General features: G+C 46.8%; 1 protein-coding gene across 1 annotated transcript; it reads right to left on the bottom strand.

The window, feature by feature from the left end:
- Positions 1 to 38,656: 38,656 nt before the first annotated feature.
- KLF10 (KLF transcription factor 10) lies at positions 38,657 to 47,007 on the bottom strand. Its single transcript, XM_088442599.1, has 4 exons — positions 46,823 to 47,007; positions 43,570 to 43,797; positions 42,148 to 43,027; positions 38,657 to 41,075 (listed from the first exon to the last, which is right to left on the bottom strand). Exons 1-4 carry the CDS (start codon positions 46,877 to 46,879, stop codon positions 40,816 to 40,818), a joined length of 1,425 nt encoding a protein of 474 aa, XP_088298725.1. The 5' UTR covers positions 46,880 to 47,007; the 3' UTR covers positions 38,657 to 40,815.
- Between the last annotated feature and the right edge of the window lie 25,082 nt (positions 47,008 to 72,089).

The raw sequence follows: 72,089 nt of genomic DNA, 5'->3' as shown, positions 1-72,089 counted from the left end.
CATGGGTTCAGGGACAAGGCTGGCACCGGGCGGGGGTGAGTCCTGCTCACCTGGTACTTCTTTGAAGGTTGGTCCTATTTATAGTTTTTGATTTAGTGAAGATATAAACTGTTTTAAAATAGAAAAACGTATACGTTATTGGCACACAACGCAGGGCAGAACACCATCAAATATGAACCAGTCATACATTGTGTAACTGAATTCCAGTGTGTGAAGGCAAAGAAACCCCCGAGATGGGGGCTTTCATCTGAGTGGAGTGGAACTGTGATTGGGGTACTTAGCGTATCTGATAGAATATGCACATGCCGCAGCGGCCATCTTTTGTATAGAGATACCCACCACCGGCGTCTCAGATCCTCCGCTTGCGTACATAGCGCAGCATCAGGTAACAACAGTTACACTAGCGGACCTCTGAGAAACCCTATGATTGCTGAATGTCCATCGCAGTGGCACTACATACGAGGACGCAGTCGCTGGCTGTGACATGCCCTTGAAACGGTCGCAACACACCTGCGTTTTGTTCGTCATTCCCCTAGATTGTAAGCTCCTAGGAGCAGGGTCCTCCTCCCCACTGTCTCACAGCTAGCACTTCTATGACAGCCTTCATCTTCAGAGCTGTACTGTGTATGGAGAATTGTGTTGCTAATTGTTACTTGTGCTCTGTTTATATTTTGGTTACTGTATTGTAATTTAATGTTCTGTGTACCCTATACTGTATGTACGGCGCTGCGGACCACTTGTGGTGCCCTATAAATAAAATGTAATAATAATAATAATAATAATTCCCTTGTTACCTCCCCCACACAGTTGCTGTCTATCAATCACCCTGCACCCTAATCCACACTATGGGGGTCATTCAGACCCGCTCGCGAGCGGCAGTACGCTCGCAAGCGGGTCGATGTTCCCCACTGTGCATGCGCACAACGGAGGGAGCTCCGTCGTGTTCATGCGCGAGACCCGGGGAGCGACGGGCTTCTCATCGCTCCAGGTCTCGCACCAAAGGGGGTGTGCTGTCGATGTTGATTGACAGCACGCTCCCTTTGGTGGGCGTGCTGGGGGCGTGCCTGCCAGACGGAGGCGTTCCCATGGGAACGCCTACCGTCTGAAGCCGGCCCCACTGACATCACTAGTGATGTCAGTGGGAGTGATTTTGGCTCTGATAGAGCCAAAATCACTCCAGGGCTTGTGGCAGGGAGACCCTACCGCAGGGTCTCCGTCGCAAGTCCGATGGTCATGATGGTCAAGACCATCGCGACCATCATCATGGACGCTCGCTATAGCTGTGGGTGGTCACCCACAGCTATACGAGCGTCCAGGAGGCCGCTCCATTTTCATGGAGGAGGGCACTGATTCAGAGCGAGCGCTCTGGTCAGAGCGTTCAGCTCTGAATCAGGCCCTATGATCGCTGTGGCAAGACCATCTCAGCACATGCACAGACTCATGTGCTGTACAAAAAAAAACATTTGCGAAAGCATCGGAATTACGTCTGCCTCTGAATCTGATCCTCTGTGAGCTTATATAAAGGGCTGAGGCCACCTTGTCGGTCTCGGCTGCCCACTCTCTCCCTGCCCTGTTTTAGGTTTCCCTTCCTGGCAGGTTAACATGGCAATCGGCCACGTTTTAAACTACACAGTTAAGAGCACCTTACTGGTCTGTGGGGATTTCATTGACTACAAACCATATGAGGGGGTTTGGACACCACCCTCCCGGGGATACTAGCAGGAGTTTAAGTAACAGGAGGTGCCACCTATGTTTTCAATCAGGGGGAGCGATAATGGTGTTGGATACATGATCCCAGCGGTCAGAACCCGACTCCGGAATCCTGACAGTCAACATCCCAACGCATGTTGGTGAGTATTTTAACTCTTATCCTAACTAGGGGTGTGCACCGGCCACTTTTCGTGTTTTGTGTTTTGGATCTGGATCTTTCTTCGTGTTTTGGATCTGGATTGGTTTTGCCAAAACCACCCTTCCGTGTTTTGGGTTCTGGGTTTTGTGTTTTGGATCTGTATTTTTTTTAAAAAAAGCATAAAACAGCTAAAATCACAGAATTTGTGGGTTTTTCTGCTTCTATGCTATTATTAACCTCAATAACCTTAATTTCCACTCATTTCCAGTCTATTCTGAACACCTCACACCTCACAATAGTGTTTTTATATCCAAAAGGTTGCACCGAGGTAGCTGGATGACTATGCTAAGAGATATGAGTGGGCGGCACAAACACGTGACCCATCTAGGAGTGACACTGCAGTGGCAGACAGGATGGCAGTTTGAAAAACTAGGCCCCAAACAGTACATAATTCAAAGAAAAAAAGAGGTGCAAGATGGAATTGTCCTTGGGCCCTCCCACCCACCCTTATGTTGTATAAACAGGACATGCACACTTTAACAAACCACACATTTCAGCGCCAGGGTCTGCCACACGACTGTGGCTGAAATGATTGGTTCGTTTGGGCCCCCACAAAACAAGCTGGCAATTAATCTGTCCCTGCACAAACTGGCTCTACGGAGGCAAGATGTCGTCCTCATCCTCCTCATCCACCGATTCCTCACCCTCTTCAGTGTTGTGTACATCCTCATCCTCACAGAGTATTAATTCGTCCCGGCTGGAATCCACAACCACAGGTCCCTCTGTACGTTCTGGAGGCTGGTCTCCCTGGAAGAGTTGATAATTCATTTTATGAACATCATCTTCTCCACATTTTGTGGAAGCAACCTCCTACGCCTTTCGCTGACAAGGTTCCCGGCTGCACTAAACACTCTTTCGGAGTACACACTGGAGGGGGGGCAACTCAGGTAAAATAGAGCCAGTTTGTACATGGACCTCCAAATTGCTTCTTTTTCCTGCCAGTACAGGTACGGACTGTCTGACATGCATACTTGGATGCTGTCACCGATGTAATCCTTTAACAGACAGACGCACGCTTGTCGCTGCTGCTTTAAGGATGCAGGTGCGGCTACAGCCCACACATTTCACAAAGACAGAAAAAAAAAGAAGAATATTTTTATTGTTTGTGGAGCACACTTTGAGGGTGTCACCACCCTTTAACAGACAGATGCACGCTTGTCACTGCTGCTTTAAGGATGCAGGTGCGGCTACAGCCCACACATTTCACAAAGACAGAAAAAAAAGAAGAATATTTTTATTGTTTGTGGAGCGCACTTTGAGGGTTACACCACCCTTTAACAGACAGACGCACGCTTGTCGCTGCTGCTTTGAGGACAGTATCATATGCAGTGACAGTAGACTTGTCAGAAATTGTTGGCACGTCCTTCAGTCCGGACCAGATGTCCAAACCGGCCCTTGACTTATGACACAGGCGCACGCTTGGCGCTGCTACTGTGTTGATGCACGTGCGGCTACATCGCACACAAGTCACAAACACATAAAAAAAATAGTTTTTTTATTTTTTGGAGCACTTTGAGGGTTACACCACCCTTTAACAGACAGATGCACGCTTGTCGCTGCTGCTTTGAGGATGCAAGTGCGGCTACAGCCCACACAATTCACAAAGACAGAAAAAAAAAGAAGAATATTTTTATTGTTTGTGGAGCACACTTTGAGGGTGTCACCACCCTTTAACAGACAGACGCATGCTTGTCGCTGCTGCTTTAAGGATGCAGGTGCGGCTACAGCCCACACATTTCACAAAGACAGAAAAAAAAAGAAGAATATTTTTATTGTTTGTGGAGCACACTTTGAGGGTGTCAGCACCCTTTAACAGACAGACACACGCTTGTCGCTGCTGCTTTAAGGATGCAGGTGCAGCTACAGCCCACACATTTCACAAAGACAGAAAAAAAAAGAAGAATATTTTTATTGTTTGTGGAGCGCACTTTGAGGGTTACACCACCCTTTAACAGACAGACGCACGGTTGTCGCTGCTGCTTTGAGGATGCAGGTGGAATCTACACGGGATTTGGAACCGGGGACACACTACCTCCATCAATTGTCTAAATCCCACTGCACTAATGGCGGATACCGGACGCACGTCTAACACCAACATTGCAGTCAAGGCCTCAGTTATACGTTTTGCTTCAGGATGACTGCTGTCGTACTTCATCCTCATCGCTAGGGACTGTTGGAGGGTCAATTGTTTAGTAAAAGTAGTGGTGTTCCTACTTCCTCTCTGGGATGATGAACAACTCCCAGCAGCAGCAACAGCACTAGGAGGAAGTGGTTCTTGATCTTTCCCTATTTTATTTTTATCGGAGAAAGTTTGGTCCTCCATTTATGTTATTTTGATATATACGTGCGGCTAAGGCGCACACAAACACAGAAAATATTTTTTTTTTTTTGCTGGAGAGTAGTGCACTTTGTGGGTTACACCACCCTTTAAGAAATGAGCCAGCCGGCCCTTTACTTATGACACAGGCACACGCTTGGCACTACTTTGTTGATGCACGTGCGGCTACTGCGCACACAATTCACAAACACAGAAAATATTTTTTTATTTGGTTTGGAGTGTACTTTGGGGGTTACAGCACCCTTTAACGGTCAAGCCAGCCGGCCCTTTACTTATGACACAGGCGCACGCTTGGCACTACTTTGTTGATGCATGTGCGGATACTGCGCACACAATTCACAAACACAGAAAATATTATTTTATTTGGTTTGGAGTGTACTTTGGGGGTTACAGCACCCTTTAACGGTCAAGCCAGCCGGCCCTTCACTTATGACACAGGCGCACGCTTGCAACTACTTTGTTGATGCACGTGCGGCTACTGCGCACACAATTCACAAACACAGAAAATATTTTTTTATTTGGTTTGGAGTGTACTTTGGGGGTTACAGCACCTTTTAACGGTTAAGCCAGCCGGCCCTTTACTTATGACACAGGCGCACGCTTGGCACTACTTTGTTGATGCACGGCTACTGCACACACAATTCACAAACACAGAAAATATTTTTTTATTTGGTTTGGAGTGTACTTTGGGGGTTACAGCACCCTTTAACGGTCAAGCCAGCCGGCCCTTTACTTATGACACAGGCGCACGCTTGGCACTACTTTGTTGATGCACGTGCGGCTACTGCGCACACAATTCACAAACACAGAAAATATTTTTTTATTTGGTTTGGAGTGTACTTTGGGGGTTACAGCACCCTTTAATGGTCAAGCCAGCTGGCCCTTTACTTATGACACAGGCGCACGCTTGGCACTACTTTGTTGATGCACGTGCGGCTACTGCGCACACAATTCAGAAACACAGAAAATATTTTTTTATTTGGTTTGGAGTGTACTTTGGGGGTTACAGCACCCTTTAACGGTCAAGCCAGCCAGCCCATTACTTATGACACAGGCGCACGCTTGGCACTACTTTGTTGATGCACGTGCGGCTACTGCGCACACAATTCACAAACACAGAAAATATTTTTTTATTTGGTTTGGAATGTACTTTGGGGGTTACAGCACCCTTTAACGGTCAAGCCAGCCGGCCCATTACTTATGACACAGGCGCACGCTTGGCACTACTTTGTTGATGCCCGTGCGGCTACTGCGCACACAATTCACAAACACAGAAAATATTTTTTTATTTGGTTTGGAGTGTACTTTGGGGGTTACAGCACCCTTTAATGGTCAAGCCAGCTGGCCCTTTACTTATGACACAGACACACGCTTGGCACTACTTTGTTGATGCACGTGTGGCTACTGCGCACACAATTCACAAACACAGAAAATATTTTTTTATTTGGTTTGGAGTGTACTTTGGGGGTTACAGCACCTTTTAACGGTCAAGCCAGCCGGCCCTTTACTTATGACACAGGCGCACGCTTGGCACTACTTTGTTGATGCATGGCTACTGCACACAGAATTCACAAACACAGAAAATATTTTTTTATTTGGTTTGGAGTGTACTTTGGGGGTTACAGCACCCTTTAACGGTCAAGCCAGCCGGCCCTTTACTTATGACACAGGCGCACGCTTGGCACTACTTTGTTGATGCACGTGCGGCTACTGCGCACACAATTCACAAACACAGAAAATATTTTTTTATTTGGTTTGGAGTGTATTTTGGGGGTTACAGCACCCTTTAACGGTCAAGCCAGCTGGCCCTTTACTTATGACACAGGCGCACGCTTGGCACTACTTTGTTGATGCACATGTGGCTACTGCGCACACAATTCAGAAACACAGAAAATATTTTTTTATTTGGTTTGGAGTGTATTTTGGGGGTTACAGCACCCTTTAACGGTCAAGCCAGCCGGCCCTTTACTTATGACACAGGCGCACGCTTGGCACTACTTTGTTGATGCACGTGCAGCTACTGCGCACACAATTCACAAACACAGAAAATATTTTTTTATTTGGTTTGGAGTGTACTTTGGGGGTTACAGCACCCTTTAACGGTCAAGCCAGCCGGCCCTTTACTTATGACACAGGTGCATGCTTGGCACTACTTTGTTGATGCATGTGCGGCTACTGCGCACACAATTCACAAACACAGAAAATATTTTTTTATTTGGTTTGGAGTGTACTTTGGGGGTTACAGCACCCTTTAATGGTCAAGCCAGCCGGCCCTTTACTTATGACACAGGTGCACGCTTGACACTACTTTGTTGATGCACGTGCGGCTACTGCGCACACAATTCACAAACACAGAAAATGTTTTTTTATTTGGTTTGGAGTGTACTTTGGGGGTTACAGCACCCTTTAACAGTCAAGCCAGCCGGCCCTTTACTTATGACACAGGCACACGCTTGGCACTACTTTGTTGATGCACGTGCGGCTACTGCGCACACAATTCACAAACACAGATAATATTTTTTTATTTGGTTTGGAGTGTACTTTGGGGGTTACAGCACCCTTTAACGGTCAAGCCAGCCGGCCCTTTACTTATGACACAGGCGCAGGCTTGGCACTACTTTGTTGATGCACGTGCGGCTACTGCGCACACAATTCAGAAACACAGAAAATATTTTTTTATTTGGTTTGGAGTGTATTTTGGGGGTTACAGCACCCTTTAACGGTCAAGCCAGCCGGCCTTTTACTTATGACACAGGCGCACGCTTGGCACTACTTTGTTGATGCACGTGCGGCTACTGCGCACACAATTCACAAACACAGAAAATATTTTTTTATTTGGTTTGGAGTGTACTTTGGGGGTTACAGCACCCTTTAATGGTCAAGCCAGCCGGCCCTTTCCTTATGACACAGGCGCACGCTTGGCACTACTTTGTTGATGCACGTGCGGCTACTGCGCACACAATTCACAAACACAGAAAAAATATGTAATTTTTTAGCACTTGGGGGGAGCACCCCTGACGGACAGAGCGCCCCCTGGATAACACTACAGCACCCCTTTAGGACTGGGACACTGCACAGGACTTTGGAGTGGACACCTGACTGCACAACACAGTCCAGCCAGCCCCTATGGACTTTGAAGTAGTGGACACAGCCCCTATGGACAACAGCAGCACAACACAGCCAGCCCCTATGGACTTTGAAGTAGTGGACACAGCCCCTATGTACAACAGCAGCACTGCGCAGGACAGCACAGCACAACACAACTCTGCACTACACTACACTACACTACACAGCCCAGCCAGCCCTAACTCCTTAGTACATCTCAGGGTTGCCTACCCCCCACCGATTCGGGCGGGAGCCTCCCGATAAACGGGTGCTGCTCCCGCCCCCACGGAAAGGCAGACAAACCTCCCGCCTGCCTGTACTGCACCATCCATTCATCACAGGAAAAATACATAATTTTCAACAATTGACAAGTGTAGTCACAGACCTGAAGCTTTATTTAAACTCTGGTACATGGCAGGGAAAGGGGGAAAGGGAGAGATGTGCCCAATCCTCTTCTACCTCAGGACTTTCTATGATGGAAAATTTTCTAGAAATAGGCTAAGGGTTGGTCTGCAGAGTCCTTAACCAACCTCTTCTCCCTTTACAACACAAGGTAATTCCTGACAAGCCACAAAGTGTCCTTAACACAGTTCATAATGCACCAGGCCTCCTAGATTGCAAATAGGTATGAGTGCCAGGAATGAGTCCATCAAACATAGAGTAGTACTCTGTCTCTAAGTTCATGTTCCAAGGCATCTAACAGTGGCTGTACAGAGGGCAGTCCCAAAATACATGTATAGAGATGTTTTGCTCAAAGATCTTTACTTGTTACAGGCATCTAGGATAATGGATGTGTCAAGGAGAAGATGGAGGTCTTTGGGAGAACCCATCTATGCCCAGGGGCGATGAGAGAAATTGGGGAGCGGATATTAATTACCTGGGCTTGTTGAAGGGGCCAGGTCAGCTGCTGAGAGGGATAATGTCCCGGATTTGGCCACACAACACTAGTATCCGGGACCGTGTGAGCACTAGATGGCCCTGACCATGCCAAGTGTTTGTGTGTGGCAATGAGCCACATAGAGGCCACATTCTCCTTGACATTGCTGTGGCAGCAGGGACCCTGGAAATTACTCCACTGTGGCCTCAGGACCATTGAGACAAATGGGGATGTGGCCAAATCTAGGAGGCCTAGGCCAAGCTCCCTCCAAACAAAAAATACTATGTCCTCCTGAGCAGCTAATGTGGGCCCCCACCATTCCCCACCAACAAGATTTCACCTTCATCCGGACACCATCTCCTCCACTGTCTCCTTCACTGACAGTAGTCACACAGGAGGATCAGCTGTGGTCCAGAGCAGGGCTCCTCTTTCCCACCAAGGACTCAGGGTAAGTCACAGCACGGGATGCCATGATTGTACACACCTTCGTCAGGTGTAGACACACGGAAACGCGTTGAGCAAATACAGCTGGACTTGTGGCATCTGACTTTCCAAGCCATAATCTTTTCACCCTGAGCAGACCAAACATCCAATAGAGGGATTCCGGTCACCACACAAACCGGCACGAAGCCCTTATCGGGAACCACGTCTATCCACTGTGACTGCAAAGCACCCGCTCTCAAGTGAGTGTATAGCCAAGCCGGTCGGCGGCTCCGTCAGCAGCTACACAATACCTGACACTGAACAGAGCAACACCACTGAGAGATCCCGTGTTGAAAGGGAGAAAGTCCTCTATTTACTAACGGGCACATGAAGGTATATGCTGCAGCCACTGGGATATATACACAGCAATATACGTGGAATTTTGACTTTTTTGATCTGCAGATCACAGACTGACCTACCAGCCAGGAATCGGGTGAGCTTACTGCATGTTGCAGAAACTTAGCAACAATATATCAAACTGTTGCACATTTTTAAACAAATTTCCACAGATACAGCATATCCAAATATAAGAGGAACACTTGTTTTTCACCTGATACTAACCTAATCAGGAAAATTGACTACACCCATTAAATCTTTTTCCTTTTTTTTCCCGATATTAACTATATGTTTTATATATATATATCTGTATTTTTACAGTAGGAACAAATATATGTTCCATACAGGTATTATATATTTGTATGAGATTGTTTGATTAAAATATTTTTACATTATATACTCAAGTATGATTTATAATATACATATCAAGTGTGATTAATTGAGCGCAGCCAATTTTGTTTCTATCAGCTTTAGAAGAGATGTTGCCCATAGCAACCAATCAGATTCTACTTAACATTTAACTAGCACCTTCTAGAAGATAATAGCTAGAATCTGATTGGTTGCTATGGCAACATCTCTTCTAAAACTCACTTCTAAAAACTCTCACTTTCGTAAATTTACCCCCTAGGGGTCTGGAGATATTCTCAAGTTGTGTTTTTACACACATTTGTGGTGCAGGGTAACGTAGGAAAAGCTATGGATAGAGGCTCTCTAAAAGAGCTGACTAACCTCCCGTGCCACACATCGGTGCAGTCCCACGTGGCACACCTTCTACCATTATTTTCATTGGAGTACTGTGTCTGCCGTTTTTTCCAATAGTAGTGAGACATTTTTCATTCATTCATTCATTCATTCATTCATTCATTCATTCATTCATTTTTGGGACATACATGAGCAACATCACAGTGGGATTAATAATTTTTATGTAATACACATAGGTGAGCGCTCTGTGTACATTCTCTTTGTACTATATCGATATCCAATAAGAGACTGGGCATCTCTTACACATAGCAGCTCCCGACACAGGGTAGTGTTGTAGCTGCACGCTTATCACACCTTTCCTTTTTACTTAAGCCCAGGTAATCAGTACCCCCAAAAAACACACACCTCTCAGCGCTCCAGGTTAGCCCTGTTGTGCTTGTGGATAGTATTTGGCTCTCAAAAGTCTGGCTTAACACACTCACAAACTTGCCACATCCAGCAAAACCAGGGAGTGTCCCAGTGGTAAGAAAAGGCACTGTCCCATTTGTCTCAGCCAAATCCCCTACAGAAGAATAGTGGGAAACAGCGAGACAAGTAGTTCCCCACAGAATCGTTCTTCCGTTCAATCCTGGACGCAATGTCGATGTAGGATACAGTGGAGCATTATTTTGCCACTGTATGCGTCAAAGCCACAATGCATATGTGCGGCGATGGATTAGCGACGCCAGTCACAGAGAGAATTACTTTGCAAAGTGAGTGACAGGTAGTCAGTGTATACAGGAGGTAATGTGTGGGAGGGGGTTAGAATAACACAGGTGTGTTGGGACCATTGTCTGGGTGTGCTCTAGTAAGGCTCTTTGAATTCGTTCCATCTGCAGAGGCTCCGGCATCTTAGGAGATCCGCTCTGTCTGAGACAGCATAGGCTTACTCAGAAGTTTGATGTGCGGCCGATGTTCCAGCATTTGTGCTTGAGCAGTGGATTTCAGACAACGAAGGGGAGTGTCCCAGTGCACGAAATGGCATTTGAGTCATTAGCATATTTTTGCAAGTTCGCTGTGTACAGAATCACAGTCGCGACTGGATTTGCGTCCGTCTCTGAATCAGGCCCAAAGTCGGTTTGTAGCATGCTGAGCATATATGGTAGATCCCTTTCCTACCTTTGAGGAATTTCTGATCTGTCCATTTTGGAGCTCCAGGTGAAGTTGAATACTGCTCTTGCGATGGGCTTGCAGAGTGCGAACAGAGGTAGTCAGGCCTGGGACACTTACAAGAAGAATCTTGTTGCACAACACCAGTGATTTCCTCTGATTTTAAGGTGTCAGAGACTCTAAAATCTAATTTTCTCTTTGTCACCAGTTCCCCCATCCCAACATTTCAGGCATGTACCATCTTCACTGAACAAGGCTCCCAGGATCCTAATGAAGTCTGACAGCATTGTGAATGGGAAGTGAGAAGAGGATGACAGGTGCCATTACTCAAAAAGCTTCGATCATGACTTCCCGCAGTTGACCTTTGTCCCTGAAGCTCTATCCAGGTCATATCCTCTCCTCGGTTTTGGTCCTTGTATGTTGAGCCTTCTGATCTCTCTGTTCTGCCTGATACACCGAAAGAAAAGGTGAAAGAGAGAAGCCTTTACTGACTCCAGATAGAACAAGAAAGGGGTCAGTATTACCAATATCTCAGTCCTGAACTGTAAATGTAATAGGGTTGACATGTAAACAATTTTCCCCAGCCCTAATCACTGTAGCACCCTGCAAATTAAATGCTGTCTCCTATTTAAGGCTTACAAGGGCCACATGTGCACTCCCTGTGTAAACCAAGGATGTCTGCATTCCTGATGCCTGGAATGCCACTGGTAGCCTTTAGCCGATTAGCGAGTCCTTGGCAAGGAGAGATGGACTTTCAATTTTGGAGATCACATCTCTCCGATTTCACTTGTACAAGATTGGGATAATTCCATACCTCTGTGCCAAAAGCATTATAATTATTATTATTTATTTACAAGCAGCCACAAAGTAAACACCTGGAGGCCACCCACCACTGCCGCCACCCATTCCCAGGTGCAGCGAGCGATTCCAAAGTGGTTTGATGACACAATAAGCACCACCCAATTGCACCCTTGGGACCTCCCACCTGGTTGCCCCCTAACAGAGGGGGCAGTCAGGATATCGACATTTATGTATATATATTTGTATACATCTATCAGCCATAACATTTAAATCACCTGCTTAACATTGTGTAGGTGCCACTTGTGCTGCCAAAACAGCTCTGACCCATTAAAGCATGGACTCGACAAGACCTCTGAAGATGTCCTGTGGTATCTGGCATCATGACGTGATCAGATCTTTTAAGTCCTGTAAGTTGCAAGGTAGGGCCTCCATGGCTCAGACTTATTTTTCTAGCACATCCCACAGATGCTCAATTGAGATCTGGGGAACTTGGAGGGAAAGTCAACACCTTAAAATCTTTGTCATGTTCCTCAAACCATTCCTAAACTGCTGAAAGAGGCCACTGCCATCAGGAATACTGTTTCCATGAATGTGTGTACTTGGTCGGCAACAATGTTTAGGTAGGTGGTACATGTCAAAGCAACATCCACATGAATGTCAGGACCCAAGGTTTCCCGGCAGAGCATTGCCGGAGCATCACACTGCCACTGACTGCTTGCCTTCTTCCAATAGTGCATCCTGGTGCCATCTCCTCCCCAGGTAAACGACACACATGTACCCAGCCGTCCACATGATGTAAAAGAATATGTGATTGATCTGAGCAGGCCACTTTCTTCCACTGCTCTATGGTTCTCACATGCCCATTGTAGGCGCTTTCTGCAGCGGACATAGGTCAGCATGGAACTCTGACCAGCCTGCGGTTACTCTTACGCCATATGCAATGCACTGTGTGTTCTGACACCTTTCTATAATAGCCAGCATTAACTTTTTTCAGATATTTGTGTTACAGTAGCTTTTCTGTGGGATTGTACCAGGCAGGCTAGCCTTCGCTCCCCACGCGCTTTGGGCAGCCCTGACCCTGTCTCATTGGTTGTCTTTCCTTGAACCACTTTTGATAGGTACTAACCACTGTACCCCAGGAACGGTATCCAGTCACATGGTCAATAGTTACCATGTCAACATTCATAATTTCTACAGCACAATGATGACTGTAGAATGTCGACATGGCACATATCGACAGATACTGTGTCGACCTTCTCAGAATGTCGACATTTTCCCAATGTCACCATGTGAAATGTTGACATTCTCAGAATGCCGACGGTTAGGGGCCACCTTGAGGTTTAGAGTTAGGCACTAGGGGGAGATTAGGAATAGGTTTAGGGGAAAAATACTCACCAGAACGCTGCTTCATCAGAGGTCTGAGCCACAACTGGTGGTCACATCACCACCAGGACCCGGAAGACAACGTCGGAGATGTTGCTGCCACCAGGGACAGGTAAGGGACTGCTGGGCCACCAGGGACCTTAGGCTGACATTCTATCATTTCAACATGTTATCCGTGTAGACATGATGAATGTCAACTATATATATATATATATATATATATATATATATACACCAACGTTCTGGGGTATTTTGCTCAGTGGAGTGATCGGAGGTGCAATACATGGGTGCTCAAATAAGTGTCTGGGTTTAAATAAATAAATGATGCTTTAATGTCGACAGTATATATGACCGGTTAGTAAAAAACAGCCTAGCCCCCACTCAGGGTACTACCTCACCTCAAAAGGCAGTTGATCTGCAAACAACTTCACATAAAGTCCTGCCTGCTACTTGCAGGTATGGCCACTGGCCTGGCTGCCTAAACCCCACCTGGACTGTATCCAGGGTTGGACTGGCCCACAGGATATTTTTTCATCACCTTTCCATTTGTTTGTTTATTATTTATGTAATTTTAATTATTTCTTATTATATTAACACTTATTGATTATCTTGACACATCTATACTTTACACTTCACTATCACCTTTCTTCCATTTTTCGTGTGATGCCCTGGGAGTGGTCCTTGGCTGGGTTCTTTTGGGCTGCTCTGCATCTCGGACATGAACTCCTTAATGTTAGGGACTCCGGTATAGAGGAGCCTTGACGCTGGCCCGACGCTTAATCATATATTTGCAAATGTATGCAACCAATACCTCTGAATTTCTATTATCATGTAGGATTCAAGTATTTTTGCTAATATTGCTGTAGTGTGCTGGAGGGAATCTTCTTTTTTCTGAGGTATGGCCACTGGCCTGGCTGCCTCAGCCCCACCTGGGCTGTATCCAGGGTTGGTCTAGCCCCCAGGGGTACAGGGGAAATCCCTGGTGGGCCCCACCACTTGCTCTAATGTCAGGTTCTAGACTGTGCACTTAAATTAAATATTGTTCCTCTATTAAAGGTTCAGTTCCATGGAATCTAATGTCTGCCCACGCCTGTAGGGGCTTGCCTCATCCCCTGTGGTAACTAACTACACCCCAAAGCAAGGGCCCCAACCACTGCATTCCACTGGTGGGCCTTTCACGCTTCAGTCCGACACTGGCTGTATCCTCAGGGCAGCTGATAGGTGTGGTCGCACCCTGTTTTAAACTTATGTGAGAGGATCTACCATCACAGCACAGATTCATATATATTTGCTATATAAAATGTAATTTTATTTACACAGTAAGTATTCACATATAATATGAATATTTTTGGCATAGGTAAAATAAAATTTTCTACTTGAAAATCCTGCACTTACCCCTGAGGGAGTTGATCATAAAGTGGGAAATTCACTTCAAAAGTACAGTACAATGAATACAGGGGCGTTTTAAGAGAGGAGGGGGCCCGTGTGCAGCCTCCGTTTGGGTCCCCTCCTCTCTGTCAGCGTACTGAGCGCGGTAGATTCTGGCTTCATGACAGAATCTACTGCGCATGCGCGGGTCTCCTGGAAAATGGTGTCCACGCCTTTTTCCTAGGACCATTTTTTCTGCGCATGCGCGGGTCTCCAAGAAAATGGTTACTGCACCTGTTTCCCGGAGACATCTTTTCTGTGCATGCGCAGGTCACCAGGAAAATGGCCGCTATTTTCTCAGTGATTTTTTTGCTGCTCTGCAGTGCCGGTCTGGAGCTGCGGAGCAGCACACCGAAATCTGCGGAGATGCAAGTATTATTACCTATGGGTGCAGGGTGTGCGGGGGTCCCGCGTGCACCGCACACCTTGCAACCATTATAAAGACGCCTATGAATTGATAGTAGAACACTTCCTGGAGAGATTACGCACCTCGCCATAGCACAGTATGAAAATGGTACTGTTACCTGGGTGCTGAAGGATACCATTCATAATAAAATAACATTACATAACTGTAAGAGGTTACTTACAACTGATTAGTGTGTAGTATTATGATAACACAAAATTCACTTTAATCTCACATGTACATTTAATTAGCACTAGGGTGGTCTTACTATAACATCCGTGAGCCGCCACAATACATTTTTGTATTTGGGTTGGGTGGGCGGGGTGCTATGTCACACGGGAATCAGTATGTAAAACCGCCGGCTGCATTACCGGTGGTTCTAATCCCGACAGCGGAAGCCCGGCATGGGTGAAGATCCCGATCGCTAATTTAGGTAAGTACCCCTAATCCTACCGCCTACCCTAACCCTCCTTTAGGTGTGCCTAACCCCAACCTACCCCCTAGTGCCTAACCCTAGCCCCCTCTAAGTGCCTAAACCTAACCCCCCCTTCCCCGCCACCTAAACCTAAGTCTCCTGGGGGGGTGCCTAACCCTAAGTCCACCCATGAGCCCTAAAACCTAACCCTCCCCCTACCCCTCCCCCCCGCGGCTTTCCGGGCCCAGCTTACCTTTGTTCGAGATTTCGACGCTGTCATTAGTATCTTGCCGGGATTAGACAGTCGGGAAGCCGGCGATCGGCATTTAGACCGTAGGCTTTCTGACTACATCCCGCGGTGTGCTATGTCACACGGTTTCCCTGCACTGTGAGGTACGTGCAGGCAGCTTACTCACCCTACTGCTTAAATATAATATCTTTTGCGCGCTATATATGATAGTGGTGAATGACCCTGACTACCCTACTGATCATGCCGGGGCAGAAATAATCACATGCCCAGGATCTAAGAAGCGAGGGCCAGAGAGATATCCGCTGATTGATAGATCTGTAAATAGCATCTCAGCCCCATTCAGCGGCAAGGCCCTCGGTTAGCAGGAACTCACTTTCTAGGAACAGACAGACATGTCAAAACAGATGTTTGTTGCTACATGACAGACATGGACACGCATCATTGGCAAATGGGGGAAAATAGTTTTTACGGATATAGACAGTAACACATCAGTTTGACTTCATGCTGTACGTGAGGTTTCACATTTCACAACAAGCTTGTGTTTTAAGGTATGTGATGAAAGGCTTTAGCCCAAGGAAACGGACCGACGCAACCTGTTCTTTGGATTTAACTTTTAAAAACCCTAACCCAGGGGTTCCCAAACTCGGTCCTATGGGCACCCTAACAGTTCTGGCTTTAAGGATACCCATGATTGTACATAGATGGTATAATCCAGTGGTCGCCAACCGTAATTGGGATGTGAGCTACTTGAGAAAAATGAAACCACCTGAAGGGCTACTAACATTTTGGGGAAAAAAAAATTCTGACTAATACCACTTTCAGACAGAAAAATCCCAAAAACCCGGGTTTTTCCCGTATCGTTCAACCCGGGAAGGACCCGGGAATTTGCTCCTAACCCCCTTTCACACAGCACATAATTCCCGGGAAATTCCTGGGTAGACCCCTTTCACACAGAACCCAGATTATCCCTGCAATATACAGTGTGTCATAATAAATGGACTGCTTTTATGGCACACAGAGATGAGGTCATGAAAAGTGGGTGGTGTCTGCTCACTGCATACATACAATGACATAGTATAGATGACACAAGTCTTGTTTTGCAACCAAATTTTTTTTATTTGAAAGCCTCATGTTATGTACATGTTATGTCACATGTAACACCTGCTGTATTAGATTTTTTAAAGTGCTTCTTTATATTTTTCAACAAATATGCATTAGCCATTAACAACATGGCCTTAATGCATTCAACAATTTAAATATATATATCTATATATAAAGACAATAGAAAAATAGGTTGTGCTGTCATGGAACTGAAAAATATAATAGGGGCGGCACCCCAACTATTAGAACTGTGTCAGGGCCAGCCTTAGAAACAACACATATACAGTATACATTTTGTAATACAGCGGCCACACATGGGAGAAAGCTCACGACTGGCCTGTTAAGTGCAGTATAAAAATGTTTAAATACAAAAGAAATGGAGGTAATGTGTGTACATTCTAAATTATGTACACTCCCATATATACACGTAGCTGACTTAAAGGGCACCCACACATTGCCCTAAGCTCTTGCCAGGCCTGTTAACGACAGGATAAACAATATTGTCAAAAACAACAAGCTTCAACAAAAAAGAAATATAAAGTAGACAGCAAAATGTAAAACATCATACAAGTCTACAACTGTCTGTAGGCAGTGCTGACAATAGTGCTAAGTGGAGTGTTATGATGAGTGCCATCTGAATAACTATGCACTCTGCCATCCTGTGTATTAATCCCCGTGCCATCTGCATAAGTATGGACAGTGCCATATTGATTAGTATTTCCTGTGCCGTCAGGACTATTATGCACTGTGACATGTGGAGTGCTAGGCACTGTGCCCTCTGGACTGGTATTGGCATGTGGACTGCTCTGTACAGTGACATGTGGATTCCTATTCCCTGTGCCATCTGGATAACTATTCCCTGTGCCATGTGGAGTAGCATGAGGTGGATTGGAGGGGTTACTTTGCAGAAATGGTAGCCCTCTGCTATGCTGTTGGTAATTTCTAACAGGACCCTCAGAGTACTGAGGAGGATACGTTACATAAGGTTGTGGAGTGTGTAACCTAGACACTAGACCGTTAAGGAAGGACATCTGTGCCTCTCTGTTTTCACGTGAAATTCGTTCGTGTAGACCAACAAGCTGACTGACAAATGAATTTTGTAACTCTCTTTCATTGTCAAAGAAGCGCTGGAGTCGGGCATCCTCCTGTGCCTGGATTTCAGCATCAGAATCTTGCAGCTGATTTACCAGGATTCTGGTCATTGTGCGCGTTGCTAGCTCCATCTTGGAAGTTTTTTTCTTCCGCTCTGGTACTTCAAAGACTAGGAATAGAAGAAAAGAAAAAATACATTTACAAATGAAATCAAAGCAGTAATGTCAACATATACAGTCAGGTCCATAAATATTTGGACATTGACAGAATTTTCATATTTTGGCCTCTATTCACCACCACAATGGCTTTGAAATGAAACAAACAAGATGTGATTTAACTGCAGACTTTCAGATTTAATTTGAGGGTAATTACATCCAAATCAGGTGAACGGTGTAGGAATTACAACAGTTTCTATATGTGCCTCCCACTTTTTAAGGGGCCAAAAGTAATGGGACAAACTAAACAATCCTAAATCTAACTTTCACTTTTTAATACTTTGTTGCAAATCCTTTGCAGGCAATTACAGCCTGAAGTCTGGAACGCATAGACATCACCAGACGCTGGGTTTCATCCCTGGTGATGCTCTGCCAGGCCTCTACTGCAAAAGTCTTCAGTTCCTGCTTGTTTTGGGGGCATTTTCCCTTCAGTTTTGTCTTCATCAAGTGAAATGCATGCTCAATTCAGGTCAGGGGATTGACTTGGCCATTGCATAACATTCCACTTTTTAACCTTAAAAAACTATTTGGTTGCTTTTGCAGTATGCTTCGGGTCATTGTCCATCTGCACTGTGAAGCGCTGTCCAATGAGTTCTGAAGCATTTGACTGAATATGAGCATAAAATATTGCCCGAAACACTTCAGAATTCATTCTGCTGCTTTTGTCAGCAGTCACATCATCAATAAATACAAGGGAACCAGTTCCATTGGCAGCCATACATGCCCATGCCATGACACTACCACCACCATGCTCCACTGATGAGGTGGTATGTTTTGGATCATGAGCAGTTCCTTTTTCTTCTCCATACTCTTCTCTTCCCATCACTCTGGTACAAGTTGATCTTTGTCTCATCTGTCCATAGGATGTTGTTCCAGAACTGTAATGGCTTTTTTAGATGTTGTTTGGCAAACTCTAATCTGGTCTTCCTGTTTTTGTGGCTCACCAATGGTTTGCATCTTGTGGTGAACCCTCTGTATTCACTCTTGTGAAGTCTTCTCTTGATTGTTGACTTTGACACGTATACATCTACCTCCTGGAGAGTGTTCTTGATCTGGCCAACTGTTGTGAAGGGGTTTTTCTTCACCAGGGAAATAATTCTTCTGTCATCCACCACAGTTGTTTTCCGTGGTCTTCAGGGTCTTTTGGTGTTGCTGAGCTCTCTCCGGTGCGTTCTTTCTTTTAAAGAATGTTCCAAACAGTTGAATTGGCCACACCTAATGTTTTTGCTATTCTCTGATGGGTTTGTTTTGATTTTTCAGCCTAATGATGGCTTGCTTCACTGATAGTGACAGCTCTTTGGATCTCATATTGAGAGTCGACATCGACTGATTCCAAATGCAAATGTCACACCTAGAATCAACTCCAGACCTTTTACCTGCTTAATTAATAATGAAATAACAAGGGAATAGCCCACACCTGTCCATGAAATAGCTTCTGAGTTGATAGTCCCATTACTTTTGGCCCCTTAAAAAGTGGGAGGCACATATTGAAACCGTTGTAATTCCTACACCATTCACCCGATTTGGATGTAATTACCCTCAAATTAAATCTGAAAGTCTGCAGTTAAAGCACATCTTGTTTGTTTCATTTCAAAACCATTGTGGTGGTGAATAGAGGCCAAAATCTGAAAATTCTGTCAATGTCCCAATATTTATGGACCTGACTGTATGTGCTTGCGGCCTACTGCACACTAGCTTCACATTGCAACAGATACATTGAGTTTAGATTTCAGCATAGTAAAATCAGCATAGTCATACTATAATGACAAGTCAATACAGGACAATGTTAACATCCCAAAAATAGTGGGTGTATAGTAACTTACTGTTCCTGCGCAATGTCGGAGTCTCAGTCTGTGCAGGAGTCGGCGTCCCACTCGTACTGCTTCCACTCGCCTCAACCACACCCTCAAGTGTATTGGTGTCTGGGACCCCCGTGGCAGCCATCGGATCTGTGTCACTTATCTCTGTGATGTCATCAAAGAGTACTGGTGGTGTCATTGGGCAGGATTGGCCGGGGTAACACTTCGTGAAGATGCACAACTAGTCAATGATATGGCAATAGGATTAACCAGTGCAGAATTGCCAAAGACTTCATTACACTGATCGTAGTAAACCCATTCCATTCTGGCAGCACCACTTTTACGCCTGTTATGGTCGTGAACTTTGTTATAGTATTTGCGTAGAGTTTTCAGTTTGTTCACTACCTGCTGCTGGGTCCGCACAATGCCCCTTGAGGTGAGGACCTTAGCTATGTTTGTGTAGACTATCGCATCCTTCACTGTGCTGCTGATCTGTTTGCGGATCTCCTCCTCCCCTCTGACTGCCAGCAGCTCACGGATCTCCTCATCCTTCCAGTGCGCCATGCTTCTCTCTCTCTCTCCTTTTCTGCAGCACAATTGTGACATCAGACGCCAGCGCCACTGCCCCGCCCGCTGAGCCAATCAGGGAAACCCAGCCGCTCAGCCAATCAGCCTGTGCACCGCCATCTCAGCCAATAAGCGCTGTTTACTATGCCCGGAGTTGAAAACCCGGGTCGGCACCTTTCAGACAGCCGCCAACCCGTGTAAGACCCGGGAAAAACCCTGGTAAATACCTGAGTCGAAGTACCGGGAATTAGGTCCCGTTTTGACCCTTTCAGACAGAAAAAAAACCCGGGTCGACCCGGCAAGAGCCGGAAAATTACCGGGTTCTTTTCTCTGTCTGAAAGGGGTGTAATAAACGAAAAATTAAAGATCATTTAATGAAAATGAAAAAAATGTTTTATAGAAAACAACAATGCATTTAATGAATATAGTGATATTGTTGCACATTTCACTTTTGATTACCGGCTCCAAGGAGGTAAGTGCAGTAGAGGAGCAAAAGATATAGGCAGGGCTGCTGTGTGATTTTTCGTCAGGGCTAGGCAGGAGTCACTCACCCCAAATGTAGTCGACTCCTGAGATGTCCAGATGGTGTCCGTCATGTATTGTGCCGTCCTACGGCAATCACCTGATGCGCTTCCCTGTCGCTCCACCAACGGCTTTGTCAGAGGTCACTTCCTCATAGTTGACTGAGCAGTACTGCAGCTAGACGAGCTACCCAAATTACGCCCGCAAGCTACGGGTTGGAGACCACTGGTATAATCAAACTGACTTAGGTACTAATTAAGTCACATGTGCTTTAATATGGATATCCTGAAAACATGGACTGTTAGGACAGTGGTTCCCAAACTTGGTCCTCAAGGCACCCTGGGCCTGATTCAGAGCCGCTCGCTACTGGCGAGCGCTCGCTCTGAATCAGGGCGTGTTTTTTTTTTTGTTTCGTTTTTTCTCGAGCCCTCTCGCAAAGCTGTGGGTGACCACCCACAGCTTGTGCGAGCGGCCTGGAGTCCGTCATGATTATCGCGACCATCGGGCTTGCGAAGAGACCCCGTGGTAAGGTCTCGGCTCCCGCAAGCCCGAGTGGACTTCCTGCTCTAATAGAGCAGGAAGTCCACTACTGACATCACTAATGATGTCAGTAGGGCCGCCCACAAATGGCAGGCGTTCCTAAGGCATTGCCTGCGTTTGATAGGCCACCCCCCTCCCCACCTACAAAATGGGGCGAGCTGTCAATCACCATCGACAGCCGCCCCGTCTTCTAGCGAGACACATAGCGACTGAGCTGCAGTCGCAGGACGGGTCTCACGCATGCATACGCCAGTGGCGGTGCATGCGCAGTGGGGGGACCATCGGCCCGCTTGCGAGCGTTGTGCGCTTACGAGCGGGTCTGAATCAGGCCCCCTGTCTATAAATAACACAACACATTTAGGGGCCTATTTATAAAACAATATTTGTGGGTTATATACCCCGAAAACACCCGTTTTTGAGGGGCACCTGCAAATATTAATGATCCTTGAGATTTAAGGAGGGACTGCAGCAGATATCGCTGGTATCTGCAGCAGCCACTCTATTTCTGACTGCAAAGCGACCCCTATAGGTTTCTATGGGGGCTGCTATGCAGTCAGATTTTTCATTGCATTCTGGAGCTTGGCCCGGCCTCTAACGTCATCGGGCGTTAGCCTATGGGCTACATTAACCCTGATCCCCCCTCTGTCGGCCCCCAGGGATGCATGCGCCCACCGACGAGCAAGCACAGAGCCAGATTATGGATAAGGCAGGACAGACGGCCATCTTCGGCCTGGAGGGTTTTGTCTTAAAACAAATAGCTTCAAATCTAGCGGCTACATCGCCAATATCTCACTGCTTCCTGCGTCTCACAGACGATTACATTTGGGCGAGGGGCGTACCTATAATGGGTGCAGGGTGTGCGGTGCACATGGGCTCCTGGGTCCATGATTGCCCACACTGCACCCATATAGTCTTAAAATCACTGGAAAAATGATGGCAGCGACCATTTTCCCAGTGACTCGCGCACTAAACCAGAATCTTCACCGCGGCACCGCCGGAGAGAGGAGGGGGCCCGCACTGAGTCTGCACACAGGCCCCCTCCTCCCTTAAAACACCCCTGATTTGGGCCGTCATCTATTATTGCCTTTTCCCACTAAAACGTTGTGAATGAAAAAAAAATGCATCTTTTGGGTGGCTGGGATGGGGGAGTGTTGTCTAATTCCCAGGAACACATTGGGGAATCTTAATGCAAACTTGTTCATGTACTGTATGTTGCCTTACATTTGCACCTCAGACTTCTGGTGAATAACACAATGAAATGTAATTCATCATATGCACACTGGGTTAGTCCCAAGCAAGGCCGTAACTAGGATAGTACGAACTGTGCCATGGTACAGGGCAGGGGGCGCTGTTTGGGCCTGTCAGTTTTCCTGTTTATTATCATTCTCACTTGTAGCTTCCTCTTTTTTTTTATCCCCAGCATCTCCTGGCCTCCCCTATCTCTTCCCCATGAGGCCATGGCCCTTTTTCGGGTGCGCGTCAATGCTTTTTCTGGCACAGGGCGCCAAAAACTCTAGTTACAGCTCTGGTCCCAAGAACAATCCAATAACTACTTGATTAAACATACAAAGTACTTGCACTCTCAATACTTCAGGTTGTAGACCATACAAGTACCCATTTATTTTGTACAATGTCTACACATAAGAGCCAGGAACATTACCAGATCCCGTCTCATGTAGTCTAAAATGAACAAAACGTTCTAATAAAAGAGACATTGAAATCAAACATTGCGCAAAGCATATATACAAACCAATTCACTATCAAACATAAACTGAAAGACAAACAAATAGAGGGACATTACCAGCTCAATTTGTGCCCGTCTTTTCTGATAGTGGATTAAAAAGATCTCTGTGCTCCCTGACACATACAGGAAACGAAAAAAGGCACATAGAGAAGAAGCTGGGAATATGGGACTGAGGGCCTGATCCAGAGCTGGACGCTCTGACCAGAGCGCTCGCTCTGAATCAGGGCCCTCCTACCTAAAAATGGAGCGGCCTCCTGGCCGCTCGTATAGCTGTGGGTGACCGCCCACAGCATATGCGAGCGGCCAAAAAGATGGTCGCGATGGTCAAGACCATCGCGACCATCGGGCTTGCGACGAGACCCTGCGGTAGGGTCTCGGTGACCGCAAGCCCTGGAGTGCTTTTGGCTCTATCAGAGCCAAAATCACTCCCACTGACATCACTAGTGATGTCAGTGGGGCCGGACCCAGACAGTAGGCGTTCCCATGAGACCGCCTACCGTCTGGGCAGCCACGCCCCCGGCACGCCCACCAAAGGGGGCGTGCTGTCAGTCACCATCGACAGCACACCCCCTTTGGTGCGAGACCCGGAGCTTGGCTGTCGCTGTCCGGGTCTCGCGCATGCACACGACGGAGCTCCCTCCGTCGTGCGCATGCGCATTGAGGTAACATCGACCCGATTGCGAGCGTCCTGCACTCGCGAGCGGGTCTGAATGACCCCCTGTACTCAGGGACTGATTCAGGGATGTACGCTATTCCGATATTTATGCAGTTGAGCGATTATCGGTCGGATGCGCATGCGCCACGGTCACACTGCTCACGCGCCAAGGTACCTCTTCAGCGCGGCTTGCTGTGAGGTTTCCTTCACAAAGTGACTGACAGTAAGGGACTGTATGCGGGAGGTAACGGGTGGCGGCGGCAAAGAGCGCAAGTGTCACAACCATTTTAGGGGAGTGTCATAGCCTGCGTCTGCAATCCCATACGCAGATAAAGTGGTTCTGGGGCTCAGCTCAGGCGGCCATTCTGTGCAGGCATAGGGCTTCTCAGGTGGGCGATTATCGAATGATATGCGATGGCGGCTGCGTATTTGTACGCACTTGCTTGGATTTGCTATGGCCTTGGTGGGCGTCTCAAGTCATTTCCAGCCGGCTACATCATCAGCATATTTTCACATAGAAATTCCTGCGCTGAACAACTGAATCCCCCCCACTGTGAGTACAACAGATGGGAAAGAACACAATAAACAATTCATACTCATTACAGTAAATGGCAGAAAGTGCAGACAAGAAGTACCGGAATCGCATGGCTCATGTGAAAAGCGAACTAAGGGCCTGATTCAGCAAGGATCGCTATTCTGCTTATATGCACGCAAGGCAGTTGCTAATATTAGCGGTGATATGTAAACGTTTGCATTCGCAACCTAACATAAGGACACCCACATCCCCTTACTCATATACGTATAGTTTGGCAACATAGCAAAATAATCAGTAACATCAAGTAACATCGGACCCATATGCACAGTAAAGGCAGGTCAGACCTCACTCAGGAAATGCTTACTTCAGCGCACGCTATGAGACCTCAGGCTGTGTCTGGTATCGCAGTGGCTGATTTATGCAACGCCGTTGAAACGTACTGGCACACCTGCGTTCGCCCGACCAACCGTCACCACCCACCGTTTGTGAGTGGTGACAGGGGGTGGTCAGGCAAACGCAAGCGCTGTAACGCATAAGTAAGGCAGTGCGGTGGCATACGCAGCCATACCATAAGCTGTACACAGGAAGCTGGAAAAATCCTGCGGCAGGTCAGGTCAAACACTATTATGGTAATGTGTCCGATGGTTCTCGATGTTACCGATGCTTACACTATCTTGCGTGCTGATCAGGCTGTGAGTAAAGGGAGACGGGCAGCTAAATATGGGGCTGGGCGTTTGCATCTTGTGCTGCGATCTCCGTGCATGTGCATTGATTAGCATATTCTCGCAGTGGACGGGTGGGTGGGTGCGTGCGTGCGTTTTTTTAAATTAAATTTGCAAAAATCTAAAAAAAAAAAAACTTTTACGCGTCGTCATTATGGGGTATTGTGTGTAGAATTTTGAGGACAAAAATGAATTTATTCCATTTTGGAATAAGGCAGTAGCAACAAAATGTGGAAAAAGTGAAGCGCTGCGAATACTTTCCGGATGCACTGTGTATTGATTGGGCGTTTGGCGATCTGGGCCCTCATTCAGAGCCGGACGCTCTGAGCAGAGCGCACGCTCTGAATGAGGGCCGTCCTCCATAATTATGGAGCGTCCTCCTGGACGCTCGTATAGCTGTAGGTCACCACCCACAGCCTATACGAGCGTGCAGGTTGATGGCCGCGATGGTCTTGACCATCGCGACCATCGCCACTGCGAGCCGGAGCCTGCGGTTGAGTTTCTCAACCGCAAAGCCCGGAGTGATTTTGGCTCTATCAGAGCCAAAATTACTCCCACTGACATCACTAGTGATGTCAGTGGGCCGGCTTCTGACGGTAGGCGTTCCCTTGGGAACGCCCCCGTCTGGGAGGCACGCCCCCGGCAGGCCCACCAAAGGGGGCGTGCTGTCAATCAACATCGACAGCATGCCCCCTTTGATCAGACACAACGAGCGAAATAAAGTCCTTCGCTCGTCGCGTCTGGCGCATGCGCACGACGGAGCTCCCGCCGTCGTGCGCATGCGCAGTGCACACCATCGACCCACTTGCGAGCGGACAGCCGCTTGCGAGTGGGTCTGAATCAGGCCCCTGGTCTCCTGATTTTTCAACAGGTTTAAAAATCTTTTGACAAAACCAGATTAGCAGGATTGGATGAAATCAGAGATCGTGTGAGCGTACACACTCTACCAATTGGTAGGTCGGCCAGGGTACGTGGTGCAGCATAGCTGGGCGGTGCGGGGGCATGACGGCATGATTGCATCATAGCGCTCATGCCCCCCCCCCGCTATACAATACTGAAATTACGATCATCAACCACCTGGACCAGCCACTTTAATCCAGAAGTGGGCGACACCGGGGGGACGCGGACAGCTTCATGTGATATGAATACTTTTGTGGCCGGCCAGGATGCCCCTCCCCCCCAAGATTCGGGAACCTCTCGGCCATTCTGGTAAATTAGGCAAGTCTGCTGCAGTGTCGTTTTCCATAAAGATCAGGGTTCTATTTGTGAACTACTCTTTGTCCTCGCAGGGACAGAAAATCGAAGCAATACTCAGCTTCCTGGGTATATTGCCTGGTAATGGTAAGAGGAGACTTTGGGCCTGATTCAGAGCTGAACGCTCTGACCAGAGCGTTAGCTCTGAATCAGGGCCCTCCTCCCTGAAAATGGAGCATCCTCTTGGACGCTCGCATAGCTGTGGGTCTCGCTGCCGCAAGCCCAGGAGTAATTTTGGCTCTATCAGAGCCAAAATCACTCCCACTGACATCACTAGTGCGCAGTGGGGGAACATCGACCCGCTTGCGAGCGTACTGCCGCTCACGAGCGGGTCTGAATGACCCCTTTAGGGCTTTGCCAGCCAGTACTGCATGCACTGCCAGATCACACATGCACAGAGGACTGGAAGCCCAGACTTCTGCACTTTCCACTTTAATCAACCACAACAATAGAAAATGGAAAGAAAATACATCCATTTCCAAAAATGCTTTATTTAAATAATAAGCCATTTTTGACACTGAAGATCTTCTGTGATAGCGATAGGACAGCGGCGCCATTATACTGCCATTGTCCTTGGTAAGTAGGCTTCCATATGCTTTGCATGGAAAATCGTTTGCCAGAGATACTTAGCGAAAGCAGGGGGCAGGAGCTGAATAGTGCACTGCCAGGTCCAATAGGAAAACTTAAGTGCTATGCAAAGAGCCTTCCTGAACATGCGCGGTCCCCCTGAAATGCACAGCTCAGAAGAGGATCACTTTATGCTAATGTGAGAACCCATAGGGATAATGGCCCTCATTCAGAGCCGTACGCTCTGAGCAGAGCGCACGCTCTGAATGAGGGCCGGGCTCCATTTTCATGGAGCGTCCTCCTGGACGCTCGTATAGCTGTGGGTCGTGACCATCGCGACCATCGAAATTGCGAGCCGGAGCCTGCGGTTGAGGTTTTCAACCGCAAGCTCCGGAGTGATTTTGGCTCTATCAGAGCCAAAATCACTCCCACTGACATCACTAGTGATGTCAGTGGGCCGGCTTCTGACGGAAGGCGTTCCCGTGGGAACGCCCCCGTCAGGGAGGCACGCCCCCGGCACGCCCACCAAAGGGGGCGTGCTGTCAATCAACATTGACAGCATGCCCCCTTTGATCGGACACAACGAGCGAAGGAAAGTCCTTCGCTCGTCGTGTCTGGCGCATGCGCACGACGGAGCTCCCTCCGTCGTGCGCATGCTCAGTGCAGACCATCGACCCACTTGCGAGCGGACAGCCGCTCGCGAGTGGGTCTGAATCAGGCCCAATGAGTGGACCCGAAGTCTTCAAACGGGAAGCCGCATCGCCCACTGTTTTTCCTATTGCAGCCGCAGCCATCATCATTAGCATCAGTGCTTGTGCCAGCACAGTGCTGAGTGCAAGAGGTCCGTCAGTAACAGGCTCCCCTTCCCCGTACGCACCACTCAGAACAGCACGGAGCACTAGCTACATGCCCAAAGTACACCTAAGAGACGGATTACTTGCGTGTGACTGCAGTGTTGCCGCCCATTGCACACACATATAGATCCAGACAAGATCCTCCAGACTTGGCCGGAGATCTGCAAAAACATGTAAATTAATTTCTGCGTGTGCGCCTTTATGCTAAGACCCGCTATTTGCGGCCATATAACAAGCTGCGTCTGAATCCGGATCAGGCCCTAAGGGGTCTATTTGCTATGCAGTGTAAGGAGACGGAGGGAAAAGTGATAAGGTGCCAGCCAATCAGCTCCCAACTGTTATTTTTCAAACACAGCCTGTGAGATGGCAGTTAGAAGCTGATTGGCTGGCACTTTATCACTTTTCACTCTCCTAACACTGCTTAGTAACTAGACACCTTATGAGGGGAATTCAATATGAAATGTAAACTTCGCTGTCGAAGTTTACGTTTCATATCGGAGCTTTTACCTGGGATAAAGTATCGGGCGCGCGCCCGCTTATCCTCGTATTCAATATGAAATTAACGAAAACGGGACCTGGGGAAGTGGGATTTGCGGAAAGTTACAGAATTTTCCTTAAAAAAATTGTAGGACCTCCCTAAAGTTGTAAAAACATGGGGGGGGGGGGTCACTATGGGTACCCCCGTTTTAGCCTGTAAATGAAAGTCGGGGATTTAAATAGCCGCAGCAGGTGTTTTTTTCCTGACATTGAAGAAGTGTTGCAGAAGAGCACTTAGGTTAATTTTTCATTTTTTTAAGTGGTCCCATCAAATTTGGGGTACATGAAAATGGGTACTAGCATATTTTGATGTCCCTAAAGTAGGTTTTTAAAAATTCTGCATTTGTGCACCTGCCGCTATAAATCTATTCTAGAAAACACCTGCCGCATACTTGCAGAATAGCCCTGAACCTATTTCCCTATTGATAAACAATTTTTTCCCATTTTTTTTTTTTCACCCCAATTTTTAAAATAATTTTTTGGGGTGTCCCTATTTTTTTTTAAAACTTTTTTTGACAGTTATTTTTTAAATGTCATTCCCAGGGGTGCAGGCTATTTTTTTAAGCCTGCGCCCCTAAACCCCAATTCTGCACTTTTTTTCGCCACCTATTCAGTGGTGAAAAGTTATCCCCGTTTTTTTTCAAAGACTTTTCGAACCTGCGAAAAGTCTTTGAAATTGAATACAGTGTAAAAGCAAAACCTGCGATAATGACGTCATAGGTGCGATATTAACGCAAAAACGATATTTTCGCTCCCATACTGAATAGCCCTATATGTCTGTTAACTACCAAAACACCAGCCAGCCTGAATAACACAGGATATGTTTACTCTCCACAATTTGTTTTTGTTTAATCGTGCGTCCTATTTGTTAATTGGTTCTGAAAAAAACAAACGGCAGCACTCCACGTATTCCCCCAATAACACATGGGGCCCAAGCAGAGTTGAGCGCAGGTCGGTTTTGCAGACATAACCTTGTGTGTTTCTGCACTGCGCACGGTGCACTGAGAACAACTACATGCGATGCTGAGCTGCACACAACTCACTTGCATCTTTCTTCTGCGTCTGAAGGGGGCGTAGCTGGGCTGTAATGGGGCGTTCTCAGGTTAGCTAAATTCAGTGAGGATGTGGGCTGACGCAAATGTGGGCTATGTGGAGGTGTGCATATTTCATGCGCATGTTTTCAGTCATATCTTTTGTACCAAGGATAGGGGGGTGAGAGTGCGCACCGATATTGATGACAGCTATGAAACCCAGCCTATGGATATGGGGCGGTTCGACGACTCTGCATACAGGCGAATACATACACATTTAGGGCTGGTGCAAGCTTAGATGGAACGATCGACGGTACACCGCGTCGTCGTCGTCGTCAACCTTCTGCTGTTGAAATTGAACATTGTGCCATCTTGCCTGCATACCATGTGATCTTGCCTTGCAGCCAATGACAAACGTCACCAACATAGTACATCATGGATGGATCAGTGCGTAAAGACAATCTGAATTGACTTTATTGACATATTGGAGACTGAACTAAAGCTTCCCACACCTCCAAACTATAATGACTGACACCATAAAATAATAATTTAACATCAGAGTTTACCCTTCTATAGTAAAAGTTTGAGAGGCTCATAAATCGGTCACTAAATGCAGAATTAGGGGTCTATTTACTAAACAGTGTATAGGTGCCCACACACATAGCGACATGATTTGGCCGATTTCGACGAATCGTGACGACAAATCAGGTAAAAAAAAGTACAAATCGTGAGTTTATACTCACGAGCACGATGCCGATGCGCGGCCCCACTCGTCGTATATCGCATCTTCTGATCTGCCGTGCTGTAGGGCAGATTAGCCAACCATGAACCCGATGGACGCCGATCGTGAGGGGTTTTTTCCTCACGATGAATCGTACGATTCATCACACAATGCAGAATTTGACTGACAAAAGCCTGGACACGCCCCATCGCCATCTTGTGCAGCATCGTGTATGGAGCAAGTCAGTCGCACTTTGGGAGCCTGCACACTGCATTTTTGTTTTGTTGGATATTTGGTGAGTATTTGTACAGTTTGCAACCACATTGACCACCAATATGTGCTCCCCACTGCCCACCAATGTGTGCCCCCAGGCAATAAATGCATGACCCAGCCACCGCCCGCCGTATTGAGGCGGGCGGTGGCTGGGTCATGCATTAAGCTCCCCCACTGCCCACCAATGTGTGCCCCCCGGCAATAAATGCATGACCCAGCCACCGCCCGCCGTATTGAGGCGGGCGGTGGCTGGGTCATGCATTAAGCTCCCCCACTGCCCACCAATGTGTGTAATACCTCAAATAAATAAATAAACACGTTTTTTCCAAAAAAACACCATACATTACATTTAAAAACACACATTATTTCAAGCTGGGGGTCTTCTACCTTTCGGTCTCCAGCTGTTGTGGAACTACAGATCCCAGGATGACCTGCCACCCACCTTTGAAACTATTTTTAGGGCATCCTGGGATCTGTAGTTCTACCACAACGACAGGCCCAAAGGTGGAAAACCCATATGGTCAAAGAAAAACATTATATTACCAAGCAATAAACACATAACATTCCTGTAAAAGAAAACATGATTAGAATACCATAACAAACCTTTAAAAACCTGTAAAAAAGAAAATATTAAAACATTAAAAATGTGAACTATAACAACATTACATTTTACAAAACTATATACACAAATATTTAAATGTCCTTTTTTTTCTTATTCATAGATAATGTCCATGGATTCAGAACGTGAATTCGTTAAAGGATTCATTGAAATCCTGCACTCGAAAGACTGTCTGTGGAAGATCAGTTCTCGGAAGTACCACAATAAGTCGCAGAAGTTGGCCGCACTCGAGGAACTGTTGGTGTATACAAAAAAATACATATCTGATGCAGACCTGAAAACTGTACGGCAAAAGATACAAAATCTCAGGACAGTGTACATCAAAGAAAAAAAGAAGGTGGATGACTCCAAAAAATCAGGAGCGACTACAGATGAAATATATACTCCTGCGCTGTGGTACTACCAAATGATGTCATTCATCAGTGAACAAGAGCCTCAAAGGGAATCAATCATCTTGATGTCTGAGCGTGAGGGAGATGAGGAGGTTGCAGAAGTCTTGGTAAGTAGTTACACAGTTTAAACCAAAATCCTTAATGTTTTTGTTGTTAAATCCCAAATGTCCAATTTAGTCAGTAGTTCACAGATTGTCCTCCTGCCATGGTACAGCACCTGGTCCATTGAAATAGGTCATGTACTCCTCCCTCACTTCTTTGGCACGTGCGGTGGATGTTGTTGTAGTTGCTGGTGCAGACACAGATGTCAAATGTTCAATGTCCTCCAGGGGTCCTACATCTTCTGGTCTAGCTGGGACTGGTCCTCGTTGAGTAGATTTTCTTCGCAGAAAGTTGTGCAGCACACAGCACGCCATCACGACCCAGTCTATCTTCTCCACATGTAGATTGATGGTGGTGTGGAAAATGCGGAAGCGGTTGCTCATTATTCCAAACGCATTTTCCACAATGCGCCGTGCCCGGGATAGAGGGTAGTTGTATATCCTTTTCTCTCTGGTCAGGCCCCTGTGTGCAAATGGCTTCATCACATGTTCATGTAATGCAAAAGCCTCGTCTGCAACGAAAACGTAATTTAGGCCGTGCTTTGTCTGGTCCAGTGAGGGCAGGTTGAGGGTTTTGTTGGCGAGTCTCTGGTAGAAAGCCGTCTTTTTGAAGGATCCACCATCTGAAGCACGCCCATTCTTGCCGACATCCACAAACAGAAATTCGTAGTTGGCATTCACCACTGCCATGAGAACGATGCTGAAGAATCCTTTGTAGTTGTAGTAATATGATCCGGTGTTGGCAGGTGGGTTGATGCGGATGTGTTTCCCATCGATGGCTCCTCCGCAGTTAGGGAAATTCCAACGTTGTTCAAAATCTTCCGCGATGCTAGTCCACTCCTCCACGGTGTTAGGAAACTGTAAAAATAGGAAAAAAGATGTTAAAACATGACTATAATATTTTTTATATCTTTTTTCCCTATATAGACTCCCACCCAAGACCCTGATTTAACATCCACACCGGACCTCAGTCTGCTCGGTGGCGACAGTGATCCGGAGAATAGCACACAAGTGGAAACTCCACTTCCACCTGGACCCTCATCTTCGCAAAAAAACCCCCCCCCCAAAAAAAAAAAGGCAGAAAGGAGAATTTTACAGAACGAGAGGACCATTTTTAACAAAACGCAGAACGGCTGCTGCAGAAACCCCCAGATGCAATTGATGATTTCACAGCTCATGTGAACAGCACATTGAGAAATGTGGATGCAGATATCCCAAAAAATTTTTTACGGTTAAACTACGACCTCTTGAGTCGCTGTATGAGCAAAAATATCTCAAATTCGACATACATTGCAGATCCAATGCTATTTTCCCCTGCCCCAAATAGGTATGTCCGCCCCCCCCCTTGCCCAGTTAGATATTACTCCCCCACCAAGCACCCCAAGCACCAGCACCACCTTGTATAATGCTCTGCTGGATGCAGCAGATGAGTCGCCCCAATATACAGAGATGTAAATTTGTTCTATATTGTAATATCACCAAATTTTATGAATTCCAATCGGTGCTGCTGCATGGGATAGGGTGGTGATGACGCCATTTGAACAAGGTCACTACGCACATGGCACAAGTACACATAGCTGGAAGCCGGGGCCACAATGTGTACTTGTGCCATGTGTGTATTGGCCTGTTCAAACTGGCGTCTGACCCACCCTATCACATACAGCCGGCTACCTATTGGGATTCATTAAATTTGGTGATATTTAATTTGGTTGTTTTCTTGTCTTGATTTTAATGTCACCAAATTTTATGAATTCCAATCGGTGCTTGCTGCATGGGATAGGGTGGTGATGACGCCATTTGAACAAGGTCACTACGCACATGGCACAAGTACACATAGCTGGAAGCCGGGGCCACAATGTGTACTTGTGCCATGTGTGTATTGGCCTGTTCAAACTGGCGTCTGACCCACCCTATCACATACAGCCAGCTACCTATTGAGATTCATAAAATTTGGTGATAATGTTCTTTTGTAAAGTTGTAATAAAAAAGTATTTTGCACACAGTTTAGTGCACACTTTCAGTTGCCTGCAGGTCAGTGCACATTGTATTAAAAGAAGGCAATTTCTTGCTTTATATGTTGAGTAAAAAATAAATATAAAAATGTTTCTTTGCACAAGAAACCAATGTGTGGTGTTTTTTTTTTAACTTACCTTGCAATACTGGTACTGTAGCACTTTTACGATGGCTTTGCAGGTCTCCGGAATGATGACGCCCAAAGACTGAGGTGAGATGAGTGTCCCAAACTTTAGGTCTTCCAGTGACCTTCCTGTAGCCAGGTATCTCAGGGTAGCCACCAGTCTGTCTTCAGCAGGGATTGCCCTCCGCCACCTTGTGTCCTGTCTCTTGATGTGGGGGGTCACCAGATGCAGCAATTCTTGGAAGCTGGCGTCATCCATGCGCAGGTAGTTCCGATAGTCCTCCGGGTTGTTCTCCTTGATCTCTATCAGCAGGGACATGTGAGAGCGGGTATCCCTTTGTAGCAGCCACTCCTTGGTCCAGCATGCTCTCGTCCTTCTTCGCTGGGCCCTCTTCCTAATCTCCCGGACCCCGGCTTCAGCGACCAACACTTTATACTGATAGGGACGCATCAGTACAGAATTCAGGAACAGGATAGAATGCAGGTAGGTAGCACACACTTGCAGGTAGAATAAACTTTGTATAAGGCAAGCCAAATACAAAGAGCACAGTAGCAATGTACAGGATTCAGCAGGAATACACCTAGCCTCATCTAGTAGCAGAGCAGAATGTACACAGAGTTTAAAGGGTTCCTGCTGTTTATACTCCCTAGATAGCCCCTCCCATTGTTATGGCTATTTAAATTTCCCACCAATAGTCAAGAGCCTGTTTTTTTTTTTTTTTTTAAACTCACGATTTGTTATGTCCAATCTCACGATGCGTACGATCCGATAGATCGTGAGATCGTAAGACAGATTGGGTGTCTTTTTTCCCAAATCGTGATCACGACGGCAAGGGAGCTCCCGTGAAAGTTCATGAGGAAATTGGCCATAAAATCGTATCGTGAGCACATCGGTATATGTGTGGGCACCTTTAGGAGTCAGAGTGAAAAGTGATAACAAAGTGATAGCCAATCAGCTCCCAACTGTCATTTTTCAAACACAGCCTGTGAGATGACAGTTGGGAGGTGATTGGCTGGCACCTTATCACTTTTCACTCTGTCTCCTAACACTGCTTAGTAAATAGACCCCTCAGTGTCTATGCCACACACCACAGGACAGCCCGGGCTTAAATGATGATGGACACCTATTCCAAACCAATTCAGACAATGGAACATCTAAACTGCTTACTAGAGCTGAAGGCAAACTCTGTCCTACTATGTTAGGGAATAGGGCTGAATAGAACGGGATGTAGTTATCACACCGGCAGACGGCATGCCGCCGGTCTGAATCTCGACACTGAAAGTCCGAGACGGGACTTAATATAGGTGTCGAAATACCAACGCCGGGAATCCTGAAGGACGACAGCCCGAAAAAGGCATGTCCGGGGCGCCCTTAGCGTTACCCACGCCGGGGGGGGGTTGAGTGGTAGGTTTAAAACAGCGTAGTGGGGTTAGGCACCCCTAGCGAGGAGAGTTAGGTACCACTGGGGGGGTTAGGGTTAGGCACGAAGGAGGGAGACTTAGGTTTAGGCACTAATGGGGAGGGTTAGGGTGCGGGGTGGGGAGGGAAGGTTTAGGATTAGGTTCTAACAGTATATATACAGAGAAACTTGCGCCTCAACTCAGTAGTGCTGCAACAAATCCACTGGAGATGGTCACACACCCCAGAAAAGTTACACAAATATACAGTACTTGCGGTAGTGCGCACTCTCCAGGTTCTGGTGATCTTCAGAGTATCGATCTATTATGTGTAGTTATAAATATCGGCGGTCTTTCCAGATTCTTCCACCTTCATGAGGCCTGGAGTTGAGAACCCCTGGTATAGATCACACATTGTGAAGAGCTTCTGGTGTCCTGCATCTTTGTTACGAATAAGGAAATTACATGCTTAAATCACTGCAAGTTCTCCCTTAGAAGTCACTTGTTATTTATACACCTCACTTTGTTAATATTCAGAGGTTAAGCGTTTTAAGAAATAAAAGAAAAAAATCAACATCTAAAAAGGGGAGTGCACTAATTGTAAAGGAGAGATAAGGGAAGGTACAACCTATCCTTTAATCCAGGGATGAGGAACCTCAGGCCCGGGGCCCGTATAAGGCCCTCAAAATCATTTGGTCTGGCCCTCGAAGCTTTATTCTTCAACTAGTCTCATCTGGCTAGCAGGGTGCCTAGAATGGCACTCTGCAGCCAGAATCTATGCAGCAGCGTCCTTAGTATGCTTCAGATTGTCACACCGCTGCCCTTACAGCTCCCCGGAGCATCCTCAGGATTAGCATGCCCCCAGTAGTATGCCCCCCAGTAGTAGTGCCCCCATTAGTATGCCCCCCAGTAGCAGTGCCATTAGCATGCGCCCAGTAGTATGCCCCCCAGTAGTGCCCCCATTAGCATGCCCCCCAGTAGTAGTGCCCCCATTAGCATGCCCCCCAGTAGCAGTGCCCCCATTAGCATGCACCCAGTAGTATGCCCCCCAGTAGCAGTGCCCCCATTAGCATGCCCCCCAGTAGCAGTGCCCCCATTAGCATGCCCCCCAGTAGCGTCCCCTTGAAAACACACACATAAAAAAATAAAAAATAAATAAACTTACCTGAATCCCCGCTCCTGCGGCCGTCCGTCCCGCTCTGCTGCTGTATTACGCGCGGAGGGAGCCGGAAGACGGAGCTCATGAGTGAGCTCCAACCGGCTCCCTCCGTGCAGCAGCCAATGAGAGTCTGTGTGACTCTCATTGGCTGCTGTTACAAACACACAGCTGCTGCTGGCGGCTGTGTGTTTGTTCTGTGTAGGGCAGACCGCTATCACAGCGTTCTGCCCTACCCTAGATGTCACGAGAATCCGACATCAGGAGGCTGCCGTTCGGCCCCGAACGGGGATCCGAGTCAGGCGGGGAACACCTGAACAGGATTCGGGTGGACTCGGATCCCCTATGTTCGGAGCGGTTCGGATTCCACAGAATCCGAACCGCTCATCTCTAGTTTACATGCAGCTCAATCTGGGGATATCGTGAGCTCTCCCATGCTGCCCTATGGGTCACCGCAGCCGGCCGATGGTACGCAGATTAACCGATGCAGCGTTGAACAACGCAGCTCGGTTAAGTAATGCACAGGGGGCGTGATGCCTCCTGCTGCATTACCATATCTGCAAAGGATCGCAATTGCAAAGCTGCCTGCGTGCATACATCATATATCTATAGCCTGAATGCAGCTTTGCAATTACGATCCTTACAGAATCAGGCCCAGAATCCCTTCATTTACTAACAAACATTCGATTTGCAAATCAGAAGTAAAAAGAACTCCAAATCCCCCAATTAATTTAAGTGCTTCTTGCTTTCGATTTTAGCATGAGCTGTTCTATTTGACAGAGATGCATGCATATAGTACATCAGTGAGATGCTCTGAGCCGGTCCTGTTCTGGAAATACAGGGGAAAAAATGCGTAGGGTTCCCCTGTAATTTCCATAACCTGGCTATTTCTAGCGGGAGGTTAATGCCACAGCCAGGAAAACCCCATCACCGGGTTCCCCGCCCAAAGCATTACCCCTGACCGCCTGGAGTTGGTTGTGCGAAGTACAGCCGAACCCTACGCATTTTTTCCCCTGTATTTACACAACCAGGACTGGCTATGAAAAGTCCGGGGCTGGTTGTGCTTTTAAGGGGGGGACCCCCAAGTCTTTTTTTTTTATAAATTAACACAATAAGTATTACACACTAAGGGCCTGATTCATCTGGGTATTCCATGAACACTGCGAGAGCTTTCTTAATGAGGAACAAGAGCTTACGATTGACGCCTGTTTGAATATTGATGCAGCAAATGCAAGCACAAAGCGGAGGCACTGGTGATGGTTTAAGAGGTAAAAGTTTTTTTAAATTACACGTGGATGCTAAAGGGGTTATTTCAACTGAGGGTCGATGCCAGCAATCTAATGCTCACCTCTGCCGCTCTTACGGTAGTACTGGGTTGCAAGGTTTAATACCCACCACTATGGGGATGCAAAAAAAAAAAAAAAATTCTAAATTGCATGGGGAATTGGTGTGCAGTTACTGGCAATCCAATGACACATCGCAGGCATCGCCCACAACTTGTCCCTAACTGAACTGACCCCCATGCTTGAGTGGTAACACTATACTATGGGGGAGATGTACCATAGCGGCACTCATCAGGCTGCTATTTCTCGACAAGAGAAGCAGGAAGCAATAACCCCAAGATGTATTAACACTCCCCCCTCCGGAGACTCGTGCAAGACCGACACATCAGTCTACCTCCTGTCCGGCCCCACTGAGCACGTGCAAGATCTTGCAAACATCGCAGCATCATGTGCGCAGCAAAACTCCCACACAGAAGCCGCTGCAGGTTTGTACACATAGCAGCACGTAATCCTACCGAAATGTGAAAAAACAATAAGCCACAAAAGTGTGCTTATCATTTTTTTTTTTATATCGGAATGATTTTCCGTTGCCATACAATAGTTTGCTACGGCAAAAATCATTAGATATTTGCGGATAAGGTAGAGAAATTTGTTTTTTTGTTTTGCTTTCATACATACCGAAGTTTGCTGCGTCAAATGGCGCATTTCACAAGTGCCATCTCTTACATCTCCCCATGTTTTTCTCTATTCTTTACTGTGCTTTTGCGATACGTTGAACAAATTTATAGTGAACTGTATATTCTTATTGTTAATTTCAATTTACCATATTAAATCAAAAAGAAGATATACTGTATGTTCTAATATATGAAAGCGCCATAGGTTATATATTAGTATCTTTTCACAAGTCTGGTAACACCTGAAAGTGTTTTCTAGGGTACAGTAACAGCAGTGATTTAGGGGGGGTATAGATATCATATACAAGTTATTTTAAAAAAAATTCCTTCATTATAGGAAAAAAAAAAGGAAGTACATTAAAACATTTGGCTATATAGTTTTGTAGTCCCTCAAGCTCGCAGTAATTCTGGGACTTCTAGTTCCACAACAGCTAGAGAGTCACCAGCTGACTACCTCAGTTCTAGCCTGACAAAGGGAATATGAGAATGATATTATTTTCTCAATGTTTTTCTTTTAGACTTTGAACATATCCCCCGGGTGAAAATAAAAGGCTGCTGTTCACACGCAATTGATATAAAATTGTTCTTTAATTTTTAACGTGTATAAAGTAAAACATATGAAATGCTGTGCAAATATATGTATATATAGAAAATGAACAGTCACAAAATTCCTCTTACGTTAATGGTCAACATTAAACCTGTGCACACATCAGACATGAGAACGAAGAGTTAAAGCTTCAAAGCATCCAACAGAAACATTGGATGACTTGTAAAGTGTATCCGTGGCCGACGCAACAAGTAGCCATTCCGTACACCTGATAAATAGCTGTAAGGACGCAGACCATCACTTTACTAGGAATTGATGACATCATGAGCCCCAAAATCCTTAGCAAATGTATAGGATGCATACTAGACCAAAAACTTGGCTGCATCCACAGTGTGTACAGTACTGTAGGTTATGGGGACACGTACACAACAGTAAATATCCATCTGTGTATTAGCTGAACTCATTTAATAATATAAGGCTTTATTTATAACATTCCTCTGTCCACATCTTTTTAAAGATTTGTAACCAAAGTGCAGCTGAAACAGATGGGGGACATACAAGCACACAAATAAACCTCTATGTTACAAAGAAAGATGTACTTTTTAGTGACTGAAACCTGCAGCTTATTTTCTTACTTTTAGTACATCAGATTAAGTAGTAATGGTTTAGTAAACATTGAGTAAGGAGGTCCAAAATTTTACCTTTACCCCTGCAAGAGGCTTCACTTACAAAACCCTAAGCAAATACTGCTATCGCCAACATGCACGTCTCCCTTCTGAATACAAATATGCAGGGATTATTATATTTCATACTGCATCAGAGCATTATAACTAAAAGAAAAATTCCTATTTGATGAGCGAGATATTCTGGAATATGAAATATTGCAAGCGACACTTTAATGAGAAACCTATCCAAAACAGAAGCTCCTTATTATGCAAAAAGTTCATTTTAGAATAAAATGACAGAAAAAAAGAGTGGGCATACAAATTGCCAACTTATAAAACGACAAGTGAATTTCAACTAACAGTGTGCAAAAAGGCATAAAGCCATTTTCCTTCACATTCCCTGACGGCATAGTAAACAAGGCAGGAAATTGCGTTATAACGTAAAGAGTGCTCAAAAGAAAAAAAAAAAGTTGCCACAAACTTTTTAAAACTGTTTTCTCCGGGGATCTCACCAAGGGACGTTTTCAATATAGTAATGTGTATTTCACAAAATGGCGAATCCTTAAAAAGAATTGTTGTCTGCTGCAATACCCGTCTCTGTGGGTTTTGGCGACGTTTACTATTACTGTCCTTTGCTTACCAACGTCAAAAGAAACCATTAATAAATCAGTTAATGGGTTTTCCAAATGAAATGCATTGAGAGACCCATGGTATTGAGTTACTAGTAATAGGTGTATGTAAATCCAACTTTCATGGAAACTAAAAAAAAATAAAAAAAAAAATAGTAATATGAGTAACCTGCATTTTGTTCTGGAGAACTGGCACAGGGAGGATAACATGAAAAATTACACAATTTACCATTCCTGAGAAGTATTATGAAACCTATAAAACAGTCCCATATTAATAAGCAGATCAGGTCAGCCCCTCGCCGCTGTTACATATGAGGAAGAAGAGAACCCTTACTGAAAGCACGATAACTTCATAATATATTTGTTACCTCTAAGAAAATGTACCTATTTAAAGAACATTTTATGTATCATGTATGTTAACTACCCATTATATCGCTAGAACTGTTAGTAAGTCAGACGGTTATTGCTACTCAGTGCTTGGTACTGTTAAACCACAACTTATTTCCTGTAAGGACAGTCCAGACCACCATGTAGTAGCCTAAATGAAGCCACTTTTACCAAGTTAGTATTTACAAGTCTACATAGATTTGTAAGCGTTACCATTGGCTCCAAGTTAATCTCAACATATTCTGGCAACATTAACAACCGGATAGTGCTACACAAACTATCTGCACTTTACATTTTTTTCTTCAGTGCAAAAGAAAAGAAAATAAAGTAGGAACCAAGTCCTCAAAGTGTATTTTGGTTGCTGCCGCCTTTTTCCTTCACGGACCGCGTTTCGTTCTGGGAAAGGTGGTCCTAACCAGACACGCATCCATAATGGAGTGAAGGTGATTCGTCTTCACGGTGGTGGACACGGACATGCCGTGAACTCTGAGCCGAGAGAAGCAAGCTCTACGGGCACCCTCACTGGACAGGAGCCGATGCCTGTGGCACCGCGATATCGTTCAGCCTGCTCACTTCCATCTGCCAAGTGGGGAGTTTTTTGGTTGAGAGGTGGCGCCTTGCGTGCTTGGTCAAGTGATCGCTGCGCATGAAACGGCGGTCACATTTTGGACATGCAAATTTCTTCTCTCCTGTGTGTGTTCGGCGGTGGCGGGACAGTTCATCAGATCGGGCAAATTTTCTGTCACAACCTTCCCAACTACAGCTGAAAGGCTTTTCTCCTGTGAAAGAAAAATTGCGTTAAAAGCAAGAATCTAAGTACGTTGTCTGCACTAAACCCATATTTGAAGGACATCTCTTGTGCCCAGTGGTTCCCAAACGGTGTGCCGTGGCACCCTGGGATGCCTCAGGACACTTGCAGGGGTGCCTCAGGATGGTGGTCCGGCACCAAATCAAATTATTTATGGTCAATATAATGTAAATATGCAGACAAATTATTTATGGTAAATATAATGTAAATATGTGGACAAATTATTTATGGTCAATATAATGTAAATATGTGGACAAACAGAAGCGCAAACCTGTCCATCACCACATAACTGAACCTAATAATGACAGGTAAGCACTATTAACTACACTTTACAAAAAAAAATTCTGAATTTCTCAATAAAAAAAAAAAAAACTTTTGGCTTAGGGGTGCCACGAAAACAATGCTGATACTCTACAGTGTTCTACGCAGAAAATTTTTCCAGCCGGGTGGCATCAAGAAATAGCCGGGTGGGGCCTTTGCAATAATACAATGTTTTAAACCCTGACCTTATAATGATTTAAACTTAAAATAACATTTTATATATTAATTCTCCTCTTCTTATTTAGAGGTCCAGTCGTCTGATTATGAAAAAGCTGCAAAGTGTGTAGGACCTGGTCCTTTTTGTACAGCTCCCAGATACTGTCCCCACTTGCAGGCTCCCAAAGTGCCGGGTGGTGGCCTTTTTCTTGCCAGGTGGTGCACCCGCAAAAAACAGCCTGGGGAGAAGAACACTGCTCTATGGAGCCGTTATTCAAAAAAGTCTGGGAACCACTGTCTTCTGCAATATGCAGTAATGTGATGTAGCACAAATTAGAAGTCTTATATCAACTACTTTTTACCAACAAAACGAAATTCCAGTTACAAAAAGGAGGAAAAACACCCCATTGATATAATAATTGTGCACGTCTGTCCTGAGACTGCCAAGCGCACTACAAGTTCGCGACCAAGGTGTGAGGTGCGCTGACAGCAGGGCAGGGATGATCCAACATATGCCAGGACCAAATTACTATTAAAATAAAAATGGAGGTGAATCATAAACATACCTGTATGCGTTCTCATATGTGCCTTTAGGTGGGAGCTCTTGAAGTAGGTCTTGCCACACCCATGCTGGCTGCAGACATGACTTCTGATTCGAGACGGATCCACATGGGCGGTAACTTTTCCTTCAGGTGGCACAACTCCTGGTGCAGGTGCAATTGGCGACAGTCTGGTACTGCTGGACAAAACAGTTTTGGTAGTGTGCACTACAGGCTGTGGCATGACAAACATCACTCTGCCATTGGGCACTGGAGCCCCCATATAAAATAGAGGATGCATGACTGCTGGCGGATGAGCGGGGGTGTTTGCTACGACTGTGGTCACCAGTGAGTTGTGAGAAGAGAAGGGGACCATTTGACAGAAGACGGGCAACTGCGGCACAGTATGTGCAGCAAGCGGGGTGGAAACTAGTAGCGGAGGGGATGGGATCTGCATTGGGATAAAACTGGCATCAGAAGAACATGCTTTGCTATTGCAAATCTGCAGGCCAGCAGGAGACACTCTACCAGGGTTATCGTTCACAGGTAGGAAGGAAGGTGCCACCTGTACGTCAGTCTTGATATGCTCTGGATCAGACCTTTTATTTTCATCCTTTTGCTTGACCACAGTAGGTACACTTTTTGGCTCATTGCTGCCTCTTGTGGCAAGCCCATCGAAATACTTCGGCATGACTGGATGTTGATTGTAGAGCTGTGCATCGGCAGTATGGCGGATGACACTAGTCACTTGGGCTTTCTGGTGGCTCGGTGAATGTCTTTCTACTGAATGGTTGCCCGAATTACTGGAAGGCCGGCTCTTTTCAGCAACTGGCACTGGTGACATAGGCTTGGCGCCTGGAGAAGGGGACATCTCAAACTCTGCAGGGCTGTACGGTGGGGTTAGGCACTGTAAATGAAAGGAAGATCGGTTGGCTAAAATGACAAATCTGCATTCTTTAATGAAACTAGAAATAAAACCCAAATTCCCACCGATGCTAAAAAATATATGGATACTGATATATTACATGTGATGCAACTAAAATACCTGAGCAATAAGGAGTTCCTACGCACTTTAGGCCGGATTCAGCTTTGGGAATAGAGTAAGATGGAACAAGTAACTGTGCACCAGGGTAATACCATGCTGCACTGCAGGTGGGGCAGATGTAGAATGCGCAGAGAGATTTAGGTTTGAGAGGGGCGTGTCCAAACTGACATCTAAATTGCAGTGCTTAAATACAGATGGCCAGGATTTGTGGGCTACATGCAAAAGCAGCCAGTATTTATCCCGCATGCAAATAAAATGTATGTATTTGCACCCCTTGCATTGCAACATGGTTTGTCCAGGTACACAATTACTTCTGTCTTACTCTATTACGAACTGTGCATCAGACCCTTTAAGGACAGTTCAGAGTAACTATACGGCTGCACAATAAAACAGCGCACACTTACAAAGGCCGGCATGGCGGTGGCAAACTCCGATGTGATCACACTGTCTTCATTCTCAGACAGATCAGATGCTGGAGTAATTGGCCGCAATTCAGCGTAACTTCTGGGCTCAGGCTTCCAGCGACTGCTCATGTACATAAGAGCTTCCACAGCCTCAAAGTCACCTTTCTCTGTAGATTTCCACGGTGTGCCACCGCATCGTGGACTTCCGGTAATGCCCATATTTTCTAGCTAAAATTAAATCAAACAAAAAAAAGTTTAAAAAAACAAACAAACAATACAACAAACATTCAGTTGTATATACTTGTGTATTATTTATGTCACTGATTTGTTTAAAGTTGCCACCGCGATCCACATTGTAGGTTACGTATGTAAAGACACTGGGTGGAATTCAATTTAACTCAATGTTGTTTAGCTCCGGGAAGGAGTACCCACCCGGAGCTATTCAATCGGCCGCGCTATAAACCCGCAAATAGAGGATTTCTGCTCGCACTATTCGGAGGTGTGAGCAGAAATTCAACTTAACTAGTGCCACAATGCCAGTTGCGAGCTTAAGTGCCAGCCACAATGCGGAAAATTGATTAGCTCCGGGCACTCATTCCTGGAGCTAAACAACTTTGCGCTCAATTAAATTCCCCCCACTAGAGTGTACAACACTAATTTGTTGTGTCAAAATATTAGTAATACAAAGCACCATGTTCCATTGTATTAACGTATTGTATGCAATCAATCCACTGAAAACCGACATTTTGGGGGGACTCCAGCATTATTTAGTATCAGGACCATTGAGCATAATTGTCCTGCTGTTCATTTCGTTTACAAAAGCGAACGAACGTGGCCAATTCACCAAGCGCTATAAACTAGCGGCACAATGTCTGCGCAAGCAAAATAAGTTTTCATTTTACTTTTCACTAGGTCACGGGTTGTTTTTTTTTATTATTGGTAATAAACAGCCCTGAAAAACACACTACTAATCGTTGATATATGCGGTGATTTGGGTTGGCCATCGATGATTAGCAACCATCGATGATAACTACTAGTCCTACCATCAACTGGAGGGAACCTATGTGTCCGGATGGCTAATGCAGGCTGTGGTCTGCGCATGTGCAAAGTTAAACCATCGGTGGTTTATAAATGATGGATTAAAACCATCAATGGACAAGCCCGGCGGCAAATGGCAGTGACACCATTCTGGCTAAACAGCTAAGACAGTAATAGACCCAAGAACCACTTAAGCAAAAATACATTTTTAAGAATAAATGCTATACAAATAGCATGACCTCATCTTGTTGTTTAATAATATATTAAATTAGACTATATACTATTTTAGTCAAGCTTTTTGTAAGGCGTGGCAAACTCCTTGTTGATGCAGATTTATTGTTTTCCAATACAAAAAAAAAAAAAGTACTTTATACAGAATTGAAACAGTAGCTTATATATTTTTATCTACCGTATATATAAGCCATTAAGGGAGTATTCCACTAATTAAAAAAATAAATAAATAAATAAATATATATATATATATATATATATATATATATAGTACAACTATAACTGAAAATGTTTTTCCACTCAGTGCCCCCCACCCTACTTGGCCCCACGCCAAGACATTACACCCAGCAATGACTTCACATAAGACTCTATTCTCCCACACACATACATACACAACACCACCTCCACACCCGCCTCTCTCGACCCAGTTACACAAACACACCGCTGCGCGCCGCAGCCAATCAGCGCCCTCCACAACACCCTATTGGCCAGCGAGGGAGCGCATGCCGCACAGCGATTGGACGGCGGGCCCTGGGTGGGCACGTGAACGAAGCGTGATCAGCTGCTGCCTCACAGCGCTCAGGAAGCGTGAACCCGGCGCACTCGCCGCTCGGCGACCTCTCACCTACTTTCTCCTCAGTCTTTGCCCCGGGGGCGCGCACCACTGCTGCGCGCTCCCGGCGCCTTATTATGTAGGTTGACGGACCTGCAGCCAGCCCAGCCACCGGCAGAAGTGTCCATAGAAAAGTTATGGGGATGCGGATATTGCAATGCACATTCAGTATTGCTGCTGGTTCATGCACAGCTTGTCCATCATCCAGTGACATGCTTTACTCAGTACTACTGCTGGTCAGTGCCCAGCATCACAGCCTGTCCATCATTCATTCACATGCCTTATTCAGTACTACTGCTGGTCAGTGCTCAGCATCACAGCCTGTCCATTATCCAGTCACATGCTTTACTCAGTACTACTGCTGGTCAGTGCCCAGCATCACAGCCTGTCCATCATCCAGTCACATGCTTTACTCTGCTGGTCAGTGCTCAGCATCACAGCCTGTCCATCATCCAGTCACATGCCTTATTCAGTACTACTGCTGGTCAGTATTCAGCATCACAGCCATCATCCAGTGACATGTATTATTCAGTATATCTGCAGGTGAGTGCTCAGCATCACTTCCTGTCCATCATCCAGTCGCATGCATTATTCAGTATAGCTGCTGGTCAGTGCTCATCACAGACTGTCCATCATCCAGTCACATGCATTATTCAGTATAGCTGCTGGTCAGTGCTCATCACAGACTGTCCATCATCCAGTCACGTGCAATATTATAAAAGCACGGTGATGAAGCGGTCACAAGTCTATAATAAGGGATAATGGAGGTAATTGCCACCATTACTGCCCATGGCAAGCAGCAATACTTCACCAGCAGGGAGCTGCCTATTAATGATGAGTGAGCTGAAAGCCAAAGCCCTCCTCTCTCCCTATAATAAGTAGTTATACACCTGCACTACAGACCATCCATTGCATCAGAACAACAACTCCCAAATGGCTTCCCAAATACCAACCAGCACCTGCATTGCTTTCTTGTAGCTCAATTAAAAACAAAAAAAAATAACTAGCCCTGTGCCCTATCAGCAATGAGAGATTCGGTTTCAAAGCAGCTATTATAGCACTGTAGCACCTCTGCTGGGGATCACCGCACCCATCACGTAGCCACCACCAACTCCTATCCCCAGTATAGCCTAAACCCCATGCATCCAATCAGGCTTGGGGAGTCTGTGGCTGTACAGCTGTGGAACTACAAGTTTCAGCATGCCCAGAAAGTGGGAAGTCACTATGTTAAAGTCCAATATCACAAATGGTCACCTAGGACAAGGCTCCTTGAAGTAGCACAGTATCACCAGCAACAGGGGTGTCATTATTTGCCCTAATACTAAATAATAAAACATATCTGTTACCCCATACATAGCAGAGGGGACTCACCCTGCTGCTGCTGTGCAGCTGATGGGACGTGTAGCTGAGCATCGCTGCCTGTTGCATGTAGCAGGGAGTTCCTCCTGTATGCTTGCTGTGCTGGGTGATGCTGGCGCTACGGCTGCTGCAGCGCTCTCTCTGTGTGCTAATCGCTTCCCAGCTGCTCCCATTCACAATGTAGTATTAAGGCTCCCACCAGGCAGCGCTGGGCGGGGAGAGCGGCGGCCAATCAGCGGCAAAGGTGTGTCAGGCGGGAGCCAATCAGCCGGAGGGCCGCGCGTGATCAGCTGCTGCTGTGCGGCGTGGTGGAGAGGGGGCCAGTGCGTGGTACACACAGTGCTGCTGCTGCTGCTGCTCCCGGCCGGGGCTGCTGCTTGCTGCTGGATGGTGGGAAGTCCCTGAGTGTCTGATGCAGTGGCCCCGGCATCCTCACACTCGGAGGAGGGATCATCACTAATTGTCACGTCTCAGTCATTCCTGCTCATCATTCCCTCCCCCCTCCTAGCTGAGACCTCAGTGCTGGCGATGTTGTCCTGCTCTCCCCTTTGTTCTCTGCTGCAATACATGTGTAATCCCTCACTACTTACCTACAACAATCCCGACGTTTCTCTATGGTACCTGACCTTTACATTACATAATTGCATTTATCACAGTGAGAGACCAAACCTTTGACTGGTACTTCCAGGGGTCTATGTAGTAAGCCTTGGAGGAAGATAAAGTGGCCGGTGAAAAACTACCAGCCAATCAGCTCCTGTCACATTAGAGGCTCTGTTTGAAAAATGACAGAAGCTGATTGGTTGTTACTTTATCTCTCTCCAAGGCTTAAGGCCCCCATACATCAGAGATGGATTGCAGCAATCGTGCAATTTGCAATCGATTGTGTATAAAAATCTGCAATGTATGGGCTTCACAGATTGTCCAACATGTTGGATTTCACAGATCGATTGGGGCTGTAGATTGCTAGTGATGATCAGCAGATTAGCAGACCGTTTCCAGTAAAATGATGGGCCTTTCAAGATTGCCAGATCTGTGTTTGCTGCAATCGATCTGCAAATCACTGAAAAAGATCTGTAGTGTATGGGCTCAGATTGCTCGATTGGGAAATCCTAAGATCGGACAATAAATCTTCAAATTGTTCAATTGTGGTTTTCAGATTGCTGATGTATGGGGGCCTTTAGTTATAGATCCCAAAGCATACGTGCCTACTCTCCCGTAATGGCCGGGAAGCTTCAGAAAATTGGGTGGCAATCCCGGCTGCCCAGAAGAGTGGGCAAGTCTCCCGGCCGTCTTGCCCATTTTTACGGGTGGCTGGGAGTGCCACCCCCGGAAACCCACACCCCCAGCAGAGAGGGGGGAGGGGGGTGGGAATGTTGCAATTTGCACTGAATTCCGTCATCGTGGCTCTGCCCCCAATGCTTCCTCAAGTCCCCACTATGCCCCACCGCTGTGCCGACCTGGATGTCGGCAAGTAAGCTCCAAATGTCTCCATGCAACAACGAGACTAGCTGCTGGCAGAGTATATTTCCAATAGTATCACTATGGGATGTCATACTTACTATTATACCACCGGTAATTAACATCACCTATCCGGTAAGGTTTAGCAGTGTCTCCCTACTCCACAACCTCATCTTCTGCATATGTTGTTGGCGACGGGTTACGGTGGCTACATACTTGGGCAACATATCCGCCAACCTAGGGATCTGCAGACCGAGCGGCAGATTGGTAAGCTATATACACTTACCAATCTGCCGGTCGATGTGTCTGCGTCGACAACAACACTGGGCAAGCATTTAAATTTGACAGCCCAGTTGAGATGTCAGTCAGCGAAGGTCCCTGCAGCAAGTGTACGGGCAGTCGGCAGGCCGACCGTACACACAGCTAGATGTGCTTATGTATCTGCAAGATATATCGGCTGTGATCTAGAGCAGATGTGCCGATGCACTACAGATATATAGCCCGTTCAATGGAAGGGTCGAATGCTGTCAAATGCACATAGTGATTTTTCCCCGCAGGGATTCAGCAAAGCTGGAAAGGATTCTGCCAACGCTATCTATAAATGGCATAATAATTTCAACAAAAAAATAGCAGTGGCCTTTTGTTAAATATCAAAGTGCTGTCATAACCATTTTAGCGTTGGAAACTGGTGCTAAAGGGGTAATGACTCAAATGGAGCCTGACGGAGGAATGGCAACTGAAGGATTAACCATTGATAGTGCCATCAATGCATGGGTGTTTCTAGAGAGGAGGGGACCCGTGTGCAGTCTCTGTCCGGGGCCCCCTCCTCTTTCTGGCCGGCAGCACTCAGCGCCGCACAGGTAGACTCTGGGCACTAGAGTGTGCCCAAAGTGTAGAGCAAGTGCAGGTCACCGCGGCGCCCATTTTCCTGGAGTTTAACCTACTGCGCATCCACAAAACACAGGGAAAATGGTCACAGAGGCCATTTTTCAGGCAACTTTGACAGCGCTGATACCCGTACTGATGTGGAACTCTGGAGGCAGAGTGGTAAGTATTAAAAATATGGGTGCAGGGTATGCGGTGTGGGCCCGCACACCCATTATATATACGCCCCTGCATCACTGCTTAGTGATAAAACCATCAATGGTTTGACCCATCGATGGAGATACCTGTTCTGTGACACTGCTGGCCAGTCAGCACTAAGCTCAGCGACACCTGCTCTAGAGAAAATAAAAAACATTGTTGCCTCTGTGCCATTGATGTCGGAGACCCATCGGATCTGGACTACTGATGACAAAACCATGGACCATTGGTGGCAACCATCAATGGTTGCTAATATTTTGTTCGTCTGTGGCCATCCCTAGCCAAAAGTCACAGCTCATTCGTTAAAACTGCAAAAATGGGTAACACGCTGGTGCCACACTTTCCTGTTACTGATGCACATGGGCGCTGAGAGGGGGCTCAGCACACAGCTTGTGCTGGGCTGCAGTGCGAGACTACTCGCGCTGCTGCAGCAGCCGGAACAGTCTCCTATGGCTATGGGGGGAAGCGATCACACTGATCGTGCCCCCCCTGCTTAGCGCCGGGCTGGGGGGCTTACAGTGATTTATTTTTATTTTTTTTTCCAAGGGGACGTGGCCACGCCTCCAGCTATTAGGCCACGCCCCCTCCATTACCTGGGTTCGGTCGGGCTCTCTACGGCCCTGCTGATGCACACAGCAATGAATATGTGTTTGGAGTGGTGGAGGCTGGGTAAGGGGCAGCCTAGCAATTCATGAGTGATAGGCACACTCCCATAGTGAAACATCCACTCCACAATCGTGATGTGGCAGCACCCCTGTCCCAATTCATGGATCTAATATGTTAAGAGGTATGCAGTTCTATTCCTATTCCCGTATAGAATGCTAGAAAAATAAAGTTTTTTTGACATTAGTAGGAAAGGGACATAGGCTTAGCTATATGGGCACTGTAATGTGGCATAATGTGAACTGGGGACACTGGGCCTGATTCAGACCCGCTTGGAGCATGGGCTGATGCGATGTGGTCTGTAGCGGGTAGCGCCGGAGGGTGGAGTTAACGCTCCCCCTCTCCGGCCGGTGAGATGTGCGGGCGCCGGTCTCCCGACGTTGGAAAAATGTCTACATATCCCGGCATTTCACCCTCGCCGGGATATGACAGTCGGGAAGCCGGCTGCCAGTATGAGTTTTCTGTTGCACAGTACAGTATATAACCAGTGGCAAACGCAGGATTTTGAAAGGGGGGTTTCCAAATAATTGGTAACAGACCCAATGACAAAAATGTCTAATCAGAATAAGCCTGCAACATACACTTTTCATAAATATTATTCTCCCCCCCCCCAAATACATTCAGCAGTAATCTGAATGTATTATTCTCCCCCCGCATATACATACATTAATCATTTGGCTTCCTTTAATAAATATTATCCCTCTGGCACCCCCACCTACGTCGTGCGGCTCCGGGACTCGCTGCCGGTCACAGTGCCCCTATGGAACTGACTGGGAGGGGCTTGCGTGCTGCAGCACCCCCTACAGCCAGCCCAGGCAGTGTCTCTTTATAAAAAAATAAAATAAAAGTAATATTGTTCAGTAGCTTGCCGGGCACACAGCGATGGAGCAATGGGCAGGGAAAGGTTCTAGGTACTCAGCCCCCCCTCCCCCGCCTGTCTGTGCGGGTATTACCACCACAGAAAGCAAAAGCTGAGATGTATGGGGAGTGTGGAAATTAATGCAGATGGACTTAACCAGGGGATATCAGTTATATCTCCTGCGTTAAGTGTGTTAATGAATAGTAAAATAACGGTAATTAAGGAAACTGTCCTTAAAACCATTATTTTAGTGTTGATGAATAGGCCCCTTGGAGTCTTAAGGTGCCCATGCACGGTGCGATAGAGCAGCCGATCCGACGGATTGGTACGATTTAGCTGCTCTGTGATAATTGGTATGGACATGATATCGGACAGAGTGCGCACCCGTAGGGCCGTACATCGCACCCCCAGATCTTACTGCAGGTTCAGTTGATCTGGGGATGCGATGTGTGATCCCATGCAGTGTTATCCGGTTGGGGGAGAGGGGAGCCGGCATATTGGGCGGGCGGTCACCCGATCGTCCCGTGTGTGGGGATCGCCCGATATGTCGCATGGTGCATATCGCACAGTGTATGGATGTCTTTAGGGCCGGACTCAATTAGACACTTGTAGCTCCAGGCTCCAGGCTTTAATCCTCGGAGCTATTCAATTACAAGCCCATTTGATTGTACAGTGAGCCCGTGGTTACCATGCATGAATCCATAGATTCATAGATTCTGGGATAGGTGTCCCGGAGCTATGGGTTAACACACCATACTTGCCGACAGGTCAGTGCTGCAGGGGGCATGGTGGAGGCAATGGTGGGCGGTGTGTGGGGGCGAGACTGCGGCAATGGAGGGCGATGCAGAAGCGTGGTGGCAGCAATGGTGGGCGTTGCAGGGGGTGTGGTGGCAGCAATGGTGGGTAGTATGGGGGTGTGATCGCATCATTACAACCCTGCCCCCGCTATACATTGCAGAGATTAGCGGCCCCCCTGGTCTGCCCACTTTCAAGACCATACATAAACCCATATAACATGCCACTAATGGCCATGACAGCTGCATGCTTGTGTCGTAACATAAATGAGATAGCCATTGACATATTTGTGCACTTTTGCAGAATGTCTACTATTTAATTCCCCTGGTGCACTGTGAAAAAAAAAAAAATACACATCTGCATTTCTATCAGGGCTCCCGGCTTCCTGCTCAATACATGTGGGAAGAGATGGGTGTGGCGGGGGGTGTGCAGTGGTGGAGCTGGATGAATGCCTGGTTTATCTAATGCTCAACTAACGGTACATGAAGTACAAATGAGTGTCTAGGGAGCTGTGTTTTCCAGAGAGAGGTATTTTATGTCACTGCCGAAGTCACTGTCCTAAAGAAATTATAGATAGAGAAAGAGGAAAGAGAGAGAGATACAAAGACAAGTGGCACATCACACGTACAGGTTACATTCATATACATGAAATGTAGCAGAACAGCACGAATTTTAAATACAGTTACAACATAAAATATATGCGGCTATTGAGATGTGCAGCCGGAATGTGCAAGGCCTGGGACGGCCACTTCCAATGCCCGTGGACCATCAACACTTGCGCCAGTTCTTTGGCAGCCGCAGGCGCTGTGTCTCGTCTGAACTATGGGCCTGATTCATTACTGATCGCAATTGCAAAAGCGCACGCAGATCGGAGGAGAGAGATGAATCGGGAGTATTGGAGAGGGTATAGGTTTTTAAGAATGAGGCACCATAGTGCTCGTGCGCAGGCCAGTATTGCGATCGCACTGCGATTGCGTATGCATATGCAAAGCCATCGCAGAGTGAGTGACGGGGCTTCAGCATTTGGGAGTGGTGAATGGGGAGTGGTAGGAGAAACGCAGGCGTGCCTGTCCGTTTGAACGCCGTTTCCTGGGCGTACATAAATTAGCTACTGCGACGGCATTCGCAGCTTGAGTACTCACTGCATGCGACGAGGAGTCGCAATTTCTGAGACAGGTCAGACCTGCTGTAATTCTGCGCGAGGGGCTCATGTTACTCGATGTTACCGATGTATACGCAGGACTGTGAGGACTTACGGAAGTGAGATAGCAGTAGTGGGCGTCTCTAAGCTGGCTGAGCAGTTGCAAACATTAGCATATTTTTGCAGCAGAACTGCGTGCGTTTGAGAATTGAGCAGCATTCACTGACACACCCACGACACTCCCATAATCGAGGGCGAACTGGGCCAGGGTGCCAACTGCTGCTCGGATTATACACAAGCAGGGCTGGCCATGAGATAGATGACCCTAGGAACCGTATGGCAATAGTATCTCTCTTTAATCTGACTACCACCGGGGACTGTAGAGGCTCAGCACTGGGGTGGGGGCAGGGTTGCTGCGTGATGATCTCTCGGATCTCTCAGCCAGTGATCCAAGGAGCATACTTGCTTGCTTTCACGGGATGGTTGGGAGCCTCCCGCTGGTGCCACTCACCCGAACCCCCCCAACATTCACTCCCCCTTGTAATTGGTCAGTCCGGGGGAGCCGATGACGCGATTCATGCTGAATCTAGCAGTCACGCCCCCGCCCCCAAATTCGCATCATGTTCCCCTGCTCTGTCGATCTGGCTGCCTCCTCCCGGAAGAGGCAGTCAGATTGTTGGCAACCCGGCAAAGAAGTCTGAAGTAAGTTGAATTATCTCTTTCTTCAGAATCCACTGATCACTGGCTGGGAGATCGAAGGAGTCATCAGAGAGTGCCACCCCCACCCCAGTGCTCAGCCTCTCCTGTCCCACCCAGAAGCAAGCTCAGGCGCAGTCCGGCCGGCATTCTATGGAAGTTCTGTATGTCAAATGTACTCCAAGGCGGGGGTTTACCTTGAGTTGATTATAATGAGGGGGAAGGGGAGCATAGTGAGGCATGTGAATGGGGGAAGGGGAGCACAATGAGGGAGCGGTGTGTCACACTCATGTCAATGGTTCAAAGTATATTTATTTCTATGCACAGGCTCGCTGAGAGCCGCGGCGGGCCCGGGTAATAGGGGGCGTGGCCTAATCGCGGGAGGCGTGGCCACGGCCGCTTCCCGAAAAAAAAAAAAGATTCGCTTTGGGCCCCCTCAGCCCTGCTCAAAGCCAGGGGGGGCGCGATCAGTGTGATCGCTCCCCCCCACAGGCATAGGAGACTGCTGTGGCTGCTGCTCAGCAGCCACGAGCAGTCTCCACTGCAGCTCAGCACACGTTGTGTGCTGGGCTGCTGGGAGGGAGCGGGAGCGGCGCCGGACCCGGGCCCCCGCCGGGCCCCTCAGGAAGCCGGGCCCCGGTAATCTGTACCCGCTCCCCCCCCCTCTCGGTGCCCATGTCTATGCATATGCTGTGTGTATATATATTGTGATAGAATCACTGGAGAAATTGTGGGTGGCATATATGTGTGTCCCAGATTTCTCACATATGTGTTTTAAACTCCCAGGAAAAGTTGGAGTGTCGGCTTTTGGTAAGAGCCGGATAATGGATCCTGAGGGTGTGGATGTGAGAAGAGAAGGGAGGGCTCCATCCACAGGCCGTTCCAGGTGTTGGACCTTTCAGTCTGAGAGCAGGCTGATTAGTAGTTGCACCTGGAAGTGGCTCACATGCGGCGACCGGCCGCTGCTACCCCCTGTTGCCAAGCTCCGACCCGTCACTAAGCCCTGCCCCCGCAATCGCGTACCCCCTGCGACCCTCCCCCCCTCCCTTAATTACACTTACCTGCAGTTATCGGGCCTCCGGTGATGTCCTCTGTCGCTCCGGTCAGTTGACATCCCATACTGCACTGGGACCCTGTCAGGTGACGACCGGGCCCAGTGCAGCATGGAAGACCAGCTGACCGGAGGGAGGACATCACCGGAGCCCCGAACTCTGGTCCCTGGACTCAGGTAAGTTTGTTTTTTTTTACTTTTTTTTTTTACAGTAAATCAGAGTGTAGTCTGTTTAGACCACACAGCTGATCACTGGGGCTGGCTCCAGGCTCTGCTCTGCACGTTAGAGCAGAGCAGGAGTCCTGTAACCGGGGGAGACCCTGGATAATGCCACCTCCAGGTGGCGTTATTATCACAGGGCTTTCCCCGGTGTTTTTTCACATTTTATTTTTAGTAACTTTGGTCAGATCACATTTCCCATTACAATGATGGGAAATGCGATCTGCCTACTAAAAATAAGTGATACTTAGGGGTTGGAGTAGAATTTTAAGTTTTCTACTCCAATTGCCCTTTAGTAACTGTAGGTGATACTAAAATAATGTAAAAAGGGTGTGAAAATAATGTTAATAAATAGAGCCCTAAGAGAGGTGGTACAACAGCTAGTAGTCTGTTCTGGAGATGCTTCCGCTGATCTTCCAACTAACACTCGCTCCATACGGGCCAGTCACTTTCTGCAAAAGATGACCCAGAATGTTGATGTGGAAGCATATCTTATGGCCTTTGAAAGAACCGCCGAAAGAGAGAAGTGGCCTAAAGAGCAGTGGGCAAGTCTTGTGGCACCCTTCCTCTCTGGAGAACTACAAAAAGAATACTATGACTTGTGCCTGACTAATGCGAAAGACTATGATAAACTGAAACAGGAAATCTTAACTCGATTGGGACTCACAGTATTTGTTCGCGCCCAACAGGTCCATCACTGGGAGTTCCAAACAGAAAAGCCTCCACGCTCTCAAATGCATGACCTCGTCCATCTTACCACAAAATGGCTGCAGCCAGAGACTCTAACAGGACCACAGATCGTGGAAAGGGTCGTGATGGATCGATATCCGCGATCTCTACCTGCAACTCTGCGCAAGTGGGTGAGCCATGCAGACCCCAAAACAGCAGACCAATTGGTTGAACTGGTGGAGAGGTATGTGGCGGCTGAGGAACTGTTGAGTGTGCCCCATCGAGCCCCAATTCTGCAACGGCGATCTCTCGTGATCTCTGGTAAGACTGTTCCAGGGGAGAAGGGTGCTGGGTGGTGGAATTAACTTAAGACTGTGGGTTTGGAACCTGGCGATAGGCCAATCAGGCCAGGAAGCTTCCTACCTTGTAAAAGACTTGATAACAATATGATCCAATGTTTTCGATGTGGGGGTTTGGGCCATATTGCTGCTAATTGTTCGCTTACCACTGAACCTATGCAATGTGATACTGCTTATGTTAATCGCAGAGTGTCTTTCTCTGCTCAGCCAGCCTGTACTGCTGACCAACAGGCTGAGACAGATAAGCAGATGTGTATAGTCAGTCACTATAGAAGGCAACCAAGTAGAGGCTCTGTTAGATTCTGGTAGCCTGGTTACACTTATGAAAGCTGAACTGGTGAACCCCTTAAAGCGTAAGGGAAAAACTGTTGGTGTGACCTGCATACATGGGGATACTCGGTATTATGTTACTGCAGAAGTGAACATAGAAACACAGTGTGGTTCAGCTATAGTCTCTGTGGATTTGGTGCCTGGCTTGATGTATGATGCAATATTGGGGAGAGACTTTGCTCACTTCTGGAAGTTGTGGGAAAGCCGATTTGTTACGGAAGTAAATAACCCCGATTCATTTGAGAAGGTTACTGATGCAGTAGCATGGGGAGTTTCTTCAGAGTCTGAGATGTTCCCTTTTTTTAGCATGATTGGTGAACCAGAGAATGCTGAGAATGATGGTGACTCACCCAGTGATGTGCCTCCCACTGAGATGGGAAGCGTTAATGGGCCAGTTGATCGTCTGCCTGATCTTGAAGTCAGAAAAGAGATCTTTGCTGTGGAGCAGTTAAATGACCCTAGTCTGGTAAAAGCCAGGGAGAATGTAAAAGTTATTGATGGTAAATCCATAGACCCTGATAGTCCGTGGTCATATCCTCATATGGCAGTACGCCAGGATTTTTTGTATCAGGTGACTAAGAAACGGGAAGATGTTGTGGAACAATTAATAGTTCCAAAGCCATATAGAGAATCAGTGTCTAGAGAAATAAAAAAATTTTGGAATTGGGTGTAATTGAAGAATCGCATAGTGAGTGGTCAAGTTCCATTGTGCTTATTCCAAAGCCTGATGGGAGTGTGCGTTTATGCAATGATTTCTGAAAATTGAACAGTGTGTCAAAGTTCGATGCCTATCCAATGCCAAGAGTTGATGAACTAATTGAAAAACTAGGAACAGTCAGGTACTTAACCACTCTAGACTTAAAAGGGTATTGGCAAGTGCCGTTAACTGAGAATGTCAAAGAAAAGACAGCTGTTTCTGCACCGGAAGGGTTGTTCCAATACAAGATGTTGCCATTTGGGTTACATGGGGCACCTGCTACCTTTCAAAGGATGATGGATAGAATGATGGATAGAATTCTAAAGCCACATAGACAGTATGCTGCGGCTTATCTGGATGATGTGGTCCTTCAGAGTCCTGATTGGCAGTCTCACTTGCCCGGAGTACAAGCAGTGTTGGACTCCATCTATAAGGCAGGATTGACAGCCAACCCAAAAAAATGTTGCCTAGGGATGGAAGAAGAAAAGTATCTTGGATACACCATTGGCAGAGGTTTGATAAAGCCACAGCTTAATAAGATTGAGGCAATACTAAACTAGCCACGACCCCTGAATAAGAAGCAGGTGAGAGCCTTCTTAGGGATCACTGGGTATTATAGGAGGTTTATACCCAATTTTGCCACCATTGCAGTCCCACTGACCTTATCAAACGCAAACAGGAAGTCATGGTTAAATGGTGTCCTGAAGCAGAAAAGGCTTTTCAGGAGTCAAAAATAGCATTGTGCGCCCAACCAGTTCTGATGACTCCTGATTTTGACCTGGAGTTTGTTGTGCAAACTGATGCATCAGATGTAGGCATAGGAGCGTTCCTGTCCCAGAGCAAAAAAGGCGAAGAACGCCCTATTTTTTACTTAAGCCGGAAATTGAATGTACATGAGAGAAACTATGCTACAGTCGAGACAGAAGCGCTGGTCATAAAATGGACATTAGAAACTCTCAGGTACTACTTGATGGGAAGGAAGTTCAGGTTGATCACTGACCATGCCCCTTTGAAATGGATGTCAGAGAACAAAGAGAGCAATGGGAGAATAACGAGGTGGTTCTTGGCATTACAAAACTTTAAATTTACAGTAGAACACAGGCCAGGAAGCCAGCTGGCCAATGCAGATGATTAGTTGCGTGTTCATTGTTTGGGGGCTGCAGTTGTTCCGCCCCACAGGTTGAAACAAGCGGGGGATATGTGATAGAAGCACTGGAGAAGTTGTGGGTGGCATATATGTGTGTCCCAGTTTTCTCACATATGTGTTTTAAACCCCCAGGAAAAGTCTGTTCTGCCGAACAGATTGGAGTGTCTGCTTTTGGAAAAAAAACGGATAATGGATCCTGAGGGTGTGGATGTGAGAAGAGAAGGGAGGGCTCCATCTACAGGCCATTCCAGGTGTTGTGCCTTTCAGTCTGAGAGCAGGCTGATCAGTAGTTGCACCTGGAAGTGGCTCATATAAGCTGGATCAAGGTCTGTTTCATTGTCTCATATACACCTGGGGTGAACAGACAGTGAGGTTTGTTCAGAGACAGTGATACAGTTTTGTGGTGAGGCAGTAGGCCTTGCCACCTTGAGAGAGGGATTTATTTGTATAGTTAGTGTCCAGACGGGCTACGATTTATTTTTATGTTTTGTTTATTTTACTATTTATATCGCACAATAAAAACTGGTTCAGACAAAACCCTGGACTGGTGTGCTGTTCCTGGCTGCTGTGTGTAAGGAGGTGTCCATCTACCCCGATCGTATCACAATATATATATATATATATATATATATATATATTAGGGATGTGCAGGCTCGGATAGGTTCGAGTTTGCACGTGGAGTTCGGATTTTTCCCTCCAAAAAAACGGAACTCAGAAAGAGGCAAAATGTCATCTTGCATGGACGAACATCATCATTCCTGGACAAAAGTCCAGGAATGATGATGTTCGTCCATGCAAGATGACGTTTTGCCTCTTTCTGAGTTCCGTTTTTTTGGAGGGAAAAATCCGAACTCCACGTGCAAACTCGAACCTATCCGAGCCTGCACATCCCTACATCCCTAATATATATATATATATATATATATATATATATATTGTGATAGGATCACTGGTAAAGTGGTCTGTGACAGGGACATTTATCCCAGATTCCTGTCTTGTGTGTTTTAAATCCCCAGGAGAAAGTCTGCAGTGTAGCAGGCTTGAGTTTCGGCTTTTTGAAAAGCCGGTTTGGGACCTGGGGGTTGTGGGCGAGAGGAGAGGGAGGGCTCCACCCACGGCCACTCCAGGTTTTGGTTCTCTTAGCCTGGTAACAGGCTTGTTAGGGTTTTCCACCTGAGAGTGGCCAATATAAGCCTAGTGTGTTGAGGGCTGATTGTCTCACCTGGGAGAGCAGACAGGGAGTTTGCTCAGAGACACTTGGAAAACCTATCTGTGAGTACTGTGCTGTGCTTTGTTGCTGGCGAGGGCATTAGGCTCTGCCAGGTTCTGGTAGTGAGGGAACTACCTGTGAAGTTAGTGCCCCGACAGTGCTAGGATTTATGTTTATGTTTTCTTTATGTTATTTCTGACATTGTACAATAAAGACTGGCGCCGACCAGCTTGTACTCGCTTCCAGACTGGTGTGCTGCTTCCCTGCTGCTGTGTGTGTGTGTGTAAGGAAGGAGTCCCCTACCCAGGAGAGGGACCTCCTAATCTGACTGTGTCACAATATGGTGGAGAATGCGGGCAACCACACACACTGAAGTTGCAGCGAGAGGAAAACTTTCCGTTTAATAATTAAAGGGACAGACACCCAATTTGTGAGTGTGGAAATAACGCTGTGTCCTTGGAGTCCCATAGAGGAGGCGTCAGCCAATGCTCAGAGAGGCAAGGTTCAGCTTCCAACCTACACCCCAGGACAAAATGGAGGACATAATTAAGGCCTTGCTCCAAGCTACAGCAGCTCAGCAGGAAGCTACCAGGGCTCTGCAGGAATCCACCAGGGTGCAACTGTTGGCCTTGGAGACAGCCCAGGGGCAACAACAGGTCGCCATCGAGGAAACCCGCAAGGCCTTAGCGGAAAACAGCCAGGCCATAAAAGAGGTGGTACAGCACCTAGTCGCCCGGCCCAGAGATGTTATTACTGGTCCTCCCACCACCACTCACTCCGTACGAGCCAGTCACTTGCTCCAAAAGATGAATTCGGGCGATGATGTGGAGGCCTATCTCGCCGCATTTGAAAGAACGGCCGAAAGGGAGAGTTGGTCCAAGGAGCACTGGGCAAGTCTGGTGGCCCCTTTTTTGTCTGGGGAGCCACAAAAGGCCTATTTCGACTTATGCCTGGCTGATGCCAAGGACTATAAAAAACTAAAACAGGAGATCCTAACTCGCTTGGGAGTCACCACCTTTGTTCGTGCCCAACGGGTCCACCGCTGGGAGTTCCATATGGACAAGCCTCCACGTTCGCAGATGCATGACCTCGTCCATCTGTCCTCAAAATGGCTACAGCCCGAGACGCTGACGGGACCACAGATCGTGGAAAGGGTCGTGATGGACCGGTACCTGCGATCGTTACCTGTGACTCTGCGCAAGTGGGTGAGCCATGCAGACCCTAAGTCCGCGGACCAGTTGGTCGAGCTGGTGGAGAGGTACGTGGCGGCTGAGGAGCTGATGAGTATGCCCCACTGAGCCCCGATGGCGCACCGGCGAACTCCCACAGACACTGGTAAGACTGTTCCAGGGGAGAAGGGTGCTGGGCGGTGGGATGTACCTAAGACTGAGGGTGAAGAACCTGGAGACAGGCCTGCCAGGCCAGGAAGGTTCTTGCCCGTAAACGAATAGACATTAATATGACTCAGTGTTTCCGATGTGGTGACTTCGGCCATATTGCCGCTAATTGTTCACTTACAACTGAACCTATGCAATGTGATACTGCTCATGTCTACCGCAGGGCTTCTTTCTTTGCACAGACAGCCTGTATGGCTGACCGGCAGGCTGAGACTGATAAGCACATGTGTGTACTCACTGTAGATGGCAACCGAGTAGAGGCACTGTTAGACTCTGGTAGCTTGGTGACACTTATAAAAGCTGAGCTGGTGAACCCCTTGAGGCGTAAGGGGAAAACTGTTGGTGTGACCTGCATACATGGGGATACTCGATATTATGTTACTGCCGAGGTGAACATCGAGACACCATGTGGTTCTGCTATAGTTTCTGTGGGTTTGGTGCCTGGTCTGATGTACGATGCAATATTGGGGAAAGACTTTGCTCACTTCTGGAAGTTGTGGGAAAGCCGTTTTGTTCCAGAAGTGAACAACCCCGATCCATTTGAGAAGGTTGTCGATGTAGTGGAGGAGGGAGTTTCTTCTGAGTCAGAGTTATTCCCTTTTTCTACTATGGTTGGCGAACTAGAGAATGCGGAGCGTGACGGTGGCCCGCCAACTGATGTGCCTCCCGTTGAGGTGGGAAGTGTTGTTGGGCCAGTTGATCGTCTGCCTGATTTAGACGTCAGAAGAGAGGTATCTGACTTTTGCACATCCTGCCCTGAGTGTCAGTATCATGCTCCCAGACCACGTTTTAAGGGTCCACTAGTTCCATTGCCTATTGTAGAGGTGCCAATAGTGAGAGAGCACCTGAAACAGGCTCAACAGGCACAGCAGAGAGTATACAACCGCAATGCTCGGTTACGCAGCTTTGCTCCTGGGGACAGAGTGTTAGTATTGGTTCCCACTGTGGAAAATAAACTTTTGGCTAAATGGCAAGGCCCCTTTGAAATCTTAGAAAGAGTGGGACAGGTCAATTACAAAGTTTACTAGCCGGGGAAAAGAAAGCCGGAACAGATATACCATATAAATCAGTTAAAGCCCTGGAAAGATAGAACGGTACTGTCGGCCGACCGAGCCCCTCCAGTAAATCTAAGGCCCTATAGGTTACCAGTAGCACATAGTGAATGGTCAAGTCCCATTGGGTTGATTCCAAAGCCCGACGGGAGTGTGCGTTTCTGTAATGACTTCCGAAAGTTGAACAGTGTTTCAAAATTCGATGCCTACCCGATGCCACAGTGGAGAAGGAGGCGTTGGCCATAAAGTGGGCGTTAGAGGCTCTCAGGTACTACTTGGTTGGAAGAAAGTACAAATTGATCACTGACCGTGCCCCTTTAAAGTGGATGTCCGAAAATAAGGACAGTAATGCGAGAATTATGAGGTGGTTCTTGGCGTTACAAACTTTAAAATTTTCAGTGGAACACAGGCCAGGAAGCCAGCTGGCCAATGCTGATGTGTTGTCACACGTTCATTGTTTGGGGGCTTCAGTTGTTCCGCCCCATAGGTCGAAACAAAGGGGGGGGATATGTGATAGGATCACTGGTAAAGTGGTCTGTGACAGGGACATTTATCCCAGATTCCTGTCTTATGTGTTTTAAATCCCCAGGAGAAAGTCTGCAGTGTAGCAGGCTTGAGTTTCGGCTTTTTGAAAAGCCGGTTTGGGACCTGGGGGTTGTGGGTGAGAGGAGAGGGAGGGCTCCACCCACGGCCACTCCAGGTTTTGGTTCTCTTAGCCTGGTAACAGGCTTGTTAGGGTTTTCCACCTGAGAGTGGCCAATATAAGCCTAGTGTGTTGAGGGCTGATTATCTCACCTGGGAGAGCAGACGGGGAGTTTGCTCAGAGACACTTGGAAAACCTATCTGTGAGTACTGTGCTGTGCTTTGTTGCTGGCGAGGGCATTAGGCCCTGCCAGGTTCTGGTAGTGAGGGAACTACCTGTGAAGTTAGTGCCCCGACAGTGCTAGGATTTATGTTTATGTTTTCTTTATGTTATTTCTGACATTGTACAATAAAGACTGGCGCCGACCAGCTTGTACTCGCTTCCAGACTGGTGTGCTGCTTCCCTGCTGCTGTGTGTGTGTGTAAGGAAGGAGTCCCCTACCCAGGAGAGGGACCTCCTAATCTGACTGTGTCACAATATATATACAGTCAGGTGCAAATATTGGGACATTGACAGAATTTTCATATTTTGGCCTCTATTCGCCACCACAATGGCTTTGAAATTAAACAAACAAGATGTGCTTTAACTGCAGAATTTCAGATTTAAATTGAGGGTAATTACATCCAAATCAGGTGAACGGTGTAGGAATTACAACGGTTTCTATATGTGCCTCCCATTTTTTAAGGGGCCAAAAGTAATGGGCCAAACTAAACAATCCTAAATCTAATTTTCACTTTTTAATACTTTGGGGCATATCCTTTGCAGGCAATTACAGCCTGAAGTCTGGAACGCATAGACATCACCAGACACTGGGTTTCATCCCTGGTGATGCTCTGCCAGGCCTCTACTGCAACTGTCTTCAGTTCCTGCTTGTTCTTGGGGCATTTTCTCTTCAGTTTTGTCTTCATCAAGTGAAATGCATGCTCAATCGGATTCAGGTCAGGGGATTGACTTCGCCATTGCATAACATTCCACTTTTTAGCCTTAAAAAACTCTTTGGTTGCTTTTGCAGTCTGCTGCGGGTCATTGTCCATCTGCACTGTGAAGCGCCGTCCAATGAGTTCTGAAGCATTTGACTGAATATGAACATATAATATTGCCCGAAACACTTCAGAATTCATTCTGCTGCTTTTGTCAGCAGTCACATCATCAATAAATACAAGGGAACCAGTTCCATTGGCAGCCATACATGCCCACGCCATGACACTACCACCACCATGCTTCACTGATGAGGTGGTATGTTTTGGATCATGAGCAGTTTATTTCCTTCTCCATACTCTTCTCTTCCCATCACTCTGGTACAAGTTGATCTTTGTCTCATCTGTCCATAGTTGTTCCAGAACTGTAATGGCTTTTTTAGATGTTGTTTGGCAAACTCTAATCTGGTCTTCCTGTTTTTGTGGCTCACCAATGGTTTACATCTTGTGGTGAACCCTCTATATTCAGTCTTGTGAAGTCTTCTCTTGATTGTTGACTTTGACACATATACACCTACCTCCTGGAGAGTGTTCTTGATTTGGCCAACTGTTGTGAAGGGGTTTTTCTTCACCAGGGAAATAATTCTTCTGTCATCCACCACAGTTGTTTTCCATGGTCTTCCGGGTCTTTTGTTGTTGCTGAGCTCTCCGGTGCATTCTTTCTTTTTAAGAATGTTCCAAACAGTTGATTTTCCACACCTAATGTTTTTGCTATCTCTCTGATGGGCTTGTTTTGATTTTTCAGCCTAATGATGGCTTGCTTCACTGATAGTGACAGCTCTTTGGATCTCATATTGAGAGTGGACAGCAACTGATTCCAAATGCAAATGTCACACCTAGAATCAACTCCAGACCTTTTACCTGCTTAATTGAAAATGAAATAATGAGGGAATAGCCCACACTATGGGGCCCAGAGCTGAGGGGGGCCCATCTTCCTTGTCAGAGTTACATGTGTTATATAAATTTTTCACCATTGGGTGGTACACAGAGACCCTTACAATCTTTTTCTATGGAGCCTTCAAATACCTAGTTATGCCCCTGCTAGGACCCGATGGTTCTGAGCTTAGCCCCGCCCACCGGTGGCCCGGTAAGCCCAACCCTCTATTCTGATTGGCCCATCGGCCACCATGCCCGCCAGCAGCAGTAGCCATCGAGTTGTGCAAACCATTGATGGATCACCATAGAGGGTTTTGTGCCAGCTATTTTCGCATATTTGGAAGATAGCACCGACTCGGGTGATAGTAAAGACCCGAGCACTGTGCCAAAGCCTTTTCTATCTTTTGTGCATACGTCACCTTATGAAAATATCACAAGGAAGATGGCACCTGCTGGCAAAAGGTCGGAAGGGGAGCTTTTCGCATTTCAGAGCTTGGTAAAGAAAGCAACCCCCATAGGTTTCTATGGGGGCTGCTTTTGCGGTCGAAAATGTGGGGCTGCAGCAGATATCTGTAATATATGCTGCAGCCCCCCATATTAGGGAAACCTAATATTTGCGGGTACTCCTCCAAAAAAGGGTGTTTTCGGGGGGAAATCCCGCAAATATTACTGATAAATTGACCTCTTAATCTTTTCTAATAGTATGTAGCTCTGAGGTCCACCAGGTCTATAACAATCAATATAAACAGTTTCACTTTCCCAAAGGAGGGGTTTCTCACCATCATAGACATGACTTGCCTGCACGGCAATGCTCTGCCAAGCAATGAATATCTCAGCATAGCCAGGAGGTGACAGTAGCTTATCTCTATGTCACACAGCAGACTTCACACAAGAGAGATCAGATCCAAGCTGAGGTGAGAGGCACAAGGCTGGTGAGATGTGAGGGTGAAGTAAAGGCATTCAAGCACTCCAGGTCCCAATTCAGATGGCCAAACCATACGCCTTCTGGCCCACTCCTCTGCCCTCTGTGAAATAGTCTTTGTGTGCTGTTATTACCAGTGGGATAAGAAGGCTAAACTGTGTACACATGGGGGGCAACCTCCTAATGCCCAACACAACAACTCTGTTCTTATAGATGCTGGTTTCCACTGTGGTGTGCTCCCAAATTACTAAGGCAGAGGTTCACAAACTTTTTGGAATCACAGCGCCATAGTGTATCAGCACTGTTTTCACGGCACCCTTAAGCCAAGTGTTTGTTATTGAGAAATTCAGAAAAAAATGTAGTAAAGTAGTAACGTGAAGTAAATTGTGCTCCCTGTCATCCTTAGGGTCAGTTATGTGGTGGTGGACAGGTTTGCGCTTCTGTTTGTCCACATATTTACATTAAATTGACCATAAATAATTTGATTTGGTGCTGGACCACCAGCCTGAGGTACCCGTACAGGTGTCCCAAGGAACCCCAGGGTGCCACGGCGCACAGTTTGGGAACCATTGAACTAAGACATGAGCTGTTTAAGTTTCCTGAGCCCCCAAATATATAAATACTGAGGGACACAAATCAGGGAAATGGAGACACACAGCTGCATATATCAACTACATCCAACAGATATCAGGCATGCAGAAGGGAAATTTGTTAAACAGGAAAGCCCCCCTTCCTACCTACAGTATTGTATTAAATGAAAACTATACATAGTTGTGTTATGTGCGTTTTAATCTGTGCTGGGATGCATTATTTAGCTTTTTGTTCCATTCAAGTGAAAACTTATTTGCATACAAGAACTGTGATAGAAAGTTATATATAGCCTGCATTAGGGATGGCTACCGGTGTGGTTACCAGCAATGGCTACCATTGATGTCGATATAGCAAGTGGCCATCGATACTTACCGACTATGCAATGGATGATCATCAATGGTTTCATCAGCCGATGGTCATCCCTGTTCTTTGACTGACTGGCCCGTGGGCCAATCAGGACCTGGGGGTAGGGCTTCACAGATGTGGTGCGGAGCTATGCTCCGTGTCCCGGCACCTTGTGAAAAAAACATTATCTTATGCCATGCCATAGATGTAGGGAAATCATCTGGTTCTCCCCCATCGATGGTAAAGCATTTCAACATCGGCCATAAACCATCAATGATTCTGAATCATCGATGGTTGATGGCCATCCCTAGTCTGCATGTGTCTCTCCAGTTTCTATCTTATGCTTTTTTTAAACTGCAGTCCAGGGAAATTGCTCCATTCGGAATCAGTATGGCCGGCGGTTCAAATCCCGACAGCGGAAGCCCAGCAGTGAAGATCCTGACAGGTTAGTATTTTTCCTATTGACTAACCTAACCTCCCCCTAACCATAACCCTCCCTTAGGGGTGCCTAACCCTAAATCTCCTAGAGGGGTACCTAACCATAACCTCCCCCTGGCGGTGCCTAACCCTAACCCCCCCTTCCCCCAGCCTAACCCTAACCTCCCAGTGGGGTGCCTAACCCTAAGTCCCCCCTAACCTAACCCTCCCCCCCCCGCAGCTGTCCGCACCCGGCGCCCGGCTTACCTTCGATCGGTAAGCCAGCTGTTGGGCTCTCGGCGTAGTTCCAATGACAGGCATCAGGATTTCAACGCCTGTCATTAGACACTTGCCAGGATTAGACAGTCAGGATTTAGACCGTCGGCATCCCGACTGCATACCCTCCATTCCTGTGGCACAGTTTGTGACATCTGTGATAATAGCCAGACAGCTGGCTGATTAGCAACTGCAGCTGCAGGGTCTAAATAAAAGGGTGTGTTAGGATGCTGTGGTGGTCTCGCTGCCAGGGTTGAAAAGAAGCCTGTGCTGAAAGACAATGTCAAACCCGATTCTCATGAAACCCTAATAGCGCATGTTTTCCAGATCATCTATCTGGAGCACATGTGTGCTAATTTACTAACACAATAGATCTGCAGATGGCACTAATTATTCCTGGGGGATACCTTGAAAACATGCACTGTTGCGATTCCATAAGGACAGAGTTGGAGAAACCCTGGCCTAGTGTAATGTAAGTGAGACAAACTTGTTTATGATTTAGGGCAGATTTTCCCAAACTACGTCATTACAGTCCAGGTTTTAAGGATATCCATGCTTGAGTCCAGATGGTTAAATCAAATTGACTGAGGTACTCACTGAGTCACCTGTGCTCAAGCATGGATACCCTTAAAACCTGGACTGTAATGGTGGAGTTTGGGAACCTCTGATTTAGGGCCTGATTCAGAGGTGGACGCAATGTTGATGCCGGACATAGCGGAGCGATATTTGGCTACTGAGCATGTGCCAAAGCCACACTGCGCATATGCGGTGAATGATTAGAGACGGCGGACACAGTAAGGAATTATTTGCAAAGTGAATGACAGGTAGTCAGCCTTTGCGGGAGGTAACTGGTGGTGACTACAAATATGCAGACGTGCCAGGACTACTTCCTGGGTGTGCCCTAGTGAGCCTCTGCATATGTATACATAGCTGCAGAGGCCCCGGCATCATAGGTGAGATGGACATTATGAGACAGCATAGGGTTGCTCAGATGTTCGATGTGTGACCGATGTTTACAATGTTTCGCCTTTTGTATGTAAGCGGCGGAGGGTGGGACGCATCTATATCAGGCCTTCAGACTCTATGCAGGGGCGTATGAAGAGAGGAGGGGGCCCATGTGCAGTCTCCGTCCGGGTTCCCCCTCCTTTCTACCTGGCGACCGGCAGCGCTCTGAGCACAGCATTAGATTCTGGGCACTAGTCTGTGCCTGAGTTTATTGCGAATGCGCAGGTCCCCGGGGAAATAGCACGGCAGCCATTTTTCAGGCCATTTGTTCAGCGCTGCTACCGCCAACGCAGGACTCCGGAGAGGTAAGTACTGAATAAATTGCTCCACCCATTATAGACACGCCCCTGACTCTATGGCGTAATAGGGCCCAAGCTCTGTAAAGCAGTGCAATTTCAGTGATCTCGGCTGCTGATTTAAAGTTGCAATAGTTTAAAAAAACAGGTTGTTCCTCTCTTATAAATTATTGGAGCTTTAAATCTGCAGCCAACATCGCAGAATTGACGCTGCTTCACAGAACTCAGACCCCATTACTAAAATCCCAATGTCAGGTATACATATAGCGATTGTTTTTATAGTAAGATCTCTGGATAGTCTAGGACTTATTTTTGCTGTTTTGTCATTTTAATTTTCTTTTGTAAATGAACTAGCTACATATACTGTAATTGAATTGGCCTATTGGGTTTCCATGTCGCTTACAGGCTGCCGCATTGCAATGTGCAACCACCTACTCAGGAGATGGCATCTGCTACCTGTTCCCATGTTAATTCTTTATGCCATTCTTTATGTCGACATTCAACATGTAGACAGTGAAATGATAGAACAACATGATAGAATGTCGACAAACTGTCCCCTGGTGGCCCAGTGTTCACTTACCATCTCCCGATGGCAGCAGTGTCTTCTGGGTTTCCTGCGGTTAACGTTCGGCAGTTCATCTTATGGAGCAGCATTCTGGTGAATAGTCTTCCCTATCCCTAATCCTTACCCTCCCCCTAGTGCCTGATTCTAACCCCCGCCCCTGCAGCCTAACCTTAACCCTCCCGCCCCGAGGCCTAACCGTAATGTCGACATTTTGAGAATGTCAGGATCTCACATGTCGACATTGCGACTATGTCGCCATTCTGTGAATGTCAACATGTCTGTCGACACCATGGTGTCGACATAGCTGTTGACGTTGTGACTGTCGACCTAATGACTGCATCCCATAGAAATAGCTACAATACTGAATTCATTTTGACCGTTACATGGACGATCATTATTTTGCTTAGTTTCCCCTTAATATTTAGTGTTAAGTCTTTATTTTTATTACAATTTGTTAACTGTTATTGATCTGCCCATCTGTTTACTGCTTCTCTAGTTATTCACAGCTTTGTCATTGAGCTCTTATAGGTTGCATTACCGAAAGTGTCCAGCTTAGTCACTGCTCTGCATTCACTGCCAGAGGCCCACCCACTACCCGATGAGACATGCACAGCGTATAGTGATCTCATTCACTGGCTCAGGCTATAGGGAAAGGGTCTGGTTAACAGGAAGACAATGAACAAACAGATGCCAGCTGATTAGATGAGGCAAATGTGGATATATATAAATAAAGACATTCACTGGGGAAACTTTGGAAGTTTTGTTTTAGAAATCAGTCTAATTAAAAAGCTGGATGTCTCGACTAGAAAACAGTGGTGGAGCAGGGATATTGCTATGGCCAACAGGGGCGTTGAGAGGGGGGGAGTGAGTAACTACCCAGGCCGGGGCTTGGTGGAGCGGCACGGCGGGGGCCCGGGTCCGAAGCGCCCCCCTCCCTCTCTCCTGTCAGCAGCACATGCAGAGGAGCAAACTGGCCGCAGCACACTGGCAGAGAAGACTGCTGCTGCTCACTGTTCACACTGATAGCCCCCCCCACCTTGATTTGCACCAGGCTGAGGGGCTCACAGCACCCCCCTCGGCACTGCAAATATTTTTCCTTCTTTTTTTCTTTAGGGGGCGTGGCCACACCCTCCGCAATAGGCCATGTCCCCTTCCCCCGGGCCTGGGCTGGTTCTTAACGGCCCTCATGACCAAGGACCAGGGAACCAGACCTCAAGGGATCTATAGACTATGCAGTGGTTTACAAAGGGGCCGATCATCTGCAGCTTTGACCCGACGGGCTGACATATCATAATGCAGGCACACTTGAGCGATGTAGTGATTGACGGAACGATCCCTCGTTACATCCTTCATTACCTGCAACGGTGCCACATGCAATATCATCCGGTTGGCCGTGCCGACCAGATGATATCGCATGTGACCGCAGGGGTGTGCAGATAGTCTGTACACACTATGCGATCTGCACCATCCATCATTCCAATCCGTGTCGGAACAATAGATCGTTCAGTGGATTGCATAGTATGTACCCAGCATTAGCCTTGGACAGAGATAAAGTAGAGAGAGATAAAGTACCAACCAATCAGCTCCTGTCACTTTACAGACTGTATTTGAAAAATTACAGTTAGGAACTGATTTGTTGGTAGTTTATCTCTCTCCAAGGCTTGATACATCTCCCCTAGTATCCAGCCCTGCTTGCACCAGTCCCTGCCCGCATGCCTTATATGCCAGGCCTCTCCTGTACTTTCTTGTCTGTATAAATTTACATTCACATAGTTAACTGTGTTTATTCCCGGGGCCTCTCCTGGTTCTGTAAGACAGAATTCTGTCTTCCTGGATATACTGATACTGGTATCAGTATACACCAGATGCAGTCCTGCAATTCGCCAGCAAACAACTTCACTACATTATCGCATTTACTGATCGCACCTATATATACATCTAGCAAGAGAAGGGACCTCAGAGTTAATGAGCATCATATTACGTTATACACCACAACTAGCTACTGCGTTTTTAATGTGCCAGATAATATGATCTATAAGTACATAATACAAGCAATCCAAGAGATATACATGACACTAGTATGTCACAATAACTTTTATATATATATATATATATATATATATATTTATTTATTATATCCTGTATAAAATCTACCAAACCTTCTTCCTGTCTTATGTTCAGTATTTTTCCTACGGTGATCATGGAGAGAGGTGGTGTCTTTAAAATATTATGCAGTGTACATCTGGTCAGGATGTAGGTTGCTTTCTCTTTCACATACGTACATGCCTCAGGAAATTAGAGGACACATGGCATAGCATCCCGTGATTATGACTATGGGCCTGATTCAGAGCCGCTCATAAGCGGCCGCTCGTTTGCTCCGAGCGATGTTTGCACAACTGCGCATGCGTATGGGTTGTAATACGCATGCGCAAAACCAGTCATTGCGGTCGGAAATTGTGTGCTCGCAAAATAGCGAATGCCTGCTAATTTGAGTGACAGGATGAGGCGTTTGTGGGTGGTAACAGGGGAAGGTGCTTGAAAACGGGGAGTGGAGATCCGAACGCAGGCGTGCCAAATGGTCAAAACGGGCGTTTTAAGGGTCTGCATAATTAACAAAGCAGCGTCATCGGCCACGTCACTTGGTTGTTTCTTAGCCTGAACTGTTCGCATGATTGCGGTAGGAAAATCCAACCACAAGCACTGCGAGCAGCTCAGACTCCTTTCGATGTACTCTATTAATCTAATAAATAGCGGAAATGACGTATGATGCGAGCGGCCAGGGGGCGTCTTTACAAAATAGCGAGCGCATATTCGTTCGCTTGCTCAGACATAGAGGTGTCAACACACCGCAAAGAGCGAGCGCTCAATTTTAATAGCAGGCCCCTTTTTCTGAATGAGCGAGCGCAAATAGCGTCCGGCTCTGAATCAGGCCCAATGTTGGGTCATATATTCAAGCAGCAGTTTTGTGTCTCCTGATCTCTATTCTCTCCTGCCCACTTTCCTGTCCCCTTAGTCTTTTCTTTTTTTCTGTCCTTCTTTCCTTTCAGTCTCTTATACTATGAGTTCCCCTTTTTCCAGCTACCCAGATGTGGGAGGCGAGACCACCCCTGGTCGCCACCGCGTGTCCTCATGCCCTGTGGCTAGTGAGAGGGGTCATGTCTTCTTTGCTGGAGGCCACCATACCCACTCAGGTGGTTCTGCCAGCTTCTCCTGCGGCCTCCACTGTCTTTTCCACTCCATCGTAGCTGTAGCGTTGATGGCAGTGTGTGTTGGGTAAGGGGTGGTAGGAGCAGTCGTTGGCTCTGTGTCCTCTCCGGAGCTGCAATGTTGTGTGCCCCACACTCCGAGCGAGATGGGGTTCTCATCATGGTGCTGGCACCCAGATGGGATGCCAGCGCCTTGCAATCCACATCTCGCAGAGTGCACAGTGAGGGTCTTTCTGTTGGCCAGGTGCATGGGTAAGCTGATTGGGGGACTCCCCGGCACCAGGCGGCCCATGTAACTGTGGTTGAGGGTGGTGATCCCCAGCAGCTGCAGCCT

Source organism: Taudactylus pleione, unplaced genomic scaffold, assembly GCF_031769625.1.
Source record: "Taudactylus pleione unplaced genomic scaffold, aTauple2 ptg000314l, whole genome shotgun sequence".
In the NCBI taxonomy this organism is placed as follows: Eukaryota; Metazoa; Chordata; class Amphibia; order Anura; family Myobatrachidae; genus Taudactylus; species Taudactylus pleione.
The sequence above is the reverse complement of the archived record's forward strand: the minus strand, read 5'-3'. Positions and strand labels throughout refer to the sequence as shown.

Coding starts and splice junctions, on each gene's coding strand:
- KLF10 (XM_088442599.1), bottom strand. CDS start 46,879: ATGCAACAGGCAGCGATGCTCAGCTACACGTCCCATCAGCTGCACAGC. Junction 43,798..46,822: donor AGCTGCACAGCAGCAGCAGG/GTGAGTCCCCTC, acceptor ATTTAATTTTAG/CTAGAAAATATGGGCATTAC. Junction 41,076..42,147: donor ACATATGAGAACGCATACAG/GTATGTTTATGA, acceptor TTTCTTTCACAG/GAGAAAAGCCTTTCAGCTGT.